The sequence below is a fragment of the Mauremys reevesii genome, unplaced genomic scaffold, assembly GCF_016161935.1.
Source record: "Mauremys reevesii isolate NIE-2019 unplaced genomic scaffold, ASM1616193v1 Contig135, whole genome shotgun sequence".
NCBI classification, from domain to species: Eukaryota; Metazoa; Chordata; order Testudines; family Geoemydidae; genus Mauremys; species Mauremys reevesii.
In genome coordinates, this window is record NW_024100755.1 from 113,315 (window position 1) to 183,926 (window position 70,612).

The window sequence follows — 70,612 nt, forward strand, 5'->3', positions numbered from 1 at the left end:
TTTCTAGTTTTAGTCAAGAAGAGAGGCTGGAAGAGGATAAAGTAGGGGCCAGATCAGACGAGAAGCATTCACACACAACAGAATCTGACACATCAGAAAAGGGCAGACAAATAAACAGTGACAAGTTTTTAAAGTGCGTGTACACAAATGCTAGAAGTGTAAATAATAAGATGGGTGAATTAGAGTGCCTCGTGTTAAAAGAGGATATTGACATAATAGGCATCACAGAAACCTGGTGGAATGAGGACAATCAATGGGGCACAATCATTCCAGGGTACAAAATATATCGGAAGGACAGAGGAGGTCATACTCGGGGGGTGGGGACGGGAGTGGCACTGTATGTTAAAGAAAATGTAGACTCAAATGAAGTAAAAATCTTAAATGAAACCGCATGTTCCATAGAATCTCTATGGATAGTAATTCCATGCTCTAATAAGAATATAACAATAGGGATCTATTATCGACCCCCTGTCAAAGACAGTGATAGTGAGAATGAAATGCGAAGGAGATTAGAGAGGCTATCAAAATAAAGAACTCCATAATAGTGGGAGATTTCAATTATCCCCATATTGACTGGGTACATGTCACTTCAGAACAAAATGCAGAGACAAAATTTCTCGATACTTTAAATGACTGTTTCTTAGAGCAGCTGATACAAGAACCCGAGGGAAGAAGCAACTCTCCATTTAGTCCTGAGTGGAGTGTAGGATCTTGTCCAAGAGGTAACTATAACAGGACCGCTTGGAAATAATGATCATAATATAGCAGCATTTAACAATGGGCCATCAACATTTAACAATGAGCCATCAAACAGGCTAGACAGAACTGACACCAACTTGTCTGGGGTGTTTCCTGGAAGCAGAGCACAAGTTTGAAATACGGGCAGCACAGAGCCAAGATTCATAACGTCAACTACAGAAATGATACACATCTAGAGATAGCATAATTATAATCAGCCAATCATAACCTCTCCATAGACCCCTTACACGACAACCTTTCTACAATATTGGCTGCAAATATAGAACAGTGGTCCCAACGGTGATCTATACAGTTACAGATTATGTCAATAATGTGATAGGAGGTGATACGGCATCAGTGAGACTGATACTGGAATACTGCCTCCAGTTTTGGTGTCCTCATTTGAAAAGATGTTGTGAAATTGGAGCTGGGGCAGCAAAGAGCCACCAAATGTTCTGAGGGCTGGAGAAAATGCCTTCTAGTGAGCTATTGAACGAGCTCAACCTGTTTAGCTTACCAAAAGAAGATTGAAAGGTGACTTCATTGAAGTGTTGAAGTGCCTTAATGGAGAGAAAATATTGGGTATAAAAGGGCTCTTTAATCTAGCAGAGAAAGGCATAACAAGACCCAATCTCTGGAAGGTGAAAAGAGACAAATTCATATTACAATTAAGGCACAAAAATTAACCAGCGAGGATGTTTCACCACAGGAACAAGCTACCAAGGAAAGTAGTGGATTCTCCATCTCCTGATGTCATTTAATGAAGGCTAGATGCCTTTCTGGAATGTGTTTGCCCCAAAAGTAGCTCTTGTGTCATACAGGAGGCCTGTGATATGCAGGGGGTCAGATTAGATGCTCTAATGGTCCCTTCTGGCCATAAAGTCGACTAATTCCTGAAAAATTGAGTGTAGCATTGGGAGCAGCGTCTGATGTTTTCCTGTCTAGCCGGCTTGCTGCCTAGAATAAATGCTTCTTGAGTGGGGTGATCCACAGGAGTAGCTCAAACCTCCACAGTGCCTGGGCAGGGGCAGGACATTAGCACAGCAAGGGAGGGTGTGGCAGTGACATCACAAAGGCCTTTGCAAGACCTCAGATTATTGGTCAAAGGTGGTGGGGAGGTGGTGCCCTCACAGAGAGATGCTGACATCAGCCAGGCAGGACAGGGGCGAGGGGCCAGGGAAACCTCAGAGACCCCTGTGGCTTTGCTTCAGCAAGTCTCCTTCTCCAGGTCTCTCTTTGAGGACTGAGAGAGTATTCGGGTTCACGTACGTGAGCGCCAGGAGGAACCTCTTTCGACTTTTCTCCTTCCGTTTTCCTGATTTTACTAGAAAACAGCCATCCCTGTTTAGAAGGTAAGAGCCTCCTTGAGGTTTGAAACCTGTTCAGTCTGATCCATCAGATGACAGTTGAATTCTAGGCATGGAAAACACGAGCTTAAGGAGGCAGAATTTTATTCTGCACCTGGGATTTTGTCCCTTAGAATCACTGGGGACATTGGGGTTTGTCCTTTTGCTTTCACCTTTTCCTCCATCCCTCCTTTCTCTTTGTCTCTTGTGTGGAAGCAGGGAAAGAATTAACAAGGATTTGAAGGATCTTAATGCATGTCAGTCAGTTAGCAAGAGTCAAGCTAATAGTTAGCAAAAGTCAGGCCACACTGTAACCCCAATGACGTGAGACTTGCAGAAGCGAGGATGGTGTGAGGCGAGAGGAAAGAAACTGTGTAAAAAGTTATTACGACCTTGCAATTCAGATAACCAAATATGCAGAGTGGTGTCTTCTAGGAGTGAGAAAAACAAGATAGCAGGATGGCTTATGTATAAACAAAATGCAGTTGTTGCTCTTTATTGTCTGTATTATTGCTAGTTATTGTCTGTAACAAAGGTATAAAGGCTTGCTGTAATTGTTTACTAGTTGAGAGACCTGTCCGGGACTGGGGCGACCCTGTGTCCTAGGGCACTCCCTCCCTCCCTCTATTGTAATTACTAGAGAAATAATAAAGTATTTGATTTTGCTGCACCCAAAGAAAAAGCGAGAACTGAGTTTTTCTCCGACACTTGCTTCTTTTGTCCTTTCTCCTGTTCCCCTCCCAAGACCAGGAGTTGTGTGTGTGTGTGTGTGTGTGTGTGTTATGGGGGAGCAATGTGGTTTTTCCCCGTGTAGCCAGCACCAGACCTGGCACCACCCCAGCTCTGCCCCTTTCCTGCCACTGCATCCCCATCTCACCTCCTGACCCTGGCTGGGCACCCCCAGCCCCTCATAGCAGGGAGCTGTGCAGGGGGGTCTCCTTGCAACCATGAGTGGGTGTCTGGTGGGTGCCGTCACCTCTGCCAGAGACCCCCAAGAAACTCACTAGCTTCCTCCACATGAAGGAGGGCTCCTACTTTCTGTCTTGGGGGGGAGATTCCGTGATGTCAGAGCCTATGGTGAGAGTGGTTCGAATCACGAGTCTGGAGTGGCAGGGCAACCCCCTCCCCCAGTCAGATTCTGCTAGGGGGCTGGGCTGGGATCTGTAGGGCGGGAGACACAGGAAAAAGCAGCCGCCACTATTGAACCCAGGAGTCCTGGCTCCCAGTCCCCCTGCTATGACCTCTAGACCCACCTCTGCTCCCAGAGTCAGGGATAGAACCCAGAGGTCCCTGGCGCCTGGTGCCCAGCCCTCCCTGCTCTGACCACTAGACCCCACTCCTTTTAGGCTCGCTGCCTCTTCTATCCACCCAGGCCACCTGTCCATCCCTTTGCTGCAGGTTTCTGGGGTGTCACCCCTGCTCTGCGCTCCCCCAGTGCAGCCCCAGGCCTTTCCTCCCCCCAACCACACATCCTCTCCCCCCCTCGTGCTGGATCATCTGCTTGGCCCCTGCCCCTCTCGAGGTGCGCTGTGCGGCGTGGCTGGGGATTGTGCAATGGCCCAGCACCAGGCAACGCAGAACGTAAACCACAGGCCCTGCCCCACCCCACCGCACTGGAGCTGCCTTCCGAGTACATTGGAGCCCAGCACCCTGCACCTGTGCCCTCCTGCCCCACAAGAGGGTGAGCTGCAATCCCCACCATGCTCTGCAGAGGGGAGAAGGGTCAAGCCAACCAGCCCATTTAGGATGGGGGAATCAACACCCTTTTTTCTGAACAGCCACTGACCATCAGCAGGATTCCTCCTCCCTCCTGTGCCTCAGTGTGACTAAATCTCCACACCTAGACAGCTGGTCCATCCGCTGCACCCCAATCCCCCATGCCTGAGCCTCCCTGCCAAAACCCTGCACCTGGCTCCAGAGAATTAAGTCTCACATCTCGCAGGGAACTTGACTTCTGTGCCCAGAGAGTCTCAACCCCCCTCAGTAGATGACCTGAGTTTGAGAAACACAGTGTCCGTCTTCTCTAAAGAAGTACTTGGAGAGACTATATGTGACCATGTGGCCTAATGGATAAGGCATCTGAGTTTGGATCAGGCAATTGAGGGTTCATGTCCCTTCGTGGTTGTGCTTGTCCAGTTTTACCTTTGGGCTGAACGTCCTGCTCCCTTCAGGGCTGGAACCTCTTCTTGGCAGCTCCTGCCAATACTCTGACTTCAGCTAGAGCCCCGGGAAGGAGTTGGGGGTTGGGTGTCACAAAGGCTGGGGCATGAGCCCCAGGTGCTTCCAGTCTCGCCTTTGCCATTCCTGACTTGCCAAAAAAAATGGGCGGCTGCCCGGGCTAGTGTGTGGAGCAGTTTCCCTCTTCCAAGTGTGCGCCTGTCCCTGTGCTGGAGGGGGGTTGCTACATAGCGCCTTGGGAGCCTGGGTGTTTCTCTGCTTCTCGCCAGCTGGGGAAAAGCCTCTTGGGGTAAAATCTCCTGCCCCACTGCAAAAGTGAACACCTGGAGTGGGAACGGAAAGAGGCCCCACCACGGGAGCTGGCCCTGCTTTCCTACCATCTTCTGATGTTGGCCACAGACCATCAGCAGCCGCCCCACATGCTGGTCTGTGGGTGGCCTTCAGTGGGTGTTTGGCATGGCAGGGAGCAGGCTGGCTAGGGGTCTTTGTCGCTGTCTGCTGGCCACGCATAGGCATGGTCCTGCCCTCCTCTGAACAGCCAGAGTGAGTCTGTGCTTAGAAAGCAGAGACAGAGGAGACTCAAGGCAAGAGGGTGAGAAAGATTGAGAAAGGACCTATGCAGACAGCCTACACTACAGGGACACTGCCTGGTTAAGGGACGTGGAGGCACCAAATTGCCCCAAATTTCTTGGTGCCCTACGCAGCTGCATACTTCTCCAGCGGCGAACTCGATCCCCCGGCTGGCTGAGCCGGCCAGGAAAGCTGCCCTGCCCCTGCTCCGCCTCTTCCCACAGCCCCACCCGTCTGCCCCCACCCCCTCTTTCCACCCCTGCTCCACCCCATACCCCCCCCACAATGCCCCTTCCCCCGAGCTACATACCGGTAGACAGCAGGAGGGATCAGTCACACCCGGCACTCACCGGGCAGTGGGAAGTGGAACGACCTGGCCCCAGCCTGCTCTGCTCCACCAGCTCCCAGCCGCACCACTGGTGAGTGCTGGGGGGCATTTCCCCCACTCCACCATGTTCCAAGGCTGGGAGCAGAGTGCAGCAGGCTGGGGCCGGATCACTCCACTTCCCGCCGCCCCATGAGTGTGGGGTCGGGCCTGCCCTGCAATTACCGGGTGGCGGGAAGTAGAGTGACCTGGCCCCAGCCTGCTCCGCTCTGCCAGCTCGGGCTGAGGGACGGGGGTGCTGTGTAGGGCACCAAAATGTCTAGGGACAACCCTGAATAGATCATTTTCCCACAGGGACTGATGGCTGTTAGAATAGCGATATTCAGGCTGCCTGTACAGGCCTAGACTGTAAGAACTTAGGTGTATTTTTATCACTTAGCTAGTGACAGGGGTATAAAACAAAGACCCCAAATCCCAGTCTGCCTGTGTCTGGGCCTTCTCTCCCTAGGAGAGTCTGAGCCCTTGTTCGTAGGCTAAGGCCTTTGGCTAAGCAGCAGGGGCAGCCATAAGCTGGGAAGCGAACGGTCCCATCCTCACCTCCCAAACCCGTCACACTGAACTAAGGTGGGGTTGGGCTGTTAGCCAGACGATCCTGTCCCGATAGTGCCCATCACCAGCAGATAACGAAACAGATCTTAAGGGAGCATCCGGTCTGGCACGAAATCCCTTCTCAATGGTTGTGGTTGTGAAACCCTCATTTCTGTAGGGTTTAGCTTTCTGGCCCTCACTTTTCTCTTGTCATCTGTCTGGTTCTCTGATTGTTTCTGGCTGCTGCCGAGTTAATTTTGCTGGGTGTAAGTTAATTAGGGGAGTGGGATGTAATTTGGTTAGAGAATTCTGTTACAATAGGTTAGAATTGGTTAGTTACAATGACTGGTTAAGGTCTAGCTGAGAATATTACTGTATAAACTGGGGTCAGACAGGAAGTGGAAGAGGAAATTGGAATCATGCTAACGGGGGGGATGGGAATAGGGAACGGGGAACAGGGACACAGACAAGGCTCTGCGGTGTCAGAGCTGGGAAGGGGGACGTGGGGTAAACACTCTGCAGTGTCAGAGCTCATAGACTCATCGACTTTAAGGTCAGAAGGGACCATTGTGATCGTCTAGTCCGACCTCCTGCACAACGCAGGCCACAGACTCTCACCCACCCACTCCTGTAACAAACCCCTGGCCTATGTCTGAGCTAGCGAAGTCCTCAACTCGTCGTTTAAAGACTTCAAGGTGCAGAGAATCCTCCAGCAAGTGACCCGTGCCCCACGCTGCAGAGGAAGGTGATAACCCCCAGGGTCTCTGCCAACCTGCCCTGGAGGAAAATTCCTTCCTGACCCCAAATATGGCGATCAGCTAAACCCTGAGCATGTGGGCAGGACTCAGCAGCCAGCACCCAGGAAAGAATTGTCTGTAGGGATGTGGGGTAAACGCTCTGTGGTGTCAGAGCTGGGAAAGGGGACACTGGGGAACAGACTCTGTCGGTCTATAGAGATAAGCCCGACTGGTGTGAAGGGCTTCGGAATCTGCTTGCTTGGAAACGAACCCCAGTAAACATCCCTTTGTCTGCACTTCCGACTTCTAGGCTTTTGCTGCTTGCTGTCTGCGTGACAAGAGCCAGGGAAGTGGGCAGGGGAGGGGAAAGCCTCTAACAATGGCTCCTTGCTCCTCTCCCTCCAGGCTCAGGGGTCAAGGATAGGCAGGACTCCAGGCTCTGCTTGAGGGATCCTGGCAAAGGGGCTGGGGGAGTGGAGGGGAGAGAGAGGATTATAGATGCTCATCTGCACTCTGGAGAGGAGGTAATAAGTGAAGGGGGCATTTTTGAGTCCTCTCCTTCTCAGTGTCCCCAGGGCTAGAATTCTACATTCCACAGGGGCAAATAATGGGGTGAAGCCGTTTGGTTAATGAAAACCAGTGCTCCAGGTGAGGTTTGAACTCACAACCTCAGCATAGCTCCTCTCAGCACTGCCCTATAAGTACTGTGCACTAACCAATTGCGCCACTGGTGCACCTGTAAATTGTGATTCTCCAAACCCCCTAGGTTGATACAGGCAAGGAGTGACCCCAAATCATTCTCGATGGAGCTGAGAGCAGGTAGCGACAAGTGTTGTACTCGGTGGGGTGGATTCTTCTTAAGGGTTCCAGGCCCCATTTGACCCTTTTGTTCTTCCCTGTGTAATAACAGAGCTGGTTAAGACTCAATGGAGAGTCTTGCTGCAGACCAGCAGATCTGAAATCACTGATAACCAGCTCTAAGCATTAGTCTTGCTTTGGGACAGTGTGTCTCATGCAAGAAACTGCCCAGTCTGCGCTAGCAGTGAGGCTCCCTCACTAACAGCTGAAATCAGGGAGAGCTGTGTGAAGTGCAGGGCCCCAGGGGGGCCTGAACAGGGGGGAACAACACCCCAGGACTTTTAAAAATGGGAGGGCTCTGCCTTGCCATTTTTTAACAACTGTAAGGGCAAGTGGAGGTGGGAGAAGACAAGGTAGAGAGCAGTAGGAAGGGTCTTCAGGGGAGGAGGTAATAACTGGAGATATACCAATCTCCTAGAACTGGAAAGGACCTTGAAAGGTCAAATCCTAGCCCCCTGCCTTCACTAGCAGAGCCAATTTTTGCCTGAGATCCCTAAGTGGCCTCCTCAAGGATTGAGCTCACAACTCTGGATTTAGCAGGCCAATGCTCAAACCACTGAGCTATGCTCCAGTGTAGGCACAGGGCCTTGGGGAGAAAGAGTGGGGCAGGGCCGTGGTGTTGAGTGGCAGGGATGGGGCTACTGTTCGGGCTTTGGTGGCCACTCCTTTTAGGGAGCCTGTTCCGCTCCTGGTGGGACCACAAGACGTCCCAGAGCAGAGAGGGTGGCCAGCAGAGCAGTGACTGGGTGGAACGGCAAGTGGCCGGCAATGTGGCCAGACAGCGGAGGGAGAAAGGGGCTTTCCCCCCAGGAGGTGAGAGGTGAACTCTGGGTTTTCATTGACCCAGGTCAGCAGCTGTGGGTGAGGTGCAGTGAAGGGAGGGGCACATCCACAGAGCTTCTGGTGTCTGGATTTAGGAGCCCGAGGCAAAAGGCCACTACCCAGCGCACTGGGGGGGGGAGGGGTGTTTTGCTCATAGTGTTGTGTTATGAATCCTGATTGTGGTGTTGTCCCAAGTTAATACAAGGTGATTTTCCTCCTTTTTATTAAAGTTTCTTTTCTACACTCAGTGGTTGTGAGTGGGGAAAGTATCACCTCTTAGAGGCACCCAGTGGCCAGGGTTAGTTTCCCCAGGTTACTGGGTGGGGGCTTAGGCAGATTGTGTGTTGTATTGTTGAAGAGGAGCCCCAAGCACCCAGACAGGGAACTGTAACTTCGACCTTCAGAGTAAGAGCCAGAGGTGCTGCCAGCTGAGCTAGCCAGGCCGCCTAAACGTATTAACCCCTTTCACCACAAGAGCAAACACCGGGTACTTCTGTGCTTCTCAGCAGCTGGGAAAAAGCCTCTTGGGGGAAATATCTCCTGCCCCACTGCCAAAAGGAGCCCCTTGAGTGGGAACGGTCAGAGGCCCCACCTGCTTTCCAACCACCTTGTGATGCCGGCCGTAGAACGAATGTTGGTCTGTGAGTGGCCTTCAGTGGGGGTTCCACATGGCAGGGAGCAGGCTGGCCGGGTGTCTTTGTGGCTGTCTGCTGGCCACACATAGGCATGGTTCTCCCCTCCTCTTGCCCTGCCCTTGGTTGCTCTGTGGCTTTTAAGCCTTCCCTTGGAGCTGTCAGCACCAGCCGCCTCTGCTCTAGGTGCCCAGAGGTGCTGGGCTCCAGCCTGGGACTCTTCCTCCCTCCTGCCTAGCCCTGACTATGAAGCCTGGCCCTGACACTCCTTCCTTTAAATGCCATGTGGGCAAGAGGAAGAGTGTGGCAGCTGGAGGGTCCAAAGTTGTGGGCATCAGGTGAAGCAGCAAGAAACAACCATATGGTCAACCCACAGGACTCTCTAGCCAGACTGTTAAGTTCTAGGACCCCTACCTATAGCCGCCATCCCATTGAACCAGCTGGACCAAAGACCTATCTCCAGTGGGCATCAGTCACCCAGCAGGAGGGAAAAAACTCACTCTAGTTCACCCTGAGAGAAGGTAGCCAAACACATTGGGCTCCAGGGCTTTGCAGTAAACTAACCTATCTCCAGTAGGTCCCATTGAGAGTTGAACTCAGATTCCAGGATTCAAAGTCCTGAGTGCTGCCCATTACACCATGGGACCTGCTGATAGTTTATTTTCTAGACCCCTGTGACTCTCAGCTGGCTGGTTTTCACTCTGCACGTATTGCTTCCCACCAGAGGCTTCCTCTCACAGGACTCTCTCTCCTCCTCCAGTGACTGTGGTCCTGCACTACCAGATTTGTGCGTCCTGCCCTGAGTCCCTGCATCCCCCTGCTTTGTCTCCATTCCCTGCAGGCTGCAAAAATGTCAGGGGAGGCCACCCCTCCCTTCACTCGGTGCTCCTGCTTATATCAGCCAGCTGCAGCCTCATCTCCTGGAACTCGGGCAACTGTCGCTTGATCCGGTCGTACAGTCACATGCTGACTGGCTCCCCTGCCCGGATGCTCTTGTGGAAATCCCACAGGTGACACTGCAGGACTTGGCACCACTGGTTTCTTTAATGTTGTGGTGTTTCCCCAACTGCCAGAACAAAGCCGCCAACTCACCGACTCGCATCAATCCCCCTGGTTGCCATAGAACCCTCTGCTGCTTTCCCGTTCTGCCAACACCATCAGGCCTCGCCCCCCTGCTCCTTTATCTTGCAAGCTCTGGATGTTCAGCTTCCAATATCCTCTGCCCTGGGTCAGGGAATTGCCCACATTGAGCACACGGTGAGAGCTGCGTGATCCGAACAGTCCATTGGCACCACCCTGCACTGGGCTGTCGACGTGCTCTCCTTCACGGAAATCCGGTCAGTGCGACTCCTGGCCTGTCCCCGCAGAAAGGTGTATCCCCTCTGCGGCTGGTGTGAGCTCGGGTCAGAGGAATAGGAGGCTACCGCCCGCCCTCCACTGGTTCCACTGTGGAGAAACACGTCCTCTAAGCCGACCTCACTACAGACCTGCGCCAGGTAGTGCTCATCATAGAAGAGTTTCCTCTGAGGGTTGGAAAAACAGGACCAGCAGTCCTCAGGCCGGTGCAACAATTTAAATCCCTCACACACCCCTCCCCGACACCAAAAACCATGCAGTCTAGAGGAAGGGAGCCAGTTCCTTCATAGAACTTTCCTTTTACACCTTAACTGGGGACCATACACACTAATATAGCCAGAACCCGTGCCATGGAGCACAAAGCCCCCCAGTAATGCTCTCCCTGGTGGGAGCTCCAGCGCCTTCTGTACTCACACCATGAATGTGAAGAACACGACTCCAACCCAACCCCATCATTCTTCCCTGGCCTGGAGGACCAGAGAGATGGGCCCTTCCACCAATCACCCTCTGCCCATCAAGCTACCCTAGTGTTGTTAATGTGCATTTCCTGAACACCCACCATGGCCAAGCCCAGCTGCTCCTAGCCAATGAACATCAAGCACCTCCTCCTGGGCCCCCAAATCCCTTCCACCTGGCCACTTTCACAGATGCCCCTTCCAGGGTACTGCCCTTGCTCAGCTGCACAGAGGAGTTTTCATCCCCTTTTCCTGCCTGTCACTGCCCAGCAGCCCTCTGGCACCATTCCTGAGGGTCACCCTGCCTCACTCTCTTCCTGCCATATTGGGTCCACCAATAACTCATGTAGGAGAGACAGTTCCCATCCTTCATTGTTAAAGGTCAGGCCAGCCAACTAGGGGCAGATGCCCACAGTATCTTTTCTATTGCAGAGCCCAAGCTCAGGGACTTACCATGGGTGCAGGCACAACTGTGCTCCCAGAAAACAAGCCACCAGTGCACAAAGAAGGATGAGAGGACCTACCAAAGCCTGGGATTGAACCAGGGAACCTTTAGCTCTTCAAGTATCAGAGGGGTAGCCGTGTTAGTCTGGTTCTGTAAAAGCAACAAAGAATCCTGTGGCACCTTATAGACTAACAGACGTTTTGCAGCATGAGCTTTCGTGGGTGAATACCCACTTCTTTGGATGCAACTGAAGAAGTGGGTATTCACCCACGAAAGCTCATGCTGCAAAACGTCTGTTAGTCTATAAGGTGCCACAGGATTCTTTGCTGCTTTAGATCTTCAGTCTAACGCTCTCCCAACTGAGCTACTTTGGCAGCTGTGTTAGAGTATTTTGGCCTGTTGCTTCTCTGCCCGGGAGGTTTTTGCAGCAGTTGCACACAAAAAGGACGTCATTGTGAGCGGCCCATGAAAACAAGACTCGCTTTTCCCTGCCTTGCTCAGCTTCACTTGCTGCCTCACCCCGTTCCTGCCCTAGTGCCCGGGTTGACCTGGTGGTGGAAGGGGACTGGGGGCCAGTGGCGCGGGGAGGAGGTTGAGCTGGACCCTGAGCTAGACTAGACCCTGGCGGTGAGAGTCTGGTCACCACTTGCCGCCCCGCCCTGTTGTCCTGGCTTCCCCCACTGGGTGTCATTTCGGGAGGGAAGTGGGGCTTCTGCCTCCCTTCCCCGATTTTCACACCGCAGAGGAATGCGAACAGGAAAACGAACGGCTGCTCCACACCCCCACCGGAGGAACCCGACGCCCTTAGCTGTGGGGAGTAAGAAGTGGCTGTTGGCTGACAGGGCCTGTCCCCGAGCAGCTGGAACAGCAGCTGCCGCCTCCCCCTCGGCTCCAGGCTGTTGGAAATGCTCATTGCCTGGCTGCATGGGCGGCTGCTGCTCCGTGCTCTGGAGAGCGTCTGTATTGCTCTGTCAACCCCCCCTCTTCACTGAGCCAGTCTGGTAAGGTCCCAAGTGCCCCCTCCGGCCTGGCAGCTGAGAGTCTGTGCAGACATCAGCCCCCCTGCCAGCCCCACAGGCAGCAGCAGCGCCAGCCCCCCAGCACCACAGGGGCACTCAATGTGCTTCCTGTAGGGAAATGGCTCCTTGGCGTCCAGCTGCTAGAGTGAGAGCCAGGGGAGAGCAGTGTCTGGCTCACCGTGGGGGAGAGAAGAGACCTGGTGAGTGCGGTGAGTGCAGATCTCCCTCAGCCTCCCCCGCAAGGCTGGTCAGTTTTATTGTCACTGTGATAGTTGGTGCTTCCCTTCAGGGTCGGCCCTAGAGGGGTCTGTGACAAAGCCCCCCCTTTCCTCCTCAGGCCCTGCCCCCACTCCACCCCTTCCCCCAAGCCCCCACCCCTGTCCCATCTCTTCCCACCCTGCCCCTTCCTGCCCCATTACTCTCCCTCCCCCACCTCTTACTGTCCCTTCTCCTCTCCCAAACCCCTCCAGCCTCTCCTGCACCCCACTGAACAGCTGATCACTGGCAGGTGGGAGGGGCTGAAGGGGAAGAGGAGGAGCTTGTCAGCAAGGCCTGTAGTGGGGGGCGGGAGCTGGCTGCCAGTGGGCGCTGAGCACCTATTTTTCCTCTGTTGGTTCTGCAGCCCCGTAGCTCCCATGGAGTCGCTGACTTGGCTCCTTTCACACTCTAGAGAGAGGAGCAGAACCAGGGCTATGGCTGATCTATGGGGCACCAGGTGAGTGGCAGAGGCTTCAGGTGCTGAGAGTTTGCCTGACCCCTCAGGGACACAGTGTGAGGTGGTGTCCCAGGCATCTCTATGAAAGGAGCAGAACAGGATTTCCTTGGGGTGGGGAGAGGGTGAGAGTGTCTCAGGGGTTGTACAGAGGTATTGCCCGGTGAGACACCTGCTAAAACACAGGCCTCGCTGTGAGCAGGATTTGAACCTGCACAGGGGAACCCCATCGGATGCAAGAAGTGGGGATTCACCCACGAAAGCTCATGCTGCAAAACGTCTGTTAGTCTATAAGGTGCCATAGGATTCTTTGCTGCTTTTACAGATCCAGACTAACACGTCTACCCCTCTGATACTCTGCTTGGTTTGTTTTTCTCATTTGAAATGTCCTTGATCATTTGTCTGGGAAAACTGTTTGGACAAGGCCAAGGAAGAGTCGGAACAATTACAAATCTCCATGGGAGTGAGGGGGTCTCTCAGCGCCGGGGGAGGGTGGAGATTTTCATGGAGGGGAGTTGAGGAGATAAATTAGAGGCTTTTGCTCCAGCAGAGGGAGCGGCTTGGCAGGTTCATTTTTACCAAGTGAACCCCCCCACACACACATACACACACATGTTGCTCCCCTGCTGCTGCTGCCCCAGCTCAAACCCCACTGTCACCCCCAGCATGTGACCTACAGCTTCCTGCTGACAAAGCCCTTATCTATCAGAGACAAAATCCCCTCGTCTGCCCCTTCTCCCAGCTGAGCCCTCCCCCCACAGAGCCCAGGACAACCCCGACCTAGCCATGCCGGGGGGTCGGGCTTAATCTTCAAGGCCGAGCGCAAAACCTTCAGCCGGGCACGTTTCGCTCCCTTCCCACCTCGGCCCAAGCGACAAGGGAGAAATGGAGGAGACACACCGGCTGGAAGACGCTTCCCTCCCACGTCTCTATAGCCTGCTGTGACGTTATTAATATGAACTGGGACCGTAGAGATCATTGTTGCCACCACTGTTATATATGTGCAGCAAACATTGTGCAAAGGTTGGCGTGTGAGGTGTCTAGGACAAGGTTATGATTGGCTGGTGATAATGATGCTGGCTGTATGTGTGCACCATTTTTGTATTTGAAGTTATGAATATGGGCTATGTACTTGTATCTCAAATGTATTTGATTCCCAGTAGCCTCAGTGGTGTCAGCCCCCAACTCCTTCAGGAGTCCACAGCAAAGAGACCCCCCCGCCCCACTGTCCTGGACTCCCTGGGAGGTGCCTCCCACCCCCCAACCCAATGGAGCACCAAGGATTAAAGTGGCAGCATCTAGTGACAGTGGGGTTCAGTGGCTCAGGCCAGACACCTGAGCTGGGGACACGCCCCCATAGCACTGCTCGAGGGCCTGGGCCTGGGGTGTTCACAGCCCCCTCCCCACCCCTCCCTGAGCCCAGCCTGGCTCCTCACCCGGAACAAAGCAGAAGCGTCCGTCGGCCTCGCTGCTGTCTGAGTCCCAGGTGCTGTTGCTGTCCCATGGGGAGCGGGCCAAGCTGCTGGGGCTGGGAGAGGGATCCTCCACCTCCTGCCCTGGGAAGGCTGGAAGGTCCCCACTGACTGGGCAGGGCGATGCCTCCTGCTGGAAATCGGGGCTGGGCTCCTGGGGCCACTGCTGTCCACACAAGCCCCGGAGCCACTCTGCCTGGTTCTGCTCCTGGGCTGGGTCCTGCCTGCCCAGCCGCATCCTGGCCCAGCTCCATTTTGGCCTGGCCGGTGCCTCTCCCACCTCGGCGCCTGCACCGGGAGCAGGTTTCCTCTTCCAGAAGGCTGGGCACCTCCACCTCGTGGCCCGGCCGGGAGCTCCTTCCCCGCCAGCGGGGATGGAGGGGCCGCTCTGCTCCTGGGGAAGAGAGACTGCTGAATTGGAATTATTTTCCAAACTGGACACCATTAAATTAGGCTTGAATAAAGACTGGGAGTGGATGGGTCATTACACAATTAAAGCTATTTCCCCATGTTTATTTGTCCCCCTACTGTTACTCACACCTTCCTGTCAACTGTTGGAAATGGGCCATCCCGATTATGCCTGCAAAAGGTTTTTTTCTCCTGCTGATAATAACTCACCTTAACTGCTCACTCGTTATAGTGTGTATGGCAACACCCATTTTTCATGTTCTCTGTGTATATCTATATATCTTCCTACTGTATTTTCCACTGCATGCATTCGATAAAGTGGATTTTAGCCCACAGCTTATGCTCAAATAAATTTGTTAGTTTCTAAGGTGCCACAAGTACTCCTCTTTCTTTTTGCAGATAAATTAATGGCGGTTAAGTCCATGAATGGCTATTAGGCAGGCTGGGTAAGGAATGGTGTCCCTAACCTCTGTTTGTCAGAGGGTGGAGATGGACGGCAGGAGAGAGATCACTTGAGCATTATCTGTTAGGTTCAGTCCTCTGGGGCACCTGGCATTGGCCACTGTTGGCAGATAGGATATGGGGTTGGATGGACCTTTGGTCTGACCCAGTATGGCCATTCTTATGTTCTTATGAAGGGAGAGGCAGTTACCTATGACAGAGTTTCTGTAGTGTAGTGGTTATCACGTTTGCCTAACACGCAAAGGTCCCTGGTTCAAACCAGGCAGAAACATGCTGGCTTGTTTTTCCCAGCTCCTACTGGCCTGTCCATGCTGTTGTAGGAGCAGCAGTGATTTCTATGCTCAAAAGGTCTGTTATACTTCCCCCGCTCCCACTTTTGTCTCCTCTCCCTCTCTGAATTCCTGTGAAGTGGTTTTCCCCTCCGCGCCTCCTGGAATGCTGGTGGGATGAATGGGCTGGTTGAAGAGCAGAAGAGCTCCCAGGTAGACAAGGTGTCTGGGACGCTAAATAGGCAGCACTCACACACCCAGAGCATGGACACTGCCCAAGGTGGGGTGTGACCAACCAGATGCAGCCAAGTCATCTCTAGTCGCAGGCCATGAGGTGCAGACCCTTAAAAGGGGAAGGGGCCCTGTGCTCAGGAGAGCACTCACAAGCTTGTACCTCCAGTGAATGCCCTTTGCCCGGACCGCCTGGCCAGTGGTTCTCCGTGTTGTATTTCATTGTGACTCAGGAAGACTTACCTTCATCGTACCGTCCATAGCTGCGCTGTGGGACACTTACCTTGCAGAATCCAGACATCTCCAGTGCTGTGCCTGTCCTGGGAGCGTGAGTATGCGAGTGCGAGTGTGACCCCCCCCCAGCTTCTTCTTTTGAGCTTAGCTGTCAGTATAATAAATGTGCTGCTTTCTGCCAAACTCTGTTGGGTCATTAGTTCTCCCTACGCTGACTAGCTGGCCCAATTTTGGGTAACACCTGCGATAACCCCAACCCCTGCATGGCAGAGGGTGGTGAAATGAGCTGAGAAAAAGCCTTGGCATCAGCACGGGAAAGCTAGAGGATCTGGGCCAGTCACCTTTTGAAGCCTTGTGGTTTGGTCTCCTCTGCCCTTGGAGGTTGGCCGGTGGAGGCCGGCTCTTCCTGCTGCCTCCTCTGCGTGACTTGCCAAAGGAGGGAGTGAGGCGGGAATGGGGCAAAAGAGGAAAGTCGAGCTGAGGAAGGCAGGGCAGAAGCTCAGCGCCTCAGTGTGGCTAAGTGGGGTTAGTAGAGCACCACCAGTCGTTCTGCAAAGCCTGGGGAGGTGCGGTTGGCTGCTGGGAGGTAGAATCCTGTGCCTGCCTCTTGGCTTCCCAGGGATGGCTACTTGCAGCTCAGGAGAAGAAGGGCGGTTCTGGGTGAAAGGAAGACAAGCAAAGCTCTGGGAGGAAATTTGGGTGCAGGGTGCAGGCTCTGCGCTGGGGGAGGGGGTTGAGGTGCAGGAGGGGTGGCGCTTACCCCGGGCACTGCAGCTCCCAAAGTGACCGGTACACACAACCCTCTGGCAGCAGCTCCTAGGTGGGCCATGCCAGGGGGTCTCTGTGTGCCGCTGCCTGCAGGCGCTGCCCCCAGAGCTCCCATTGGCTGCAGTTCCTGGCCAATGGGAGCCGCGGAGTTGGTACACGGGGCAGGGGCAGTGCATGGAGACACCTCTCCCCCACCCCAGGGGATGCTGGGACATGCCAGCCATTTCTGGGAGCGGCATGGACGGATGGAGGCAGAGTGGACAGGGAGTCACCTCAGTGCTGCTGGCACATCTCTGCACACCCATGGGGGGAGGGGAGCAGAGGGCCTCCATGTGCTGCCTGGATTAGGGGCAGTGCACAGAGCTGCCTCCCCACCCACCAGTACTGGATTTACCATGGCGCAAGTGGTGCCATGGCGCTGGGCCCATGGTCCAGAGGGTGCCCAGCCTGCTCTTCTCCGCCCCCTGCTCTCTTCTGTGGGGGCAGAAGCTTGATGCAGCCTCTGCCCGCAGCCAGGATCCCCTCCCCGGGTCTATTACAGGAGAGGGTGGGTGGGGTGTTTTGGCCTGCAAGGTGCAGCAGGTCGGACTAGATGATCACACTGGTCCCTTCTGACCTTAAAGGCTCTGAGTCTAAAAGGGAAGTAAAGGGAAAAAAATTAAAAATCAGTAAAACATTTTAATACCAGGATGACTCCACAACCGCTCACTGTATAGTCCTGCCCCTTTCTTCCTCCACTGGGTGTTTAATGACCTGCTGGGATTTGGGACATTGATTCTCTCATTCCATTGCTAAAGTGATACATTGTGAGTGAAATTAAACCAATTCCCAGGGGGGAAAACATCACATCCCTGTATTGGCTGGGAATCAAACCCAGGTCAATTGCTTGGAAAGCAGCTATGCTCACCACTATACCACCAATGCAGCTGGTGAGAGTAGCTCTCTTATGTGCCACTTATGCTTGTCAAGTGACTCACCCACCCCACCCCACACTAAGGAGCTGACCGGAGAAGCTGGAGGCAGCCTGTCAGCTGGGAGCAAAGGCAGGTTCCCAGAGTGACTGACAGATGGGGACATGGGCTCTACATCCCAGCCTGAGGTAGCTCCAACCCCATCTCTGCCCTCGGAGAAGGGAAATTAAAATCAATGACCATAATGGCAGATTTTACCCCAGAAGGAAGGAGACAGCTCCTTTGAAAGCACATTTTGGGTTGGTTCCTGCTACGGACACATGGCTTTGTTGCGGATGATGCCAATCCTTGGGGCTCTGCCCGGAGAAGGAGCCATTCAGGCTGTCACTCAAGTGAAGAAGGGAGATGATTTTTTTGACAGGGACGGCTGCCTCGTCTTACGGGTGTTGGTCTGTCACCTTCTAATCTAGTGGGTGCTTGGTACATGCAGGCAGCCCCTGCTCCGGGGTCTCTCCCGAGGAAATAAAGTTTCTACACACAATCCCAAAGCCTTTCACTGAAAGGAGGGAAAGGAAATGGCCACAAGAGGGAGCGAGGACATAAGGAATGTAACACAACCCCGTTCTTAGGGGTAATCCGTTATTTTTTGTAAAGAGCCAAAATTTTTGCTCAGGGTCTAGTCAAGGTCCAGACTGCAGTGTAAATAATAATAAAAAATAACAATAATAAAAATATTTTGGGGTCCATTCAAGAGCGATTTGGCCCACTGTCTGCCTATTGATTACCCCACATTGACTCGGAGGTGATTTATCTCCACTCTCTTGGATTTGAAGAGCTGGTTAGTTTTCCCCTGGGTATCCCACCAGGCTGAACATGCCATGCTATCGATGGTGACACTAGGATTGAAGGATGATATCGTATTATAAAAAACTGTAAATAAAGATGTGGTCTGAACGTGAGCGTCCTGTAATGAGAAGCTGGTTCCCCCAGTTCAGTTCCGAATGCTCTGCTAGAAACGCCCCTGGAACCCCGGCACTCCCCAGCAGAAGTGAAAGGAGAAACCCTCACTCTCGGTTTCCTCCCCCCCTCCTCCTCCTGTCCCCCATCCCGCTCAGAAGTGTCCATCGTGGTTGTCGGATTGGCAGTGGGGTCACCCCCAAGTATCGCATCCATCTCCCTGTAAAAACGGCAGGTCGTGGGGGCAGCACCGGAGCAGCGGTTTCCCTCGCGGGCTTTGTAATAGGCACTCTGCAGCTCCTTTACTTTAACCCTGCACTGCAGCGCATCCCAGTCATGGCCCCTTTCCAGGATGGCCTTTGATACCTGCCCAAAGGTATCGTAATTCCTACGGCTGGAGCGCAGCTGGGACTGCACAGCTTCCTCCCCCCAAACACTAATGAGGTCCAGCAACTCGCCATTGCCCCATGCTGGGGCTCGTTTGCCGTGTGGAGGCATGGTCACCTGGAAAGATTCACTGATTGCACTCCACACCTGGCTGAGCAAACAGGAAGGGATTTTTAAAATTCCCGGGGCATTTAAAGGGCGGGTCACCTGAGGCCAGGGCAGTAGAGTGCAAACTGATGAGCAGAGTGGCTGAACAGGAATTCTGGGATATCTCCTAATACCCTGGAGGCCAATAACAGCGCTGGTGTGTGGCCACACCTGACGAGCAGCGCTGCATCACCAGTGCTGCACTCGCTACACCCCAAGGCTTTGGCTACACTTGCACTTCAAAGCGCTGCCGTGTAGTCAAAGCGCCAGCGCTGGGAGAAAACTCTCCCAGTGCTGTCCGTACTCCACCTCCCTGTGGGGAATAACGTACAGCGCTGGGAGCTCCTTTTCTATTCCCAGACCACAGGGGTTTAAAAAATGGGGTTTGATTAAACTTTATATACACATGTAGACACCACAGCTTGCACACCCACCAACATAACTTCCCCCCACTGACATAGCTACCACCTCTCGGGGAGATGGGTTAACTACACGGACGGGACAGCTCTCTCCCCTCCGCTTGGAGCAGCTTCATTATTTATGAATAGGTGGGAAATAACCTCCTGAATGGACAGGAACCAATGTATCAAATATTGCTGTGTCTGCATTCAATATGGGTAACTGGTCATATTGGGCTGGATTAGTAGGAGCGTTGCCAGCAGATCGAGGGAAGTGATTATTCCCCTCTAGTCAGCACTGGTGAGGCCACATCTGGAGCATTGCGTCCAGTTTTCACCCCCCGCCCCCCACTACAGAAACAAATTGGAGAGAGTCTAGGGGAGGGCAACAAAAATGATGAGAGGGCAGGGGACTGACGAGGAGAGGCTGAGGGCAGGGCCGCCCAGAGGGAGGGCAGCGGGGGCAATTTGCCCCAGGCCCTGCAGGGCCCCCAGGAGAATACAGGATTCTATAGTATTGCAACTTTTTTTTATGGAAGGGGCCCCTGAAATTGTTTTGCCCCAGGCCTCCTGAATCCTGTGGGTGGCCCCTGCCCAGACCGTGGTGCTGTCCCCCCCCCCTCATTCTGCTCCCTCCGAGGCCCCACCTGTGCTCCGCCCTCACTCCCATTTGGCCACTTCCCACCCCTGCTCTTTGGCTGAGGCCTGCTGGTCCACCTTTCGCTCGCTCCTCTCCTCCCCCAGGGCCTCCTCGCGTCTCTTCACCCCCTACCCCAAGGTCTGCCTGCTGCCCCCCCCTCTCTGCCCCCTCCCCTGAGACCCACCCTGCCCATTGCCCACACCTCTCTGTCCCCTCCCCTGAGACCTGCCCTGCCCAACGCCCCCCCCGCTCTGCCCTCCCTGAGACCCACCCTGCCCATCGCCCACACGTCTCTGCCCCTCCCCTGAGACCTGCCCTGCCCACACCTCGCTGCCCCTTCCCTGAGACCCACCCTGTCCACCTCTTTCTTTGGAATAAAAAGCTGAGTTTACTCCAGGGTGAGGAAAGAAAGGAGACACCAACCCCCTGGCAAAGCTCAGTGCCCCAGAGAAAACCTGCCCCCTGCTATCGCAATCACTGAGGTACTGGGGATATGACGGGAAAGGAACTGTCTGAATGATCAGGGCAGAGAATGGACAACAAGCTACAGCAACATCATTAACCACAAACGCACTCTCCTCATGCTCCAGCCAGAAGGGAACAGAGCAGGAATTCTTGCAGTTCAGCCATGGACACACTTACACAAGGGCACAGCAGTGGGTGTGTTGTGGAAGCTGGTCTGAGGAAACAACTGGAATTGATCACTCAGTGAGAACAGAACTAGAGTGCAGTGAGAACCACATATCCAGCAAGTAATTGTGGCCAAGTGGTTAAGGCAATAGACTAGAAATCCATCGGTGTTTCCCTGCACAGGTGCAAATCCTGCAACTACAAAGGATGTTGCGGTTCTTTAGTTTCAATGGAGCTGGGTCTTGTCTCACTCTTAAGCTATGTCTACATAAAAGAGTAACATGGCTTTAGTTAAGGTGTTTTAATTGAACAGCTGTTGCATGTCCACCCTATGCCCCTGTGTCACCAGAGCACATCCATGCTAGCATCTCTTGGATTGCCACAAAGAGCAGTGCACTGTGGGTAGCTATCCCACTGTGCAGCTGGCTGCAGGGTGCTTTGGGAAGGGTTTGCAATGCCTCACGGGCTGGTACAGCATCACATGATGCAGGTTTCTATCCCATTGTTCCATGGGCATCTTACTAGATTGCCAGCTGCTTTTCAACTGCAATGTGCGTGGTGGGGTAGAGAGCATGTGTGTGGGGGGGAGAGACAGTGTGTGCGTTGCGGAAGAGTGAGTGTGTCGCACACTGTCTCTAAGCTCAGACAGCTGCTGGAAGCAACCAGTCCTGAGGCAGGGGGAGGGGGACAGCCCCGACATCAGCCCCCCTTCTCTCACTGGCTCAGCTCAGCACAGCACTCTCTGTCACACACACACGTACACACTGCTGCCTGATTAGCTCTGTGTCAGGGGGGCTGGAACAGGGGGTTTAGAGGGCCATGGCCCCACCACTCTTTACTGGCTGTTAGGACAAATGATGTCGGGGGGAGGGTGCAGTCTTGGGGAAGAGGCATCTGTGGGTGTGGCCTCGGGGGGAGAGGTGGTGTGAGTGGGGGTCCTTAGGGAAGGGGTGTCATGGGGGTGCCACAGTTCAGACAATGGTGCCCCCCCCACTGTAAGGAAGCTTCTGCCGCCCCTGCTCTGTGTTCGCAGAGCGGGAGAGAGCAGCATCCACAGCAGTGATTTGCTGCCTGGGGCTCTGGCAGGGGGGTTTGGGAGGTGATTTAAAGGGCCCAGGGCTCCAGCCGCTGCAGGGAGCCCTGGGCCCTTTAAATCACCAGCCTGGGGAAGCCGGGCCGGTCTGGCATAACATACCGGCTCTTGCCGGTACCCCATACCGGAACATACTGGCTTACTTTCACCTCCAGAAGGTCCTCACATGGATCAATAACTGGTTAAAAGACAAGAAACAAAGGGTAGGAATAAACGGTCAGTTTTCAGGATGGAAACAGGTAACTAGTGGTGTCTGTACTGGGGCCAGTACTAGTCAACATATTCATAAACAACCTGCTAAACAGTGAGCTGACAAAATTTGCAGATGATCCAAAACTACCGGCTTGCTGCCTAGAACGAACGCTCCTTGAATGGGGTGATCCACAGGGAATCATAGAATCATAGAACTTAAGATCAGAAGGGACCATTATGATCATCTAGTCTGACCTCCCGCAAGATGCAGGCCACAAAAGCTGACCCACCCACTCCTGAAATAATTCTCTCCCTTGACTCAGCTGTTGAAGTCCCCAAATTCTGATTTAAAGACTTCAAGTAGCAGATAATCCTCCAGCAAGCGACCCCTGCCCCATGCTGCGGAGGAAGGCGAAAAACCTCCAGGGTCTCTGCCAATCTACCCTGGAGGAAAATTCCTTCCCGACCCCAAATATGGCGATCAGCTGAACCCGAGCATGCGGGCAAGTCTCTCCAGCCAGACACTCAGGAAAAAGACTTTCAATATCCCAACATTGACCCTTGGTACTAATTACCAGTGGTTGCACGTTATTGACCTATTGACTAAATCACGTTCTCCTATCAAACCATTCCCTTCATAAACTTATCAAGCTTAATCTTAAAGCCAGAGAGGTCCTTCGCCCCCACTGTTTCCCTCGGTAGGCTGTTCCAGAATTTCACTCCCCTGATGGTTAGAAACCTTCGTCTAATTTCAAGCCTAAACTTCCCGACTGCCAATTTATATCCATTTGTTCTTGAGGGAGTAGCTCAAACCTCCAAAGTGCCTGGCCTGGGGCAGGACATTAGCCCAGCAAGGGAGGGGTGTGGCAGTGACATCACAAAGGCCTTTTGCAGGACCTCAGACTATTGGTCCAAGGTGGTGGGGAGGTGGTGACCTCACAGAGAGATGCTGACATCAGCCAGGCAGGACAGGGGCGAGGGGCCAGGGAAACCTCAGAGACCCCTGTGGCTTTGCTTCATCAAGTCTCCCTCTCCAGGTCTCTCTTTGAGGACTGAGAGAGTATTCGGGTTCATGTACATGAGCGCCAGGAGGAACCTCTTTCTCCTTCCCTTTTAGTGATTTTATTAGAAAACAGACGTCCCTGTTTGGAGGGTAAGAGTCTCCTCGAGGTTTGAAACCTGTTCAGTCTGATCCAGTTGAAATCTAGGCATGGAAAACAGTTGAATTCTAGGCAAGGAAGAAGAATTTTATTCCACACCTGGATTTTGTCCCTTAGAATCACTGGGGACATTAGGGTTTGTCCATTTTGTTTCACCTTTTCCTCAATCCATCTCTCCCTCCTTTCTCTTCTTCTCTTGCTTCTTTTGTCCTTTCACCTGTTCCCCTCCCAGCACCAGGAGCGTGTGTGTGTTGAGGGGGAGTGCTCTGCAGCTCCCACTGTGGGAGGTCCACCCAAAAATGTGGGGCTGAAATAGTGCTCGGGCAGTGATCCCCACCGGTGACCTGGGCCATCCTTTGGGCTCTCTGGTGAAAACCCTCAGCCTCCCGTCCTCAGTCTCTACCCTGATTGGCTGAGCAGGGGGTTGTTGACAGGGAAGAGACTCAGGTCCTTGTTGTTCTCTTTTAAGACCAAGTAAATAAGTCAGAACCAGTTCTATGTTTGATTAATTTTGCTGCTTCTCTGCATTAATTGTCTCTGAGCAGTTCATGATTCCCTTTAAGATTGCAGTGCTCCTCAAATACTTGCTGAATAATTACTGTGCACTGTTGTTGGTCTGGAGCTCACCTGAGAGCACTTTATTCAGGTCATTCAATGTCTGAAATTCAAGATCTGATGGTTAGTTTGAAAATCAGGGCTCTTGGGTCCTATTCCCAACTCTGCCACTGACTGGCTGTGTGACCTAAGACAAGTCAATTCTCCTTTCTCAGCCTTAGCTTCTCCCTCTTTCAAGTAGGGATAATAATGATCCGCTCCTAACTACGTCACGGTGGGTCGAGGATGGGGATCCATTGGAGCGTCACTAGGAGTAGTGCATAATATGAGGTGTTCTATCACGTTTACTCGATCAGATTATGACATAATAGAATAGCTGAAATAGTCTATTTGATTTGTATTTTTTTGTTTTGAAATTGTTAAGAGCAGCAACTACTTAGCTCAGACTGAAGTATCTTATCTCATGTTTGTGATCTAAGTGTCTCCTCTTTGTGTCACGCGAGACAATTTAACACACTCTGACAAACAGGAGATGCTTTTGTTTTGCAACAAAATATTTTGCTAAGAACTTTCATCCCACTTGTTTTGATTTTGAGAAACAAACTGGTTTAGTCTGAAGGGGATTTTCTGACAGAAATGGTTTCAATGAAATTTCCCCACCATCTCGATTCCTGGGCTCTATCCCTGCCTCTGGGGGGTTTTGCTGTTTGTTAGAACAGGAGTCAGGACTGGTGGCTTCTCTCTCTGGCTCTGCCACCGCCTTGCTGTGTAGGCCCTTGGGTAGGTCACTTCCCTTCTCTGTACCTCAGACTCCTCCCCATCTGTCCAATGGAAACAGGGACAATTCTCGAACTCTGGGCGGTCGTGAGCCTGAGTGAGATAAGGGACGTTAAAGCCCTCTGTGAAGGAGAAAGGGGAGTTTCTCGGTGTTTAGCACCAAGGAATTCTAAAGTTTGCTAAAATGTCTAGTCTGTGGAAACAAGAAATGGTCAGAGCCAAACTTTTTAACCATTGCGTTTTTTAAAGCTCATTCAGGGATGTGAGTCCCTGTCTCTTAGGTACCTGGCGTTCTTTGCCAGCAGGAGAGAAGAGGTTCCTGCCTCTGTTTTTGTGGCCTTAACAAACCAGGCGTTGTGCCCCAGTTCTCGTCTGAGATCCCTGAAAAAGAACATCTTCCTCTCCATGAACAAGACAGGACCTATATTTAAAAGGGGAACAAAGAGACCCCTGGGACTTACAGACTAGCTAGCCTCACTTCCATAGCTGGGGAGATACTGGAATACATTCTTAAACAATCACTTTGTCAGCAGCACCTACAGGATACTTTGGTTCTTAGGACAAGTGAGCATGGATTTGTCAAGAACAAATCATTCCAAACCAATCCGCTTTCCTTCTTCGGCAGGGTTCCGGGCCTAGTGGAGGTGGGTAAACAGGAGATGGGATCTATCTCGGTGTTACTAAGGCTTTTGACACAGTCCCGTAGGACATTCTCACAAGCAAAGGGGGGAAATGCGGTCTAGATGCAATCAGTGTCATGTGGGTGCAGAGCTGGTTGAAAGCCCAGACTCCAAGAGCCCTTTTCTATGTCTGGCTGTCCAACGGAGAGGGTGCACCTAGTGGGTCCGGCAGGGATCGGTCCGGGGTCCGGTACTATTCAATATTTTCATGAATGATTTGGAAGATGGAGTGGAGAGCATGCTGCTAAAATGTGCAACTGACACCAAGCACTTTGGAGCACAGGACTGGAATTCAAAACGCCCTTAACAAATTGGAGAATTGGTCTTCTTGAGCCACACTCCATGGCTGGGCCCCTCTCTCTAGACTGGGCTGAAGTGAAACCCCAGAGCCAAACCCTCCCCCTCCTGGGCCGTGCGCTCCGCCCTGGAATGGTCAGATGCTGCTTAGCGCTGTCAGAGCAGCTTTGGCTGGGGGATTCTCCCAGCACTTTCCACTAGCGGGAAGGAGGAGGAGGAGGGGGGGGGGAAGGGAAAAGCCAGGCAGAGCGGAGAGGATGGCGGGAGGGTCACAGTGGAGGGGGGGGCACTGCGGGGGCAGGTTGGGGGCGGGGGTGGAGGCCGCTGCCCGGTGCACCCCGCCCGGCTCCCCCGTGGGATTCGAATCCCAACGGCCGCCGCGTGCCCGGGGGGGGGTAGCGAAGCCTCGGGGCGAGGGAACCGGGGCCTTCCCCCATGCGCTCTCTGTCCCGCGAGTCTCTGTCCCGCGCTCTCTCCGCCAATCAGGGAGCGGGGAGGGGCGCGGCGAAGTGACGGCCCCTCCTCCCATAGAGGCTGCGAGAGAGAGAGAGAGAGAGAACTACGCTTCCCAGTGTGCACCGGGAGGGGGCGCGTTGCCTGAGCAACTGTCTGTCACTTCCGCTCTGAGACGAGCCAGGAACTACAACTCCCAGCCTGCCCCGGGGCGCCTCCGTCCTCTCCAGCCCAGGTGAGGGCGGGTCCCTGGGTCAACCGCCCGCCCCCCCTCCCCCACAACTCCTCATCCCCGCCCCGCCCCCAGAGAGCCCCGGCCCCGCCCCCCTCCGGCTCCTGACCAGAACTCCTGTGTCCCAGCGCCCCCCCTGCTTCTCCCTTGGTCTCCTCTCTCCCGACTCAGGGGCAGGGGGGGCTGTTGGATGGAGCCATATGGGAATACGGGGGAGGGGCAGGGCTGGGAGCCAGGACTCCTGGGTTCTCCCCCAGCTCTGGGAGGGGAGTGGGGTGAGGAGAGGAGAGTAGAGTGGGGGAGGGGCTGGGGTGCCTGCTGCCCTCGGGGTGACCAGCAGAGCCCCCCCTGCAGATTGTTACCCCAACCATGCACTTGGGGTGCTGGTGCCTGGAGCCGCCCCTGGTTCCAGCCCCTCTGCCCAGGCAGCTCCCCCAGCCCGACACACACACCCAGCCCATGCACCCGCCCCACCCCAGGGCTCCTCAGCCCAGAGGGGAGCCCCCTGGCTGAGTGGGGAATCAGAACCCCCTGAAATTACCCTGGGACCAGCATGATCTGCCTCCGCCCTGCACTGCTCCCCATGTATTCGGAGTGAGTCAGTTTCCCTGTCCCAACATGTGTCCTGCCCTGTGTCTCTTCTCCTCCCCAGTTCCCTCCAAACCACCCCATTTCCCCTGCACCCCGGGCTGGGTCTCTGCCAACCCCCCTTCTCCCCTCCTGCCCCCAATAGCTCCCTGCCCCTACAGGTCTATAGGGCTGGATCCCTCCCTTCCCCCTTCTCCCCTCATTTCCTGCCTCTGGGGGTCTAAGGAGATGGGTGTCTCCTCTGCCATCCCCTCTCCTGCCCCCCCATATCCCGCTGCCTCTAGGGGTCTATGGGGCTGGGTCTCTCCCCCCTCCATCTCCTCCCCTGCCCGCAATATCCCTCTGGGGCTCTGTGGGGCTGGGGCTCTCTCCCTGCCCCTGTGCTCCCCCCTGCACACGATGTCCTGGGAGTGACTCACATTCCCTGGACCAACATTTCACACACCCCACCCGACATGTCTCCCTCCACCCCACCCCATTTCCCCTGCACCCCGGGCTGGGTCTCTGCCAATCCCCCTTCTCCCCTCCTGACCCCAATATCTCCCTGCCCCTGCAGGTCTATGGGGCTGGGTCTCTGCCAACCCCCCTTCTCCCTCCCTTCCTGCTCTGGGGGGTCTAAGGAGATGGAGGTCCTCTGGCTCATCCCTTCTTCCTACCCCCCATATCCCTGCTAGGGGTCTATGGGGCTGGGTCTCGCCACCCTACATCCCCTCCCCTGCCCCCAATATCCCTCTGGGGCTCTGTGGGGCTGGGGCTCTCTCCCTGCCCCTGTGCTCCCCCCGGCACAACATGTCCTGGGAGTGACTCAGGTTCCCTGGGCCAACATTTCACACCCCACCCCCACCCGACATGTCTCCCTCCACCCCACCCCATTTCCCCTGCACCCCTGGCTGGGTCTCTGCCAATCCCCCTTCTCCCATCCTGTCCCCAATATCTCCCTGCCCCTGCAGGTCTATGGGGCTGGGTCTCTCCCTCCCCCCTTCTCCCCCCATCCCCTCCTCCCTTCCCGCAATATCTCCCTGCCCCTGCAGGTCTATGGGGCTGGGTCTCTCCCTCCCCCCTTCTCCCCCCATCCCCTCCTCCCTTCCCGCAATATCTCCCTGTCCCTGCAGGTCTATGGGGCTGGGTCTCTCCCTCCCCCCGTCTCCCCCCCTACCCTCCTCCCGTCCCGCAATGTCTCCCGGCCCCAGTCTGTCGATGGGGCTGGGTCTCTCCCTGAAGCCCCGCCCCCAGCGCGGGGCTCACAGACAATCCCCGCCCGGCGGCTGTGACGTGCGCTGCGGCTGTGACGTGCGCTGACGGGCTCACTCCCCGCAGGCGACTCATTCACTGGAGACCAGAACGACAGAAGGTGTCACGTGTCCATGGGCGGGGCTATGCAGATGAGCAGTGTCTGGCGGCAGGACGGGGAGCAGCGAGAGGAACCGAAGGAGCCCGGCGGAGAGAATTCTCTGCGTGTGGACAGAATCCGGTGTGGGGAGTTCGTGCTGTGGGTGCCTGCGCCGGAGTCACTTCGGGGCAGTGATTGCCACTGAGCTGCATAGTGACCAAAGGCGTGTGAATGGGGTGTGGTGCCTGGCGGGGAGCAGCTCATGGTGATAACGAAAAGGTGGGAGCAGCAGATCCTGTCCTAGCAGGGGGCAGGGTGGGGTTTCTTTGCAACCATGAGTGGGATTGTTGTGGGTGCAATTTGACTCCCCCTTCTGTGGTGGGCGGGGCTTCTACTGTCTGCCTTGGGGAGGGAGGAGTCCATGATGTCACAGCCCATGGTGGAGGGGAGTTTGAATCATGTTTCTGAAGTGGGAGAGCAACTTCCCCGGCTCCCACTCACTCTCCACTAGGGGGCGGGGCTGGGATCTCTAGGGAGGGGAGCACAAGAAAAAACAGTCTCCCCTATGGAACCCAGGAGTCCTGGCTTCCAGTCCCCCTGCTCTAGACCCCCTCCACTCCCAGGACCAGGGGTAGAACCCAGGGGTCCTGCTGCCCAGCCCCCTCCCTGCTCTGACCACTCAACCCCACTCCCCTCCCAGGGTGGTGCAGGGGTCACTGGGTCTGTGTCCCAGCTCTGCTAAGGGCCGTGACTGATTTTCCCAAAGTGCTTCCTTTTGAATCCAGCACATCTGCCCCCCCCCCCGCCCGGTCGCTGCCCACCCCCGTGCGGGGGCACCAGCACTGTGCCGGGTCGTGATGGGAAATTGTCCAAGCTGGCCCAGGAGAGACGTGTGTGTCCCTGCTGCCCCCTGCTGGTGGGGCTGAGCCCCACTCTGTGTGTGTGTGTGTTGGCGGCTTTGCAGAATTTTGTATCCTGCAGCAAGTGACACACACACATATTGACGCACAAAGACACTCACACAATCCCAAGAACACTCACACACAACACACCCAGAGGGACATGCTAGCCCAACCCCCAAAGAGAGAAACAATCACACCTCCAGCCACACACACCAGAATATTCACAATCATGCTCAGAGACACAACTGCACGCAGTTCACTCTCACTGCTCCCAACACAAGGACCTCCTGCCCCATGCAGCCTGCGCCGAGGCCTGTGGAACTCACTGTCACTGGAGTCCCCCCAAGCACACATCCTCTCCCCCTCGTGCTGGATCATCTGCTTGGCCCCCTGCCCCCTCTCGGGGTGCGCTGTGCGGCGTGGCTCGGGACTGTGCAACAGCACAGCACCAGGCAACACAGAACGGACACCACACGCCCTGCCCCACCTCACCTGAGCTGCTCTCCAGGTGCATCGGAGCCCAGCACCCCGCACCTGGGCCCTCCTGCCCCACCGGGGGTGAGCTGCAGCCCCTGCCACACTCCAGAGGGGAGAAGGGTCAGGGCAGCCAGCCCTTGTAAGATGGAAATCACCACCGGGTCGACGGTATGGGGCTGTGACATATAGAGAAACGGTTGTTGCGCAGAAAGAGGGCAGCAGAGCACATGCGCACACACACAGCTACCCGCTGAGAGCGGACCTTTCCAGGAGGCCAGTGGAGCATGTACCGTGGTGACAGAGAGCTAGGCTCCTAGGGGTCTGTTTCCGGGCAGAGAGACTGGTTCCTGACCTAGAGGTCTATCAGCAGGGCAGCGGACCCACACACAAACCCACCAGGGAGTGCCTTTCTTAGCGGGTGCCGAATACCCCCACTGCCCAGGGTGGTGGCAAAGGAGCAGCACAGGACTCTGGGCCATGTCACAACCGACCCCAGCCTGGCTCCCACCATTTGGCCGAGTTGGGTAGCTGCCAGAGGATTGCACAGAGAGTCAGAGCCAGGAGAAAGAGCAGAGTCCTAAGCTCCACCCCCCGACACACCTCTAACCACTGGGCCACTCCCCTCCAGGGCTGGAGATAGAACCCAGGAATTCTGACCACCAACCCCCACTCCCGCTCCTGACCTGCAGACCCCTCCCTTTTAGATTTTGGTCCCGCTGCCTCTTCTATCCACCCAGCCCCACCTGTCATCCCTTTGCTGCAGGTTTTGGGGTGTCTCTGCTGTCGCTCCCCCAGTGCAGCCCAAGGCTTTCCTCCCCAGCCACACATCCTCACCCCACTCATGCTGGATCATCTGCTTGGCCCCCCTGCCCCTCTCCCGGGGCGCTGTCTTGGCGTGGCTGGGGGATTGTGCACTATTGCCTGGAGCAGCACAGAGCGGACACCATGCTGCCCCACCTCACCTGAGCTGCTCTCCAGGTGCACTTGAACCCAGCACCCAGCACCTTGGCACTCCTGCCCCCCCAGGGTGAGCTGCAACCCTGCCACCTCTTGAGAGGGAGAAAGAGGTCAGGCCAGCTGCTCACTGTGAGATGGGGGAAATCACCACCGGGAGTGTGTTGTAGGGCTGTGACATATAGAAGAAGGCAATTTTATTTGCGCTTGACAGAGGCAGCAAACACACACACACACACCACACACTTGCAAACATGCTGGCTGCATGCATGAATCCAGCCACACAAACACACACACACTTGCTAATATACACAAACACCACTTTAAATCAGCCAACATCAACACAACTGCTAACAGATGCAAACACATGCACAAATCCAGCCACATGAACACACCTTTCTCTGCCTTTCACGTTCTTTCTCTCTCTCTCTCTCTCTCTCTCTCTCACTCTCACTGGGTTATTTTTCACTCGCTCTTTTTCCTCTCTCCTTCCAAGCCAAGTGTGTTCTCCTCGCACACAGATTTTGACAGGTTTTCCTCCTGATCAGCAAGTGGATTAAGCACGTCTTCAGTGGGGGCTTGGCATGGCAGGGAGCAGGCTGGCTGGGTGTCTTTGTGGCCGTCTGGTGGCCATGCATAGGCATGGTCCTGCCCTCCTCTGGCCCTGCCCTCAGTTGCTCTGTAGCTTTTAAGCCTTCACTTGGAGCTGTCAGCACCAGCCGCCTCTGCTCTAGGTGCCCAGAGGAGGAGAGGTGTTGCTGGGTCACTTTTACAGATGGCCTCTTCCCTGGTACTGCCCTTGCTCAGCTGCGCAGAGGCGCTTCCATCCCCAATCCCTGCCTGTCACTGCCCAGCAGCCCCTCTGCTTTCATTCTGCCTCACTCTCTTCCTGCCATGTTGGGAAGACAGCTCCCATCTCTTCTTGTTAAAGTCAGGTGGGCCAACTGAGCAGAAGTCCATTCTGCCGCCATTTTCCCTACTGCAGAGCCCAAGCTCAGGGGACTCACCTTGGGTACAGGCACTGCAATAGCAAAGCAGGCACCCACTGCACAAGACCAAAAGAAAGGACCTGCCAAAGCCTGGGATTGAACCAGGGGCCTTTAGATCTTCAATTCGCGCTCTTACTTCAGGCTACTTCAGCAGCTGTATGGAAGTATTTTGGCCTGTTTAGCTACTCTGTCTGGGATTTTTGTCAGCAGTTGCACACAAAAGGACAGGAAGACAGGCAGCATCCACCCTCACCGGAGAGCCCAGCACCATAGCTGTGGGAGTAAAGAAGTGACTGTTGGCTGACAGGGCTGTCCCGAGAGCTGGAACAGCAGCTGCCGCCTCCCCTCGGCTCCAGGCTGTGGAAATGCTCGACTGCCTGGCGCATGGGCGGCTGCTCCGTGCTCTGGAGAGCGTCTCTGTATTGCTCTGTCGCCCCCGTCTTCACTGAGCCGGTCTGGTAGAGTCCCAGTGCCCCCTCGGCCTGGCAGCTGAGAGTCTGTGCAGACATCAGCCCCCTACCAGCCACAGGCAGCAGCAGCCTCAGCCCCAGCACCACAGGGCACTCAGTACACTTCCTGTGGGAAATGAAGCAGCGTCCAGCTGCTAGAGTGAGAGCCAGGGAAACGAGTCCTGGCTCACCATTAAGGGAGAGAGAGACCTGGTGGGTGCTGGATCTCCTCAGCCTCCCCACCAAGGCTGGTCACTTCTATTGTCACTGTGATGATCAGTGCTGCTTCCCTTCAGACGCCGGACCTAGAGGGTCTGTGGCCAAAGCCCCCTTTCTCCCCAGGCCCTTCCCACTCCACCCCTTCCCAAGCCCCCACCCCCAATCCCATCTCTTCCAGTCCTGCACCTTCTCAGTTCCCATTCTCTCCCTCCCACCTCTTCCTCTCCCTGCCCTCCCTCCCTCGCCCAGCGCTCCTGGGACCCCACTGGAAACAGCTGGTCACTGGCAAGTGAGGCGCTGAAGGGGAAGAGAAAGCATTTTTGTCAGCAAGGCTTCAGGCACTGAGAGCTTCTGCTCTGACTCCCAGGGACACAGTGTGAGGGGCGTGTCCTGGTGGACTTTGGGTGAAAGGAGCAGAACAGGATTTATCGGGGTGAGGAGAATTGAGAGTGTCTCAGTTGTATGCAGAGGTATTGCCCGGGTGAGGGACTGGCTAAAACACAGGCTTTCCCTGGCTGTGAGCAGGATTTGAACCTGCGCAGGCGAAACCCTGGCTGGATTTCAACTCCAACGCCTTAACCACTGCCATCACAGCCCCGGAGTACAAAACTGCCCCAATGCCAGAGAAACTGGTGCAAAGAATCACAATGCCCAGGTGTGAAGTCATCTGAACTATGATTTCTTACGCAACCTGGCTCCGTGCAAAGCACAGGGGGATTTGGGGGTTTATTCTCTTTGCTTAGCTACAGCAGTCAAGCCATGCTCCAATAACACGCCTGTTAGCTCATAAGGTGCCACAGGACTCTTTTGCTGCTTTTACAGATCCAGACTACACTTTCGGCCCTCTGATACTCCTAGTGACACTCTCCAATGGATCTCTCTGGCCTCCACCCACCATGAGGTAAGGTAGGAGCGGATCATCATTATCCCTACTTTGAAAGAGGAGAGGCTAAGGCTGAGAAAGGAGAATTACCACTTGTCTTAGGTCACACAGCCAGCCAGTGGGTAGAGTTGGGAATAGGACCCAAGAGCCCTTGATTTTCAAACTAACCATCAGACCTTTGAATTTCACACATTGAATGACTCTGAATAAAAGTGCTCTGAATGAGCTCCAGACCAACAACACAGTGCACAGTAATTATCTGGAGCAAGCATTTGAGGAGGGAACTGCAATGTTAGAGAGAGAATCATAAACTGCTCAGAGACCATTAATGAAGAGAAGAAGCAGCAAAATTTGTCAAACGTGATGACTGGTTCTGACTTATTTCTTGGTCTTAAAAGAGAACAAGGACCTGGAGTCTCCTCCCTGTCAATAACCCCCTCTGCTCAGCCAAATCAGGCAGTAGAGACTGAGGACGTGGGAGGCTGAGGGCTCTCACCAGAGAGCCCAAAGGATGGCCCAGGTCACTGGTGGGGTTCACTGCCCGAGCACTATTTCAGCCCCATTACTTGGGTGGACTCCACAGTGGAGCTGCAGAGCACTCCCTGCAACACACACACACACACCGCGCCTGGTGAAAGGAGGTGAACAGGGGGTGAAAGGGACAAAAGAAGCAAGAGACAAAGAGAAAGGAGGAAGGGATGGATGGAGGAAAGGTGAAACAAAAAGGATAAAACTCCTAATGACCACAGTGATTCTAAGTGGGACAAAAATCCCAGGTGCTAAATAAAATTCTGCCTCCTTAAGTTCGGTGTTTTCCATGCCTAGAATTCAACTGTCACCAGGATGGATCGACTGAACAGGTTTCAAACCTCGAGGAGGCTCTTACCTTCTAAACTGGGACGCCTGTTTTCAGTAAAAATCACTAAAAGTGGAAGGAGAAAAGTCTTAAAGAGGTTCCTCCTGGCGCTCACGTCCGCGGAACTCCGAATACTCTCTCAGTCCTCAAAGAGAGACCTGGAGAAGGAGACTTGGCTGAAGCAAAGCCACAGGGTCTCTGAGGCTCTGGCCCCTCGCCCTGTCCTGCCTGGCTGATGTCAGCATCTCTCTGTGAGGTCACCACCTCCCCACCACCTTTGACCAATAGTCTGAGGTCCTGCAAAGGCCTTTGTGATGTCACTGCCACACCTCCCTTGCTGTGCTAATGTCCTGCCCCTGGCCAGGCACTTTGCAGGTTTGAGCTACCTGTGGATCACCCCACTCAAGGAGCATTCGTTCTAGGCAGCAAGCCGGCTAGACAGGAAAACATCAGACGCTGCTCCCAATGCTACACTCAGTTTTTCAGAAATTAGTCGACTTGATGGCCAGAAGAGACCATTAGAGCATCTAATCTGACCCCCATATCACAGGCCTCCTGTATGACACAAGAGCTACTTTGGGGCAAACACATTCCAGAAAGGCATCTAGTCTTCATGAAATGACATCAGGAGATGGCAAATCGACCTCTTTCCTTGGTAACTTGTTCCTGTGGTGAATCATCCTCGCTGTTGAATATTTGCATCTTATTTGTAATATGAATTTGTCTTTTCACCGCCCAGCCACTGGGTCTTGTTATGCCTTTCTCTGCTAGATTCAAGAGCCCTTTCATATCCAATCTTTCTCTCCATTAAGGCCCTCAACACTTCAATGAAGTCACCTTCAATCTTCTTTTGATAAGCTAAACAGGTTGAGCTTGTTCAAAACTAATAGCTCACTAGAAGGCATTTTTCTCCAGCCCTCAGAACATTTATTGGCTCTGTTGAGGTCACTAGGCCTAAGTAAAACCAAAGTTGTGACTACAGGCCTGGAGTGAACCAGAGGTCTTCCTGGTGCTGTGAACTTTAACCAGCCTAAGATGCTAAAATACAGACAGCAAGCAAAAATGTGTAACTGTCAGCTGTCTCAGCTTGCAAATGCAGGAGTTTAAAACAGCAGAAGGCGTGGTGGAGGAGGGGAGAGGAAAATCTGTATGTGTTTGTGCTGTGAAGGCCATAGATAAGCATGCGAATGAGAACTTTTCTAACACGCTGAAATGTACGTGTTTAAAGTAACTGCTGTTGTGAAGGGAGGGGTGAGAGGGAAAACCAAACAAAAGGCTTTACACAAACAAGTGGGGTATAAATGTTGGGACCTCGGGCACTGCGCGGGGTGTGCAGGATTTGAGATGCTTTTTCTCCCTGGCACCTTATTTGGGCCTCCAAATCAAACAAACCTGGTTTTGCTTCTCCACCCTGGTGTGTCAATTAGTGCGATACGCACACCGGGCAATGAACCTGCTGTTGCTCCGCCAGGCTCTCTTGGAGCTGGCAACAGCCTTTGGTTATCAGACCCTGAACTGCAGCTGGATGTGACTCTTGTTCTTCTGCACAGCACAGCTCCTGGAGAAGAGGGATCTGCAAATGTACATTCATATGATACCTTTGTTTAATTGATGAAAACATAAATTCTGACACTTTGAGGACTGAAACTGATTTCAGCTGATAGACAGCTTTGCTAGGTATTTATGCATTTGGACAGTGAAATGTTGAGTGTTTACATCCATATCAAGCAACCCTGTACAGTGGAGCTCCTGAACAGAATGGAGAATGAAATGAAAAATGTTTTCCTTTTTTTAAAAAAAAGAAAGAAGGTTATAAGAAAACACTGGGGGTTGAATCAAGGACCACTTGATCTGCAATCAAGCACTTTACCACTCAGCTATACTCCCATGCTGGCAAAAGCATGGACTCATGATCTCCAGGACTTTAAAGGACAGACCCTCCTTCATCGAGGTCCTTTGCCATTCCCAGGCTACAGATGGTTTTAAAAATGGGGTTTGATTAAACTTGTTAAATGTGGCAAAACACTACAGCTTGCACACCCACTGATATAGCTTCTCCCACTGACACATACCTGCCATCTCTTGGGGAAGTGGGATTAACTACACCCACAGGAAAACTCTCTCCCTTTAGCACAGAGCAGTGGTTCTCAAACTGTGAGTCAGGACTCCAAAGTGGTCATAACCCTGTTTTAATGGGGTCACCAGGGCTGGCATTAGGACTCTCTTAGGGCCTGGGGCTGAAGCCAAAAGTCTGAGCCCCACCACCCAGGGCTGAATCCCCTCAGCTCTGGTTTTGCCCTCCCCAACTGGATAAGAGGGCACAGTGTGAAATGTTTGGGGGACCACTGGTTTAGGTGATGTTCTCAATCACTTCTATGAAGTCCAATAAAAGCTATTCCTCACCCACCTACCCCCTCCATCAGGACCGACTAGGTATGTTCTGCTGCCTCTTCACTCATGCAGGAAGGATAATAACATGATTCATTCCACTCAATCCTAAAGTGATTTGTAATCTGCCACCAGCCAAAACTGGTCATTTTGGGAAAGTGGCCCCATCATGCTGCATATCTAGGCAGAGTAGGTTTGTCTATGCAAACATCGTCTGTTCCTGAAGTCTTTCCCCCAGCTCCTCACTAGATGTGAGGAGGGAGCTCATTCAGCCCCTGCTTCCGCTTAGTATTTAAAAATGCCTTATTGCCCCTGTCTCTGGGTTCCCCGGCCTTAGATTTCTCCTCCTGTCCTTTCTTTACACTTCTGATGAGGTGGCCGAGTGGTTAAGGTGATGGACTGCTAATCCATTGTGCTCTACACGCGTGGTTCGAATCCCATCCTTATCGGATGCATTTAGTCTTCACCATCCTTTATAGACAACCATCTCCCATTTGGTACAATGACAGATCAAATAATGGTACTTCTTGCAAACAGAAACTCAGAACGCCCTTACTTTAAATAAAATGTCTAAATCCCAGATTTCTAAAAAAAAAAAAAAAAAAAATTCTCTAGTTCTGTATTTCTTAGTTTTTATCTCAAAAGGGAACATCCTCCTCATCTCCCTCAACCACCCTGGCACCTCCCTAAATTATTAAAATACCCTCAACCCGAGCAAGGCCAGAGCAGTGAACCAGAGCTAGTGTCTAGACCAAGCTGTTCTGAAGGAGGCAACTCCAACATTTTCCCTGCTTCCTTGGCAAGGTCTGACTGAGAAACAAAATTCCCAGACTGAAAATTTTCTGCTGAAACACCCATACTAGTGTGTTTGGGGACGTTGATTTGAATCTATTATTATTATTCTCTTCTGATTCATCTCAGTTCAGTGTTTGTCCTCCAGATGTGTTTATGCAGGTATTGAGTTGTGGGGAGAGGCCAAGTCATGATGTCTCTTCCTCTTTCATAGTTTCTTCCAACTTGCTAGGAAGCTCCTTTGCTACGATGTGAGTCAAGCAATGTCAATTTCGCTGTGCTATCTCGGAGAAGCCTGCATTGTACACGGTTCCTGGGCTAGTCCTTGGGAGTGTGGATCCCTTCAATGGGCCAGCAGCGAGTCTGGCTCCTCCACTGTCACACCTGAAAGGCTGGTGGGGGCATTTCCCAACCTCATAACATATCTCAGTAACGCACACAGAGCAAAACTTCATAACTTCCCCAACCAATGCGAGCACACACAATCCAACACGTATATTAATGTTCAACAGATCAAGACTTTTGAAATGACACCTCACCATGCAGACTTTGTACAAAAACCATCTCATCATTATATGAGAGTGGTGAATATGGGACTTGCAGGGTGCTGCTTTGAGCACAGCGTGCCACCTGGGCTTCCATTGCAGTGAGACGTACCCTTAGAGTCCATCTCTCCTGGATAAAGATGTGCAGCAGGGCTGCCCTGGGTCATCTGACTTGGGCTCCTGGAGCCAAAGCTTATGAGGGGCTAAAAACTGTGGTGCAGATATTTGTGTTCACACTGAAGCCTGGGTTCAGAAAACCTCGCCTCATGGGGGCCTCAGAGATTGGGCCAAGCCCATATGTCTGCACCTGTAATTTTATAGGAGGTTGGGAAGGAGTTTAGCAAGTGGAAATGGTAAAACCTCATTGAGGGGAGTGGGACCACTGACCTATCAGCTCTTAACACCCAAACTTTCAGTAACTCTATTATCAGTGCCTGTGAGTGTAATTTAAACCATAGGTCCATCTAGCTCTGAATCTTGTCTTCTCTGACAGTAGCCAATACCAGGTGCCCCAAAAGCCACTCCTCAAGGTACCACTGGGAGTTGAACCCAGAATCTTTGTTTACAGGACAGGTGCTTTAATCAGCTAAACTATGACACCTGTGGTTATTTTAAGCCATTGTGTCTGCCCACCTGAATCTCTGCCAATCCCCACTGGGCCCTGACAAGCTTTGCTCAGTGCTTCTGGATTCTGTAAAAGCAGAGGAATAGGTGAAGTTTTGGTCCCAAGGTGTGTGTGTGATTCTTTGGGACAGGTCTACACTACAAAATTAGGTTGGAGTAATTACATTACTTAGGCTGACAATGCAGTTATATTAACCTAATTCCAGTGTAAATAGCAGCTCAGCTGTCAGAACTTTCTGGAGCTATGAAAGGAGGGACCCAACCTCTGTAGCAGGAATGCAGGGCAGGATTTCACGGCAGGCATGGTGGGATACTGGGTGGAGGCCAGTTATGGTGATATAATGACCAGCAGCATTTAGACTGACAATTTGTCACTTTGAGTTTGCTGCAAAGCTCTAGACCTCTTGTCAAGGTGGTTTTATTTTGTCACCAAAAGAGGGAAGTTTTGTCACCAGACATGGCATTGCAGTGTGTGCACCAGCCACAAGCTGCCGACTGAGGAGCGCGCTGTGTTTTTCACACACCTGAGCAATATAATGATGCTGAAATAACTTTGTAGTGCAGACCTGGCCAAAGATTCACACACACACACACACACACTGTGAAGGAGCAGGGGCTGTCTGTGTGCTTGGTAGGCAGAGACAGGTATGCAGCTGTAACATGAGCCTGGCCTGGGGGAGGGGAGGTCTCACCTCTGGCTGGAGGGAGACAAAAGGAAACGGGGGAGTGAAGGCATTCTTCGGTTTTGGGAGCTGGGAGGTGGGTTTCAGGGGATCCTAGGCTGGGATCCAAGCACCCTGAACCCCCAGAAAGGCCAGATTGAGGGGTCCTGGCTCTGCACACAATCTGGGCTGTATCCTGTGTTCCTGTTGTTCAATAAACCTTCTGTTTTACTGGCTGGCGGAGAGTCACTGTGAGTTCAGGAAGAGGGGGGCAGGGCCGGACTCCCCACACCCGTGGACACCACACACACACAGCTTGTAAGGAAAACCTGACCTGCCCTCTGCTTCGCAGAATCCAAACACAACCAAAGTTTGTCAGGCCCCAGTGGGATGGCAGGGAGTCCGGTGTGGCAGACACGGTAGTTTAGCCACAGGTAGGCACCATGGCTTAGCTGCCTAAAGTGCCTGCCTTGTAAACAGGAAATCCTGGGTTCAACTCCCAGTAGTGACTTGTTGTATAACTCAGGGGCACCTGGTATTGGCTACTGTCAGAGGACAAAACACAGAGCTAGATGGGCCTTTGGTCCAGCCCAGTATGGCTGTTTAGATTATACTCACAAGCACTGATAACAGAATTACTGAAAGTTTGGGAGTTAAGAGCTGATAGGTCAGTGGTCCAGCTTCTCACAGATGATCCTCCTCTGGGACAGGGGCAGGTCTGGGCTCTCACAGCAAATGCTCATTGTGGCTGCCAGAATCTGTGAGCGGCTCATTTAGTTTACACCGAGGATTGAGTCCTGCTTCGTGCACCGTGTGTGAGAAAGAAAATCCTAAACCGCCCTTTGAAATAACGAATGCAGCAGGACGTGTTATTGTCCCTGCCCCAAAGCAGACAGACCAATGGAGAACTGCCATTGAGTCCGGGTAATACTCCACTGACATTTTACCTTTTGCTTGCTAAACTCCCTCCCAACCTCGTGGGGTCCCAGAGCCCAGTATTGAGCCTGATCTGAGATGTCTACAGTGCAAATTTACTTCACCCCAGAGCCCTAGCCTGGGAGCCTGCACTGGCACAGGGCAGCCATGGGTGTTTCATTGCAGTGTGGACATAGCCTAGCATTATGTCTACACTGCCATTAACACACCCATCGCCACACTATTCTCAAGCCCTGGGTCAGTTGATTCAGGCTTGTGGGGCTTGTGCTGCAGGGTTATAAAATTACAGTGTAGAGAATTAGCTTGAGCTCAGCCTCCGAGACCCCATGAGGGGTGAGGGTCTCAAGCCTGGGCTCCAGTATGAGCTCCAGGATCCCAAATCAGCTCATCCAGACCAGCCGGGCTAGCGGGATTTTATCACAGTCTAGATGCCCTCTCAGGGTATGTCTACACTGCAATGTAAGCCCAGGGTTAGCAGAAGTCATGTCAGCAGCCCCAACACATAAATGTAAACCACGAGGGAAAGACTCACCCCCAGATAAGCTGACAGTGTCCTTTTCCCTACAGGTCGTAAGTCCAGCAACCAAACGCTCCTTTAACATGAGCCATCCTCTCTGCACCCCACTCACAGCTGTTGTCCTTAGTCAGTGCAAGCCCAGAGGTGCCTCTGTACAGTTCACCCCCATCCTGGGTTGAAATGGGGGGAACTAAGAAGGCTCCATACTCACTATGCTGTCTAGGGACTCACTCATCCTCCACAGCCACCCTGTCCTAACGCTGGTCTGACACCTCAATTTTAGTATTGAGACCCAGAGCTTGGCCCACTTGGCTTTGGAACCCTGTCCCCTGCCTAGCAAGTGCTATTGAATTGAGGGTGAGTCCTCAATCGGGGTCTGCTACACAGTTGTGCTGCCCTTGATTCACAATAACAAGGATAAAACCCTTTATTTCTCCCTGCCCCTGTAACATGGAGACTGGGAATCCAACACCAGCCACAAGTGATCATTTCGGCAAGCAACCCAACAGATTTCCAACATATTGTAAAATCCACATGCAGACTCCTACACGAAACCTTGCAAGAAAATCTTCCTGATGGTGTCTGAAGCAACTGCTGCTGGAGGGAAGGAGGGTAACTTGGGTTGGTATTGAGGAGCAGGATGAGGTGGTGGGGGCCTGTGGATGGGGATTGAGGGGCACTGGGAATAGGAGGGGGCTGTGGGTTGGGACAGAGGAGAAGGGTGAAGAGGAGCAGGCTCTGCTGGGAGGAGGAGCAGTGAGCATAGGAGGGACTGAGGGCTGGGATTGAGGGGCACTGGGAAAAGAGGGGACATGGGTTTAAGCTGAAGAGCATCCTTGTTTGGGGATCCAACAGGAAAGGGGAAGGCAGCAGGTGATTCTAATTCCTTAGGGATTTTCAGGTGTGTGTGTGTGTGTGTGTGTGTGTGTGTGTGTGTGTGTGTAAGACGCTGCAGGGGAGGAACATGCTCTATGCCTAGAGACCTTATTCCTCCAGGCTGCAAGGACAGAGGGGCTGTCAGGAAGCTGCCCTCAAACCCACACACAAAAAGGCCCTTCTGAGGAAAGGGAAAATCCTGAAGAGAAAAAGTAACAAAGAGGACATGAGAAAGACAGTTTAAGATCTTGGGCAGTAGTTTATCACCTGACCAGAGACTTGAACTCTGGACCCTCAGATTAAAAGTTTGATGCGCTACCAACTGAGCTAGCCAGGCTGAGAAAGAAGCCAACCAAGTTGGTGTAGAGGAGAAACTAATCAAGAAAACAAGAGCGGGAAACAATAGGGGAAACCTGCTGCCTCTCTGGCCCGGCCAATACTACGATTTTATATCAAATTTAGCAGCGTTAAATCGTGATTAACCCTGCACCTGCCCACACAGCGAATCCCTTTAGATCGATCTAAAGGGCTCTTAATACCGGTATCTGTACTCCTCCCCGACGAGGGGAGTAGCGCTGAAATCGGTATTGCTATTTCGGATTAGGGTTAGTGTGGCCGCAATTCAATGGTATTGGCCTCCGGGGGCTATCCCACAGTGCACCATTGTGACCGCTTCTGGACAGCAATCTGAACTCGGATGCACTGGCCAGGTTGACAGGAAAAGCCTCGTGAACTTTTGAATTTCATTTCCTGTTTGCCCAGCGTGGAGTGCCGATCAGCACAGGTGACCATGCAGTCCCAGAATCCAAAAAGAGCTCCAGCATGGACCGTACGGGAGATACTGAAGCTCATCTCTGTATGGGGAGATGAATCTGTTCTATCAGAACTCCGTTCCAAAAGACAAAATGCCAAAGCATTTGAAAATCTCCAAGGCCATGATAGACAGAGGCCACAACAGGGACTCGACACAGTGCTGAAACTTAAGAGCTGAGAGCTGAGACAAGCGTACCAGAAAGCCAAAGAATGAAATGGACGCCATGGAGGAGGGGCAACTGACGTCTGTAGCTATCCCACAGTTCCTGCACTCTCCGAAACCATTTGAATTATTGGCTGAGTTCCCAAAGCCTAAAGGGTCAAAAATATTGTCGCAGGTGGTTCAGGGTATATGTTGTCCCCCTCCTCCCCATGAAAGCAAAGGGAAAAATCATTTCTTGCCTTTTTTCCAATGTCGCTGTATGTCTACTGGATGGTGCTGGCAGATGTGGTGCTGCAGCGCTACACAGCAGTGTCCCCTTCCCTTCTCTAGATGGTATGGTAGGACTGATATCCCTCATCGTTGTCCCATGAGTGCTCCTGGCAGGTCTTGGTGAGGTCAGTTGGGGGTGCCTGGGCAAAAATGGGAATGATTCTCAGGTAATTCTCTTCTTTAAGCTTTGTCTAATGGAGATTCAGTCCTGCCTGGAATATCATAGCAGCTGGAGGCTTCTCTCCTCCCCACTTTGAACTCTACTTGCAGAGGCAATAAAGTCAGTGTTGTTTCAAATTCCTGCATTCTTTATTACTTCATCACACAAATGGGGGGATAACTGCCACGGTAGCCCAGGAGGGGTGGGGGAGGAGGGAAGCAATGGATGGGGTTGTTGCAGGGGCACCCCCTAGAATGGCATGCAGCCCATCATTTCTGCAGGATGTCTGGGGCTCTGAGCTGGAACGACCGTTTGTCTCTCTGGTTCTTTAGGAGGCTTGCCTGATAGTCTAGGCAGGACTGACTCTCCCTTCAGACAAAACTTAAAGAAGAGAATGACCTGGGGAGTCATTCCCATTTTTGTCCATATACCCCTGGCCAACCTCACCTAGGCCGGCCAGGAGCATCCAGGACAGCAGCAGACAGTACAGTATAACTGGTAACTATCATTGTAAACTTGCAAAGCAGCAGATGGTACAGTATGGCTGGTAACCATCTTTGTTAACTTGCAAAAAGCAAGGGAATGCTGCTGTGTAGTGTTACAGTACCGCGTCTGTCAGCACCATCCAGTAGACATAAAGTGACGGTGACAAAAGGCTGAACTGGTTCCATGATTGCCGTGATATGGTGTCTGCTCAGGCAATCCAGGGAAAAGGGCGCAAAATGATTGTCTGCCGTTGATTTCACAGAGGGAGGATTGACTGATGACATTTACTCAGAATCACCCGCGATGCTGTTTTTGCCCCATCATGCACTGGTATCTCAACCCAGAATTCCAATGGGTGGGGGAGACTGTGGGAACTATGGATAGCTACCCACAGTGCAATGCTCCAGAAATCGATGCTAACCTCGGTACATGGATGCACACCACCGAATTAATGTGCTTAGTGTGGCCGGCACTTGACTTTATATAATATGTTTCCAAAACCGGTTTCTGTAAAATCAGAATAATCCCATAGTGTAGACATACCCTGAGACAGCTTTAGAACCTCTACCCACTATACTGCCAAGGGACAGCTACTCTCAGATCCTGTGTGGATTGTCTGATGTGCTTGGGGCCAAGAGCAAACTGCACTTCTGCCAGAGCAGGAGAAGTAAAAATAGGGGCTTCCCAAAAAATGGGAAGGGAAGAAGAGAGAAGTGGAGAGGCAAATGGAAAAGGAAAAGAACGTGCAGACACAGAACCCTACCTAAATACTGAAATAGATTACAAGAAAAAAAAGAGAGAGCAGCATAAAGAAATCTTTAAACTCTTTCAGTAAGTACTGAACTAGAAACTTCTAAAACACCATTTTCACACTACCTTTACTTTTTTTAAAGAGAACTGAAGAAAAGCTTTAAACAAGTTCAGATAATACAAAAAAAAGCCAAAACATTTATTTTTAAACTTGTTTTATAAGGACTAACCACTCAGTCTGTGCTCTTTTCCTCTCAGCTTCCCAAAAGGAAAACAAGAACACTCATCACTAGCAGACAGCAGATACATTAAAGCAATACTATCCACTCACTTCATGCTCAGAAGAGAACACTTTAACTCATCCTCGTGGTTAGCAAGATCATACACTTTCAACCACACTTCTCTAGTTCCAAACTATAGAAATGATCCCTAAAAGTACAGTCTTAACAAAACTGTCCTCGGCTACACATCCAGGCTAATATGCACAAGCTTTAATCCCACGGTGAATGTTTTCATACAATGGGTTTTACCCCCAGCGAATTAAAGAACAAAAATCTAAAACCAGGTTCCCATTTCATTAAAGCACAATTGAGACAGCTTTAGCACACTGGCCATTAGAAGATGTTTATGTTGCTATTTACAGAAACACACCTCCTGATTAGCATGTGGAGCTGCTAGCAACTAATCAAACCCTCTTGCTTTGGGATACCTCTCACAGGCTCCTCTGTACCACATGACCGCCTGTCAGGCACAGACAATGCGGACAGGTCAGCCCTTTCTAGCATGCTCTGCAGCTGTTTCTCTCTGGCTTGCTCTCAAGTTCATCTGCACTAGAAGTTTTTGCAGGGTTCTATGTTACCGGTGGTACCTGCACTAAATCAGTGGCTCTCAACCTTTAGAGACACCTGTACCCTTTCAGGAGTCTGATTTCTCTGCATACCCCCATTTTTTACCTCACTTAAAAACTACTTGCTTACAAAATCAGATGCAATATTTATAAAAATAAATCCCTTGAATAGAAGTATTGTACTTACATTTCAGTGTATATAGAGAACAGTATAAACAGATCAACATATGAATTTTAATTTGTTACAAATTTGCTAGTGCTTTCTATGTAGCCTGTTGTAAAACTAGGCAAATATCTAGATGAGTTGCTGTACCCCCTGGAAGACCATTGGATACCCCTGTTTGAAAACCACAGCACTAAATCACCCTTACTTTTAGAACTGGTGCCACTTGACCCAAGGCATTGTGAACCATTTCAGTGCTAGCAGACAGTGGCAACACAGCTGCACTAGGTCTGTTGTTCCTCCCTGCACAATTCCCACTTGGAAAGAAGAGAACTTCTGGTCTGACTTTATTTACTATTGTGAGCTGCATAGGCAACTTTCTCTGCGTTATGTGAGCACCATTCACACAATATATATACTACCTCTGCAGCCATGGGTGGCGGGGGAGCCCCCACAGCCCCACACCACTGTATATGGACCCTGCAGCTCCCAGCTCCTACAAGTAGACCCCAGAGCTCCCAGCCGCTGTGAGCGGACCCAGGATTTCCCAGCAGGCATTGATGGCGTGAGGACCCTGCAGCCCCACGTCATTGCTAATAGACTCTGCAGCTCCTTGGAGCTCCCAGCTGACACAGGCAAGTGAGGAAGCCCCAGCTCAGACACCGCAGGCAGAGCCTGGAGTGCGCAGTCACCATGGGGGGTGAGGAGAAGCCTCAGCCAAATGCCATTGCAGATGGCCCCATAGCTCCCAGCCACTGCAGGTGGATGCCAGAGCCCCCAGCTGCCATCGGGACCCCACGGACCATGGCCACCATGGGCAGCGAGGGGACCCCATGGCCCCCAGCCACCACGGGAAGCGAGGGGACCCCATGGACCCCGGGCGCCATAGGCAGCGAGGGGACCCCATGGCCCCCAGCCGCCACGGGAAGCGAGGGGACCCCATGGACCCCGGGCGCCATAGGCAGTGAGGGGACCCCACAGCCCCCGGCCGCCACAGGCAGCGAGGGGACCCCATGGACCCTGGGCACCACAGGCAGCGAGGGGACCCCACAGCTCCCAGCCGCCATGGGCGGCGAGGAGACCCCATGGCCCCCGGCCGCCACGGGCAGCGAGGGGACCCCATGGACCCTGGCTGCCATGGGCAGTGAGGGGACCCCATGGCCCCCGGCCGCCACGGGCAGCGAGGGGACCCCCCAGCTCCTGGCCACCACGGGCAGCGAGGGGACCCCATGGACCACGGGTGCCATGGGCAGCAAGGGGACCCCATGGACCACGGGTGCCACGGGCAGCGAGGGGACCCCCAAGCTCCCGGCCACCATGGGCAGCGAGGGGACCCCATGGACCCTGGGTGCCATGGGCAGCGAGGGGACCCCCCCGGATCCTGGCCGCCACAGGCAGCGAGGGGACCCCCCAGCTCCTGGCCACCACGGGCAGCGAGGGGACCCCATGGACCCCGGGTGCCATGGGCAGCAAGGGGACCCCATGGACCACGGGTGCCACGGGCAGTGAGGGGACCCCCCAGCTCCCGGCCTCCATGGGCAGCGAGGGGACCCCATGGACCCTGGGTGCCATGGGCAGCGAGGGGACCCCCCCGGATCCTGGCCGCCACAGGCAGCGAGGGACCTCGCAGCCCCGGCCGCCACAGGCAGGAACTGTCACCCAGCGACCAGCAGAAAACAGCAGCGGGCGAAGGCATCAAGCAAACTCTCAGCTTCTGCTGCTGCCACTCCTTCAACTGGCTCTCGGTTTGCCCTGTTCACTCTGCGTCGCTGCTGCTCCACGGCATTGTCCATCACCCTGCTGCTGAGAGCTCCTGTGTCGCCACTTCCCTGCTGTCACCTGCCTGTCTCCTGCGGCCACCTAGTGGGGAACCTCGCTACAAGTGCAGACTGGGCAGCCTCTTTCATTGCAACACCATGGGCAGGGCGTGAACCGCCAGCTGGGGAGACTAACGCCCTGCCCCGCCCCTTCCACCTGAGGCCCCGCCTTCTGCAAACACCCCTGTGCCCGGCGACACCAGCCCTTAGATCCTCTTGGTATTTCAATGCAGGCACTGACCTGTGAGAGGAAAACATCAGCTCCAAACACAGAGACTGAATTCTACATTTAATCTCGCTGCACTTTCCAGAAAGTCACAAAATTCATTTAGTTCTTGTTAGACAGAGAAAAAATAAGTGACACTAAGTTTTTGGCTCAGTTAAATAAAAGTATGTGTTTAATTAACATAGTAAAAATATGTCCTGATTCCGCTAAATAACACCGCAACCGAAATAAGAAGAGACAAATCTTGTCAGTGACGACTAATTTTGCAAATGCTCTTCCCATTATTAATTTCCACACCACCCCGTTGGAGGTCTGGGCACCTCCAGTGTCACTGCTCTGCATTCACCTTCCTTAGAATTGTTCTCGGACATTCCCAAATTTGGAAAATTGTGCAGTTCACAATGTGAACAGTGACCCGCCCTTCCTGCACCTGCTCTACATTGCTCCACAGCAGCTTCTCCCCTGCAGAGTCACCCCAGCACTGCAGTGCAGCCGCCCAGGGCTTTGCAAAAATTAATAATACAGAGTTTGGAGGAAAGTAAACATTTGTGAGTTGTGGAAATAGCAAAGGCAACAGTTGTGGTGTTACAAGAAGGGCAGTTTTGGTTTAATAATAAACCCAGTTAAATAAAGGTAACTGTATGTGCAGCTCTGTGCACTCCTGTTGGATGGAAGCTTAGTAATTAAATTATACAAGAGGGTCAGGTAAAGTGGCTGCTACCATCACCTGTTTTGTCCCGAGAAGCCTTTACAGCCATTCTGAGGGGAATGGGCCCTTTGCCCACAGAAATGGTCTATAGGGAGGGCTGCAGGCAGCAGGCGGGGAGATAATCTCATCAAAATGATTTGACTCCTGGGTAATGTAAGCAAAATCTCTAAAGGAATGTCAGGGGTTTCATTGGCACTTAACTTGCCTGCCCCTGGCTGGCTCTGGCTGTACAAGATGGACGTGTAATCGGGTACAGTTGTGTAAAAAAATTATTGCAGTGCAAGGGCTGTTAGACAAAACAAAATGTTGTGTGTAATTCTGTAAGGTTTTAAAAACCTAAACTGAGACTTATGGTTTGTAATATAATGTCATGAAGGTTAAACTATGGAAGGAATGTGCTTTTTCCCAGGACGTGTGCAGTGTATATTGGAGAAGGCGAAAAGAAATGCAAACAAAACATGGTATTTAGCTCAAACCCTATTAGGGCTCCAAAGGGAGCCAATAGGTTGTGGTTTCTTTTTCAGATCTGTGTGTTTTGAAGCAGAAGATGAAAGTGGAAAGTAATCAGAACTCAGGTGGAAGTTGATTGTGTCCCTTTTAAGACAGTCTCTGAGCTGCTGATGGCTTTGGATCCAAAAGCCAAGCCCGAAAGCCGGTGTGAATGCAAATGACCTAGCTGATGGGGGAAGGAGAGAACTGCCCATCAGTGGCAGCACAAAGGAGCTGCAAATAATAAATACATCTGGTCAGCAAACAAGCTACTGGAAGACTCAGATTGTGGCCCTCCAGGAAAGGGAGATGAAAACAAGTCAAGTCTGAAAATAAGGGGGACAGTTAACCCTAAGGAGTGTGTGTGTGTATGTACAGTGCTAAAGCTAAATCTAAAGCTGTCTCTCAGCTATTACCTGAGGATAAACTTAATGCTTGGTACAGCAGAGAAACTATTGCAAACTTGGTCTGTTGTACAAGAGGGGAAACTGAGGCACACCACTTCATGAATTTCATAAATGACCAGTGAGGGGAGTAATTCACTATCTGACTATAGAACAAAATAAGGACAGCCTGGAGGGAATTCTTCTGTTTTTCCTGCAATTAGCAAGGAAATTTGTAAAAGGAAGTGGTATTATTATTATTAAGCACTAATCTGTTCACGGGGTGTGTGTGTGTGGAAATTGTTTCTTTGTTTTTCAGACACTCTACGAGCAAGCTGGTGCCAGCAAAAGACTAAACCATAATACCATGAATCTATGTTTTGTATTGTTTGTCTGTGGTGTTTGTCTTGGTGTTAGCATTGTTGTGTTTCAATGAACAGAAAAACCTCATGACATGAGTGGGGATGGCTTCAAAAGGCTGACCTGGGGGAAGATGTGTGTGGACATTCAAAATGCTCGACAAGGAGGCCAGCACCTGTGTAATAGCCACCGTAGTATCTGGAAGTGAATCGGCAGCTAAGGTGGGCCCCACAAGCCCTATGGGAATAATGAGAAGGGGATTTGCTCGCTGGGAATCAATGGAGGGGTGTGTAAAATGGTGTAAATCCAGAGAAGATGTTTGAATGTGCCCCTCCCTGATGGCCGTGGAGGAGCACACCCAATGGCCCATGGTAAGGGTGGACAATTTGTGTACTGTGTCTGAGGTGTTTTGCTGGAAATGTACATATTACTGGGGCACAATTACCCCAGCCCCTAACCAAATTCCACACTACACGCTGCTCTCTGGGCTTTGGCGCACAGATAGACCTGTGAATCTTACTGCTGTGAATAATCGAACCAGCGATACAGCCTGATTCCACACCATGTGGTTAAGTTGGTTTCATAATAACCCATTTCTCTGTGGACATTCAATGGACTTATGATATGGACAAAAGCACGAAAACCTGCAGTGGCAGCGTATTGCAACTGGACACGTTAAGAGCTTGATCCCGTCAAGGAGGAGAGGAGGTGTTTCGTGGTGGCCGGGATGCTGACCATGCTGCAGTGCTCAGGTCTCTCGGTGTTGCTGTGGATTATTACAGTGGCTGGTGTATTGCTAAGTATACTTGTGTGACGCTGCCTATGGAAATAACCGAGAAGTAATGGAGTAAGCCCTCCCCTGCACTAGACAACCTGGACCCAACCTTCTCGGCCCACTATAGTGGGAAGTCTGGAACACTAATTGGAACAGGCTCCTATGAGAGAAGGTGCAGGGCACTGCACTACACGACGGGCAGTGGACAAATGGAATATCAGCACCTTCCACCTTGATGCCTGGCCCGATCAGGAAATGTGTCACCATATGTCCTATGTTTTGCCAAGGAGGAGAATGGGAACAGGGACACAGGCAAGGCTCTGTGGTGTCAGGGCTGGGATGGGGACACCGAGGAAGGAAACTGGAATCATTGCTTGCTGGAAGTTCAACCTAATAAACATCTAATTGTTTGCACCTTGGGACTTTGCGATTGCTGCTCTGTGTGTACGCAAGAAGGACCCGGTAATGGGAGGGTGAAGGGATAAACCTCTAACACTAACTAACATCTAACACACATTTCAACCTCTTCTTTTCACACTGTTGCTCATTCTCAGGGGCTGCTTTGTCTCCAGACAGATCCATTCTCTTTCAGGATGGCCTTGCTCTTTCCGCCTGTTTCACTCACTGAGGTGTTGGAGTGAACACTTTCCCTCTAGTCTCAGACAAACACTAGCATTAATTGTTTGCTACTGAGGGTTTAGAAAGCATTTGTCAAGATGCCCATTTCTGGGCATTTTTCCCAAGATCCAATATTTTATGCTCAAACATCTCCCAGCTTTCTTGGTGAAAATAAGGCTAAGGTTTCCTTGCAATATAGAGGCAGTTTTTCACCCCAGATGGGACTTGAACCCACAATCTCTGACTTAGAAAGCCATTGCCTTGTCCATTAGGCCACTGGGGCCCTGTGGAAAATGGAAATTCCATCTCCTAAATGCATATTTCTCATATTAACTTGGAAGCCAAATAACCTCTTTCTGCACCTTACAGAAATGTCTGCATCCCCTGGCAGCGAGGCTACTGGGGAGGTCGCCACAGAGCTGAGCACCACCTTTCTGCCAGCCATCTTTAGAGAAGAAGGGTCTTTTCCTGACAGCCACACAGCGCTGCCTAGCATCCCGAGAGCCTCCTCGTGTTCTCCCGCAGCAGCCGCCTGCCGGTGTGGGTGGGAAAAGGGGACCAGGAAGCACTGCGGCCTCATTACGGGACAGGAGGCCTCACCACGCCCAGGCCTGCCTCTTGCCTTCAGCCCAGGCAGCCAGAGGTGCCGGGGAGCTCCCTAGCAGGCCGCCGCCTCAGCCAGGAAATAAGGAAAAGGGGATGAATGAAGAAGTCAGGAAATAACAAGGAAATGAAGAGGTTTGTCGAATGGGTTTCTGCCCGATTTACCATCTTCTCAGCTACCGCCAAAGTTAAAGACTCAAAGTCGACCCATCGGCATAAGTACAGATGGTTAGGTGGGAATTAAAAGGAGCTGCTGTCACAAGTGTTAGGTGCCTGCAAGCAGCATGCAGACTGTTGAAAACACTGCAATTAGAGGCTCAGATGAAACGTTTGCCCTAAATCAGAAACGACAATAGGACGACCAGCAGAACGCCACTCTAGGTAAACGGCCGAGTACTGGAGGCTGTTAGAGGCAAAAAGTCATTCCTCAAAATTTGGAAATCAGATCCTAGTGAGGATAATAGGAAGGTGCCCAAACTCTGGCCTGTTATGTCAAAGTGTAACAAGTCAGGCCAAGAAAGAATCTGAGAAGCAACGTAAAGATACAAAAGCTAAGCATAACCGGTCAATGCGAGTCCTGGCCTGTCCCGCAGAAAGGTGAACCCTCTGTGGCTGGAGTGAGCTCCTCTGCCGACCTGCGCCAGGTAGTGCTCATTGTGAAAATGTTTCCTCTGACGGTTGGGAAAACAGGACCAGCGGTGCTCAGGCTGGCTGACACTCTTAACCCCAACAACAACAACGAACATCATGCAGTCCAGAGGAAGGGAGCCTTTGATCTTCCTCTCATGCCTTAACTGGGGACCATACACACTAATATAGCAGTAACCAGTGCCACAGAGCACAAAGCCCACCAGAAATGCTCCTCCTGGTCGGAGCTCCACCACCTTCTGTACTGCACCACGAATGTGACTCCAGCCCCATCATTCTTCCCTGGCCAGAGGCCCTCCTCCAATCACCCTCTGCCTATTGAGCTACCCTAGAGTTATTAATGGGCATTTCCTGAACACTCACCATGGCTAAGTCCAGCTGCTCCAAGGCACTGGAACATCAAGCACCTCCTCCTGGGCCCCCAAATCCTTCCACCTTCCACACGGCCACTTTTACAGATGCCCCTTCCCTGGTACTGCCCTTTGCTCAGCTGCACAGAGGAGTTTTCATCCCCTATTCCTGCCTGTCACTGCCCAGCAGCCCTCTGGCACCATTCCTGAGGGTCACCCTGCCTTGCTCTCTTCCTGCCATGTTGGGAAAGACAGCTCCCATCTCTCCTTGTTAAAAGTCAGGTGGCCAACTAGGGCAGAAGCCCATTCTATGTTTTCCTACAGCAGAGCCCAAGATCAGAGACTCACCTTCAGGGCCACCCAGAGGGGAGGCAAGTGGGGCAATTTGTCTCAGACTGCAGGGGCCCCGTGGAGAATACAGTATTGCCACTTTTTTTTAATGGAAGGGGCCCCAAAATTGCTTTACCCCAGGGAAACCCTGCTCATCTTGGGTGCAGGCACCACTGGGCTTCTAGAAAACAAGCTGCCCTGCACAAAGAGGATGAAAGCACCTGCCAAAGCCTGGGATTGAACCAGGGACCTTAGATCTTCAGTCTAATGCTCTCCAACTGAGCTACTTTGGCAGCTGTATGCCAGTGTTTTGGCCTGTTGCTTCTCTGTCCGGGATGTTTTTGCAGCAGTTGCACACAAAAAGGACGCCATTGGGAGGTGCCCATGAAGACAAGACTCGCTTTGCCTGCCTTGCTCAGCTTGACTTGCTGCCTCACCCCGTTCCTGCCCTAGTGCCCGGTTGACCTGGTGGGGAAGGGGACTGGAGGCCAGTGGCATGGGGAGGAAGTTGAGCTGGACCCTGAACTAGACTAGACCCTGGCAGTGAGAGTCTGGCCACCACCTGCCGCCCCACCCTGTTGTCCTGGCTTCCCCACTGGGCGCCATTGAGGGAGGGAAGTGGGGCTTCTGCCTCCTCCCGATTTTCACACCGCAGAGGAGTGTGAACAGGAAAACGAACGGTTGCTCCACACCCCCACCGAGGCACCCGACTTCTTAACTGCTTCCCTGCTCCCCAGCTGTGCTACTGAGTGGAAGCGCCCTGTGCCCATCACACAGAGCTCGACAATCAAAACCTCTTCTGCCAGCACCGCCTCCTGCTTCTTACACTGGGCCTGCAAGCGAGGGGCGGCTGGCACAGCGCCAAGAGTCTAACCTGTGAGGCAGGAGGCGGCTGACGCCCGCAGCCTGCTGGGGAGCTCCCAGAAGTTATTAATGGACAGAGACTCTCAATGCCCTTAGTAACAAGGGTTTGGGGTCACCGAGGCCAGTAAGGGGGTCACTGTGTCAGCCCTGTAATCCTGGGTGTCAGGTGACTGTGCAGCTTTGATCTAGAGCTCGGATCCCAACAACCGACCAGCAGCCCACAGCCTCCCCTGGGTCTGCCCCACCTGGTTCCTCCTTACAGGCCGACCTTACCCCCTTCCAGCCCCGGATTCGCCCCAATCATCCTACTGCCACTCAGAGCCACAGCCGTGGAGGTGCTGAAGGAGGGAGGTGACTCTAGGGTGGGGTTCTTCTCTAAAGGTGGCTGGCAGAAAGGTGGTGCTCAGCTCTGTCAGCCACCTGCCCAGGTGCCTCGCTGCCAGGATGCAGACGTTTGTAAGGCCATTAAATGGGTATTTGGCTTGAGTGAATGAGGAATGTGCAATCATGAGAGGGAATTTCATCCTCTTGCAGTGCTTTTCAGGGCCCCAGTGGCCTAATGGATAAGGCATTGGCTTCCTGGGCCAGAGATTGTGGGTTCAAGTCCCATCTGGGGTGGAAAACTCCTTCTTCTTGTAGATTGCAAAGAAGCCTTGGTGTTATTTTCCCAAGGAAGCTGAGAGACGCTTGAACCCAAAGTACTGATCTTGGGAGCAATCCCCAGAAACAGCATCTTCCACTTGACAAATGCTTTCTAGACTCATCAGCAGCAAACAGTTAATACTAGTGTTTGTCTGAGAATAGAGGGAAGGAGTGTTTACTCCAAAACATCCATGAGCGAAACAGACAGAAAGAGCAAGGCAGTTCTGAAAGAGACTGGATCTGTCTGGAGATAAAGCAGAACCTGAGAATGAGCAACAGTGTGAAAAGAAGAACTTCAAATGTGTGTTAGGTGTTAGTTAGGTTGGTCTGACAAATTTCAAGAAAATACCAATGCTCGTAGACTGATGCGGACACTGGCTGCTTCTGATCTTTTACTGAGTTCATTGAGAAATATTTTCCTTAACTATGTTATGGAATATTGGGTGGGCTATGAAGGCATCATTCCTCCTGCTTTCGCCCTTCGAGACAACACGGCTACATGGCATGTGGCCAATGCTCACCTTCCAGTCAACTGCTAGAGAAGACAACACAGACAGGGATGGCAGCAGGGCAGCCTGGAGCTCCACGGAGATGGTGGGACCAGGTCTCATCAATGGGGAGGTGGCCACCCCACCATGCACAAGGCTGAGGCAGCAAGTGTGGTGTGTGCTTCACCATGCCCCTCCTTATTGCACATGGTGGTGGAGGGCAGTTACTGAGTTTGGTTGGTCTGGCAAATTTAGGGCTTGGCTACACTTGCAGATGTAGAGCACTGGGAGTGAAACCACAGCAGGGAAACCGCTGCCGTGTGTTCACACTGACAGCTGCAAGCGCACTGGAGTGGCCACATTAGCAGCTCTGGCAATGCCACAGAGAGCAGTGCACTGGGGTAACTATCCCAGTGTGCAAGTGGCTGCAACGTGCTTTTCAAATGGGGGACGGGGGTGGAGTGTGACAGGAAGTGTGTTGTGTGTACGTGCGGGGAGCGACGGTGTGTTTGGGGGGCTGACAGTGTCTCAGCATGCTGTCTTGTGTGTTTGGACAGCAGCAGACCCCCCCCTCTCTCACACACACTCACAACAGCAGCATTCCACACTAATGGTTGCTTTGTCCCAGAGCAGATAAGCAGCAGGCTGTCAGAAACGGAGCTTTTAAAGGGGATATCCGCATGACTGCAACCGATTTCAAAACAATGACCAGAGGGGCACTTGACTTCAGGGGATTATGGACATTTCCTGAGGCCAAACATAGTGCAGTGATGCAACACTGATGCCCGGGCGTTTCAGCAGGGCTCAGCGAGCTTTATACTTCTCATGGAGGTGGATTACCCAGAGCGCTCCAGCTGCAGAGCCCAGGTGCTCCATGTGCCTTGGCAGTGTGGACACCTCAGGAGTTAGGGCACCTGGGGCTGCTTTAATGGGCTCTAACTTGCAAGTGTAGCCAAGCCCCTAGACTATGTCACTTGTGTGACTTACTTGTGCTATTGTAATAAATATAATAGACGTGCAATGGTCAGAAATTGCACCAGCAGAGAAGTATATTGCAGGGAAACCATAAGGAAATTAAGAGTTTAAATTATCCTCCACATGTCCCACATCCCACTAAAATGAATCCAACCCACAGGTCACATGGGCAGAAGTATCAGTGTCAGGATGCTACATTGTTAGCATAGTAAATGAAGCTGCAAAATAAATGATGTTTAAATGACCTCACTCTATTTTTTACAATCCGGTGTTAAGAGGTAATAGATACAGATGGACACCAGGCAGGGTCGTTTGGAGGAGGAAGCCTTATGCTTCCATCCCCACCACTCTCAAGTTTTAACCAATTAGGACAAGTCAGCAAATAAGAACCACCTCAGGTATCAGTAACAGCTACAGGTAGCAAAGTCCTACAGGAGCAGTTTCTGGCACTACACCTGTGCAGCTCTGCTCCCGGCCTTCTCGGGCTCCTGCTCTCCTTAGCTCTGCCCCACTCTGGCCCAGGCAGTTCCAGCTCCCACGGAGGATGGGACCCTGGCCTGGTGACTCTCATTACACTGCCTGGCCTGTCAGTGCAGCTAACTTGGAGCTTTGGCCTCTCCCCATTGCCCCTGGGGACTGTCAGTCTCAGGATCCTGATTTCCCATTGGCCCTTCCCCCTTCTATTGGTGCTGGGAACTAGCCAACCAAAAACCCCACTAAGCTTTAGTAAGGGGCCAACAGTCCCTTACACGAGCCGGCCCCGTGAGGGTCACTGATGCACAGAGACAGCAGCATGAGTTGGTCCCATGGTGTAACGGGCAGCACTCAAGACTCTGAATCCTGCAATCTGAGTTCAAATCTCAGTGGGACCTTGTGTTGGATTGTGCTAAAGCCCTGGAGTTCACAAGGCTCAACTTCCTGTCTCCAGCTGTACAAGAGCAAATCTTTCCCTTCTGCTGGGTGACTCACCCATGAGGGCCAGGGTTGTGATGGCCACAATGGGTTGAGGCTTTAAAACTTGTTACCCTGGTTGCTGATGCCTGCAGTCCTGTGGTTTGACCAGATGCTTGGGATTCTCACAGCTTCACCTGATGCCCAGAAGTTTGGCCATTTTGCTTGCAGCCACATTACCTCTTGTCCACATCGCACTTGAAGGAAGGAGGACAGCAGGGGCGGCTTTAGGAATCCTGCTGCCCCAAGCAGGACGTGCTCGCGGAGGTTCCGCTGGTTCCGCTGCCCGGTGGAGCATCCGCAGTCATGCCTGGGCGCAGGCCCATTTGTCCTGCGGTTCGTGGACCTCCCGCAGGCATGACTGGCGGAAGGTCCGCCGGAGCCGCCTGCCGGCAAAGGCCGCCCCAAGCGCGTGTTTGGTGCACTGGTCTGGAGCCGCCCTGAGTGCCAGGCCAGTCTTGATAGTCAGGGCTAGGCAGGATGGAGGAAGAGTCACAGGCTGGAGCCCAACACACCTTTCCTGCTCAGCGCACCTAGAGCAGAGGCGGCTGGTGCTGACAGCTGCAAGGGAAGGCTTAAAAGCTACAGAGCAACTGAGGGCAGGGCAAGAGGAGGAGAGGACCATGGCCAGCAGACGGCCACAAAGACACCCGGCCAGCCTGCCTGCCCAGGGGCGGCAAAGGGATAGACAGGTGGGTGCATGGATAGAAGAGGCAGCGAGCCTAAAATCTAAAAGGAGTGTGGGGCCCAGTGGTCAGAGCAGAGGAGGGGGTTGGTGGTCAGAATTCCTGGTTCTATCTCCAGCCCTGGGAGGAGTGGCCAGTGGTTAGAGGTGTGTCGGGGAGAGCAAATATTGGGACAGTCCCGATAAAATCAGGATGTCTGGTCACCCTACATCAGGCTTCAAGTTAAGAATCATTTCCCTTCCCGCCTGTGGGAGGGGAGACTGTTAAACGCGCCTCTGTGCGACTGCACATGGCTAAGAAGAGAACAAACCCCAATCCTCCCTGTGCTTTGGGGAGCCAGGTTTGCGTGGGAATCCTGTAGTTCAGATGACTTCACGCCTGGGCATTGGGATTCTTTACCAGTTTCTCTGGCATTGGGATAGTTTTGTGCTCACAGCTGTGATGGCCGAGTGGTTAAGGTGTTGGAGTTGAAATCTCTCCCCACCCCAAGTAAATCCTGTTCTGCTCCTTTCATAGAGATGCCTGGGACACCCTCACACTGTGTCCCTGAGGGTCAGGCAAGCTCTCAGCACCTGAAGCCTCTGCCACTCACCTGGTGCCCCATAGATCAGCCATAGCCCTGGTTCTGCTCCTCTCTAGAGTGTGAAAGGAGCCAAGTCACGACTCCATGGGAGCCACGGGCTGCAGAACCAACAGAGCAAAAATAGGTGCTCAGCGCCTCACTGGCAACCAGCTCCGCCCCACTACAGGCCTTGTTGACAAGCTCCTCCTCTTCCCTTTCAGCCCCTCCCACCTGCCAGTGATCAGCTGTTCAGTGGGGTGAGGGAGGCGCTGGGCGGGAGGGGAGGAGAAGGGACAGTAAGAGGTGGGGAGGGAGAGGAATGGGGCAGGAAGGCAGGTGGGAAGAGATGGATAGGGGTGGGGCTTGGGGAAGGGCTGGAGTGGGGACAGGGCCTGGGGAGGAAATGGGGATTTGTCACAGACCCTCTAGGGTCGGCCCTGAAGGGAAGCACCGACCATCACAGTGACAATACAACTGACCAGCCTTGTGGGGAGGCTGAGGAGATCCACACTCACCAGGTCTCTTCTCCCCACGGTGAGCCAGACACTGCTCTCTCCTGGCTCTCACTCTAGCAGCTGGACGCCAAGGAGCCATTTCACGGAAGTGCATTGAGTGCCCCTGTGGTGCTGGGGCTGCCGCTGCTGCTGCCTGTGGGCTGGCAGGGGGCTGATGTCTGCACAGACTGTCAGCTGCCAGGCCGGAGGGGGCACTTGGGACCTTACCAGACTGGCTCAGTGAAGACGGGGGTTGACAGAGCAATACAGACGCTCTCCAGAGCACGAGCAGCAGCTGCCCATGCAGCCAGGCAATGAGCATTTCCCACAGCCTGGAGCCAAGGGGGAGGCAGCAGCTGCTGTTCCAGCTCCTCGGGGACAGGCCCTGTCAGCCAACAGCCACTTCTTACTCCCCACAGCTAAGGGCGCCGGGTTCTCCGGTGGGCTGTGGAGCAGCTGTTCGTTTTCCTGTCCTTTTTGTGTGCAACTGCTGACAAACACATCCCAGACAGAGAAGCAACAGGCCAAAAAACTATTATGCATCTGCTGAAGTAGCTCAGTTGGGAGAGCGTTAGACTGAAGATCTAAAGGTCCCTGGTTCAATCCCAGGCTTTGGCAAGTCCTTTCCTCTCTCTTTGTGCAGTGGTGGCTTGTTTTGTGGGAGCACAGCAATGTCTGCACCCAAGGTGAGTCCCTGAGCTTGGTCTCTGCAGTAGGAAAACATAGAATGGGCTTCTGCCCCTAGTTGGCCCACCTGACCTTTAACAAGGAGAGATGGGAGCTGTCTTTCCCAACATGGCAGGAAGAGAGGAGGCAGGAATGGTGCCAGAGGGCTGCTGGGCAGTGACAGGCAGGGATTGGGGAAGGAACCGCCTCTGCGCAGCTGAGCAAGGGCAGTACCAGGGAAGGGGCCATCTGTAAAAGAGAGCCAGCCACACCTCTCTTCCTCTGGGCACCTAGAGCAGAGGCGGCTGGTGCTGACAGCTCCAAGGGAAGGCTTAAAAGCTACAGAGCAACTGAGGGCAGGGCCAGAGGAGGGCAGGACCATGCCTATGCATGGCCACCAGACGGCCACAAAGACACCCAGCCAGCCTGCTCCCTGCCATGCCAAACCCCCACTGAAGACGTGCTTAATCCACTTGCTGATCAGGAGGAAAACCTGTCAAAATCTGTGTGCAAGGAGAACACACTTGACCATGCCTAGGTGTGGCTTTCAGACAGGCACAAAAACACCCAGCCAGGCTGCTCCCCTGCCATGCCAAACACCCACTGAAGGTCACCAGCATGCGGGCGGCTGCTGATGCCTGTGGCAAACGCCCCAAGATGGTAGGAAAGCAGGCCAGCCCCATGGTGGGGCCTCTGACTGGTCCCACTCAAAGTGCTGACTTTTGCAGTGGGCAGGAGATTTTACCTCAAGAGGCTTTTCCCCAGCTGGCGAGAAGCAGAGAAACACCCAGGCCCAAGACGCTATGTAGCAAGTAATTCTCCAGCACAGGACAGGCGCACACGCTAGCCCGAAGCCGCCCACTTTTGGCAAGTCAGGAAGGGCAAGGTTGAAGCGCCTGGGGCTCATGCCCCAGCCTTGTGACTCCCACCCCCAACTCCTTCCCGGCCTCTACCTCAAGTCAGAGCACTGGCCTGAGCGCCAAGAAGAGTTTCTAGCCTTGAACGGAGCAGGATGTTCAGCACAACTGCAGAAACACAACCACCAAGGGACTTGACTCTCAGTTTCTGATCCACACTCAGACACCTTATCCATTAGGCCACCTGGTAACATGATAAAAACTCCAAGCCCTTCTTTGGAAAAGGGGACATTGTTCTTCTCAGGTCATCTGCTGAGGGGGGGGCCGAGACTCTGGGCACAAGAAGTCGAGTTCCCAGCGACAAGGGAGACCTAATTCTCTGGAGCCAGTGCAGGGCTTTGGCAGGGAGGCTCAGGCATGGGGATTGGGGTGCAGCTGACGGACCGGCTGTCTAGGTGTGAGATTTAGTTTCGCACTGAGGCACAGGAGGGAGGAGGAGGAGGAATCCTGCTGACAGGCAGTGGCTGTGCAGAAAAGAAGAGGGTTCTGGGGACTTTTGCCTCCTCATTTGCCGGCCTGCTCACCTGTGCTGAACGGTGAAGATGGTCTCAACAAGCCCAGGTAGCTCAGTTGGTAGAGCATCAGGCTCTTAATCTGAGGGTCCAGGGTTCAAGCCCCTGTCTGGGTGCTCAGCTTTTAAGTTGCCTTGTGTGCCAGGAGCCAAATGATTCCTGGTGCTGTCCACCAGCCACATGCGCATTCCCAGAAGCTGTGGCCATTTCCTGGAAAGGTTCCTTTCTCAGGAATCAGGAGAGAGGCCACATCCACAGGAGCAGGCCTAGAACACAGTGTCTCTGGCTGGCAGGAAGTGCTGTGCCAGGTGCTGACAAAGCCCAGAGGGGAGCAGCAGAGATGGGGGAAGGGAGACAGAGAAGCAATGAGGACAGAGCACAAGTGTACAGGGGTTCAGGTCCGCTATTGTGGGGAACTTCCTGGTTTATACACGACCCTGGTGCACACTGGCCAGAGAAAGGATCTGAGTCCCCACCCCTTACCCAGAGGCTGCCTGACCTCAAGGAGGCTCTTTCTACTCTGGTGTGTGGCAGAGACCTCGTAACCCCAACAAGGCTGGGACCAGGAATCCTGGGGGTTTGATGACTCCTAATCTTGTCATGATCACTTGAACGGGGGCCACAGTGTTCCACTCTGGGCACTTCCCTGACCCACTCCTCATTGCATGTGCTTCAAGCAAACACCATTTACTACCCAGCAATCAGTGTAAAACACAAGGAAAGATGGGAAAGGAAACACGCCACCCTGTTCTGTGGTGCAGGGAGATCACAACCAGCGCCTCTGGAGGGTCAGGGGCAGGTCACAGTCTCTCCCTCACATGTCCCAGGCCTCCTCCCCAGGCCCTGGCTGTGCTGCAGGGGACACCACGGGCTGGACACTTGCTCTGGCAGTGACCATGTGCTCTAGGTGACAGGCCCTGCTCCCAGTGTCAGCCCTCATGTAGGGGATATGATCCCCACCCCCAAAAGTCTGGCCTGCAAGGTCTCTTGACTGGTGGCATCTCCTGCACTGGGCCTTCTGCCCAGGGTCCCCTCGCTCTCCCACGCTGCTCACTGCACCCACCTCCAGCCCCAGTGCTGCTGCGGCTCTGCCTCCAGCTCCCTGGGCTGCTCCTCTGGCTCCACTTGCTGCAGCCCTTCTCCTAGCACAGATCTGCTCCCTGGGCAGCTTCTACAGCTCGTGCTGCGCGTGCTCGGCTCGGCTCCCAGCACAGATCTGCTCTGGTTCTCCCTGGCTGGTGCAGCTGTGCTCCCTGGCTCTTCTCGGGCTCCTGCTCTCTCCTTAGCTCTGCCCCACTCTGGCCCAGGCAGTTCCAGCTCCCAGGGAGGATGGGACCCCCTGGCCTGGTGACTCCTCACATAAATGCCTGGCCTGTCAGTGCAGCTAACTTGGAGCTTTGGCCTCTCCCCGTTGCCCAGGCGCCTGTCAGTCTCAGGGGCCTGATTTCCCATTGGCCCTTCCCCCTTCTACTGGGACTGGGAACTAGCCAACCAAAATCCCCACTAAGCTTTAATAAGGCCAACAGTCTCATTACTGAGCAGGCCCCATAAGGGTCACTGATGGCCAGAGAAGGCAGAATGAGCTGGTCCCATGGTGTAATGGGCAGCCCTCAGGACTCTGAATCCTGCACTCTGAGTTCAAATCTCAGTGGGACCTTGTGGTAAAGCCCTGGAGCTCACACTGCTCCACTTCCCTGTCTCTAGCTCTGCAAGCGCATTTTTCCTCCTGCTGGATGGGTCAGGGCTCTAGAACTGACACCTGAGGGCTGGGATTCTCACGGCTTCACCTGGTGCCCACAAGTCTGGCACTTGCCACTGTGCTTTCCTCTTGCCCACCTGGTGCTTGAAAGAAGCAGGGCCAGGGCCAGGCTTCATAGTCAGGGGCTGGGCAGGCGAAGCCCAGCACCTCTCCTCCTCTGGGCACCTAGTGCAGAGGCGGCTGGTGCTGACAGCTCCAAGGGAAGGCTTAAAAGCCACAGAGGCCAGGGCAAGAGGAGGAGAGGACCATGCCTATGTGTGGCCAGCAGACAGCCACAGGGCCAGCCTGCTCCCTGCTGTGCTGAACCCCACTGAAGGCCACCCACAGACCAGCATGCAGGGCGGCTGCTGATGCTCTGTGGCCAACATCAGAAGAGGGTAGGAAAGCAGGGCCAGCCCCTGGTGGGGCCTCTTACTGTTCCCACTCCAGGTGCTCACTTTGGCAGTGGAGCGCCCACTTTCTTTGGCAAGTCAGGAATGGCAAAGGCGAGACTGAAGCACCTGGGGCTCATGCCCCAGCCTTTGTGACACCCAACCCCAACTCCTTCCTGGTGCTCTAGCTGAAGCCAGAGCATTGGCCTGAGCGGCCAAGAAGAGGATCCAGCCCTGAAGGGAGCAGGACTGCAGCACAAAGTGAGCACAACCACGAGGGGACTCAAATCCTGAATCATCCGATCCACAGGGAGATGCCTTATCCTTTAGGCCATGATGAGGGGGCCTAAAACACTTTGGAAAAGCCGGACACTGTGTTTCTCAGGTCATCTGTTGAGGGGCCGAGACTTCTGGGCACAAGAAGTTAAGTTCCCAGCGACACGTGAGACTTAACTGTATGGGGCCAGGTGCAGGGCTTTGGCAGGGAGGCTCGGGCATGGGGGAGTGAGGTGCAGCGGATGGACCGGCTGTCTAGGCACAGAGATTTAGTCTCCTGAGGAGGAGGAGGAATCCTCTGACAGGCAGTGGCTGTGCAGAAAAGAGGAGGGGTTCCTGGTACTTTTTTTGCCTCTCTTTGCCTGGGCGTGCTCACTCTGCCTGCACACTGGGATAATCACTGCTGTGGTGAATGGTGAAGCTTGCCCTTACAAGCCCAGGTAGCTCAGGTGGTAGAGCATCAGGCTCTAATCTGAGGGTCCAGGTTCAAGCCCTGTCTGGGCGCTCAGCTTTTAAGTTGCCTTGTGTGCCAGGAGCCAAACTCTGTTCACAGCCACACAGGGATTCCCAGAAGCTGTGGCCATTTCCCTGGAAAGGTTCCTTTCTTAGCAAGCAGGAGAGAGGCTGCAGGTGCAGATAGCGCAGTCTCTGCTGCCAGGAAGCGCTGTGGGGCCAGGTGCTGAGAAAGCCCAGAGGGGAGCAGCAGAGATGAGGGGAAGAGAGACAGAGAAGCAATGAGAACAGAGCACAAGTGTAAAGGGCATCTGGTCTGGCTATTGTGGCAAACTTCCATGGTTTATACATGACCCTGGTGGAATTGGCCTGTGGAAGGATCTGAGTCCCCACCCACATACCCAGAGGCTGCCTGACCTCGAGGACTGGTAGGATACAGAGATTCAGGGCCTGTCTGCAGAGGTCTGTACTTTAAGAATTTAGGTGTATTTTATCACTTAGCTAGTTATAAAGATATAAAAGAGAGAATAAAAATCACTGTCTGTCTGTGTAATGGCCTTCTTACTGTGACAGTCTGAGGCCTGGTTCTTCTGCTAAGCAAAGGCAGCCATAAGGTGGGAAGTGTATGGTCACATCCTCACATTCCCAACTAGTCACATTGAAATAAGGTGCTATTGGGCTGTGAGGAATACAATCCTGCCCTGATATTCCATCACCTCCAGAGAAAGGGAAATTTAGTTTGGTAGCATCCTGTCTGGCAAGAACTCACTTATCAATAGACACAGCTGGAAAACTCCTGTCTATTGTGACTCAGCAAGCTCACAAGGCATATCTGTAGTTGTGAAATCCTCCCTTCTGTATTGTTTGGTATGTTTATTTGCATGGTCTCTGTCTGGTTCTGTGATTGTTTCTTTCCTGCTGTGACAGGAAAACATCAGATGCTGCTCCCAATGCTACACTCAAGTTTTTCAGAAATTAGTCGACTTTATGGCCAGAAGAGATAGATATATGTATAGATGTATAGTTGTGAAATCCTCCCTTCTGTATTGTTTTGTATGTTTATTTGCATGGTCTCTGTCTGGTCTGTGATTGTTTCTGTCTGCTGTATAATTAATTTTGCTGGGTGTGACCAGTGAAGGAGGTGGAATATAACCATGTTACAGCATATTAGGACTGGTTAGTCTAGAGAAGGAGTGAGGGTATTCAGGCAGTGTGGCGGTCGGGGCCACGTGGTGAGTGCCTCGCTGAAGCGCTGGCCGCCCCTCTCTCTCCCCACTCCTCCCCTTTCCCGCTAGATCGGTGCGCACTGTGCAGCATAGGAGTCCACTGGCTCTGGGCCACATGGAGGGTTTTTGTTTTGTTTTTTCCTGCTTTTACGGCCGCGCCGTTGTTTTTCCCCACCCCTGCTTTGTTGCTCCAGCCCCCATTTTTGTAGCAAGTTGTCCCTCTAACTTTGCCGCCCAGCTGCGCCAGATCCGCCCCCACACCCCCGCTTGCTGCTCCAGCCGTGCTGCTTTTTCCCCGCTGTTTTGTTGCTTGGGGCGCAAAAAGCCAGAGCCGGCCCTGCCCACACCTGACTCCTGCCATCTCTACCGGGACCTGGACAAGGTTTGCTTGTGTTTGGATTCTGCAAAGCAGAGGAGCAGGTGAGGTTTTCCTTGCAAGCTGTGTGTGAGCTCAATCTTGGCCAGGTCTGCACTACAAAGTTGTTTCAGCAGAATTATATTGCTCAGGTGTGTGAAAAACACACTAAGCTCCCTCAGTCAGCAGCTTGTGGCTGGTGCCACACTGCAATGCCACGTCTGGTGACAAACTGCCCTGTTTTGCTGACAAAATAAAAAGGACTTTGATGAGAGGTCTAGAGCTTTTGCAGCAAACTTAAAGTGACAGAGTAGACGCTGCTGTTCATTATATCACCATAACTGGCCTCCCAGTATCCCACAATGCCCGCCGTGAACTCGCCTGCCCTGCATTCCTGCTACAGAGCCATGGCCTCTCCGCTTCATAGCCCGGGAAGTTCTCACAGCTGAGCCTGCAGCTCTGCGGTGGCAGCCAGAGCAAATCACTGCTGTGGATGTTGCTCTTCCCGCCCCTGCGAACACAGAGCAGGGTGGCGGAACTTCCATACATTGGGCACTGCATCCGAACGGTGATGCCACCATGACACCCCTTCCCTCGAGGAGGCTCTACCTTCTAAACAAGGTCGGCTGTTTTCTTGTAAAATCACTGAAAGGGAAGGAGAAAACTCGAAAGAGGTTCCTCCTGGCGCTCACGTCCGTGAACCCGAATACTCTCTCAGTCCTCAAAGAGAGACCTGGAGAAGGAGACTTGCTGAAGCAAAGCCACAGGGGTCCCTGAGGTTTCCCTGGCCCCTCGCCCTCTCCCTGCCTGGCTGATGTCAGCATCTCTCTGTGAGGTCACCACCTCCCACCACCTTGACCAATAGTCTGAGGTCCTGCAAAAGGCCTTTGTGATGTCACTGCCACACCCCTCCCTTGCTGTGCTAATGTCCTGCCCTGGCCAGGCACTTTGGAGGTTTGAGCTACTCCTGTGGATCACCCCACTCAAGGAGCATTCGTTCTAGGCAGCAAGTCGCTAGACAGGAAAACATCAGATGCTGCTCCCAATGCTACACTCAAGTTTTTCAGAAATTAGTCGACTTTATGGCCAGAAGAGACTCATTAGAGCATCTAATCTGACCCCTGCATATCACAGGCCTCCTGTATGACACAAGAGCTACTTTGGGAGCAACATATTCCAGAAAGGCATCTAGTCTTCATTGATTGACATCAGAGATGGAGAATCCACCACTTTCCTTGGTAGCTTGTTCCTGTGGTGAATCATCCTCTCCGTTGAATATTTGTGCCTTAGTTATAATATGAATTTGTCTCTTTTCACCTTCCAGCCATTGGGTCTTGTTATGCCTTTCTGCCTGGATTAAAGAGCCCTTTAATACCCAATATTTTCTCTCCATTAAGGCACTTCCAACACTTCCATGAAGTCACCTTTCAATCTTCTTTGATAAGCTAAACAGGCTGAGCTCATTCAATAGCTCACTAGAAGGCATTTTTCTCCAGCCCTCAGAACATTTGGTGGCTCTTTTGCTGCCCCAGCTCCACTCTCACAACATATTTTTCAAATGAGGACACCAAAACTGAGGCAGCATTACAGTATCAGTCTCACTGATGCCGTGTCACTTCCTGTGACGTTATTGACATAATCTATAACTGTATAGATCATTGTTACGACCACTGTTCTATATTTTCAGCCAATATGGTAGAAAGGTTGTTGTAAGGGGTCTATGGAGAGGTTCTGATTGGCTGATTATAATTATGCTATCTCTAGATGTGTATCATTTTGTAATTGATGTTATGAATATTGGCTCTATGCTGCCCATATTTCCCCAAACTTGTGCTCTGCTTCCCGGGGAACACCCCAGACAAGTTGGTGTCAGTTCTGTCTAGCCTGTTTGATGGCTCATTAAGGACCATCAGCTGTACAATCGACCCATTGAGAGAAGGCAGATACGCCTTGTGACTCAGCAAGGTCTGCAGGGACCTGCCTATGGACAGAATCCTTAAGGTTTTTCATGCCAGGTGCTGTATAGAGTGTCCTTGGGACAAAGACTACACGGCAAGAGACTATAAAAGGCTGATGCCTCACCTCCATCTTGTCTTCAGTCCTGCTTCATACCTCTGATGGACTTTGTTACAAACTGAAGCTCTTACAAAGGACTGAATGACCCCTTATTTTTCTCTGGCCTAGCAAGAATGAATTGAATTTCGTGACTTTCTGGAAAGTGCAGCGAGATTAAATGTGGGAATTCAGTCTCTGTGTTTGTGAGCTGATGTTTTCTCTCACAGGTCAGTGCCTGCATTGAAATACCAAGAGGGATCTAAGGGCTGGTGTACGCTGGGCACTGAACTGGCAGAGCGACGCCTCTCAGGGTGTGACCTCCCAACCCATATAGTTAAGGTGACCTAAGCCCTGGCTAAATAGTGCTAAATAAAAAGGAAGAATTGTTCTGCCCATGGAGTTCTTACAGGATGGGAAAACACCTCCAGTCACTGTCTACTCCAAAGTGCTATAGCAGTGCCACAGCAGCCTTTTAAGTGTAGACAGAGTGAAAGTAGATCTGGCTCCACTTTGCACTCTGGATGCTCAGGCACTAAGACTAGAGTAATAATAATAACAGTACAGTGCCTGCATAGTTGGCAGGATTTGAACTTGCAGGTGACCCCAATAGATGCCTAACCCATTCCTTTAATGACTTGGCCACAACTACTTGATATATAGCTGTTCTATTACATGATGATTCTGTTCTCACTGAATTGTCACTTCAAATTGCTCAGACCAGCTTCCCAGCACACTCACGGCTGTGCATTAGTGTACTTGTGTCCTTGGGTGAACAGCAAGAATTCCTGCCCATTTCCCTTCCAGCTGAGCAGGATGAGAGGTGTTTGTGTGAATGACATTGCTGAAGATTGTTGTTCATTCCCACTCTGACAATTCAGACAGTCCTTCCTAGTCAAATCTCCAGCACATCGTTCCAATAGCTGGGAGCAGGATTTCTGGGGCACTGGAAATTTTTTCAGGGGCTGGTGCATTGAACTCAGCCTTGCATTCCACCTCTTGATGTTTCATGGACTAACAACAGCAGCAGAAAGTGAAAGAGCCGAGCCAATATCTCTCCCTGGCAGGGATGCAGGTGCCATGATCCCGCTAGTCTGACTATCGCAGTGCAGGAGTGAAGGGTTCACTGGAATCGAATGCTCCTTGGCTCAGACCACAGAGACACAGGAAGATTTTGCTGTTCAAGTAGATCTGTGCAAAGGAAATTGTGTCTCTGTGTGAAATTGAGGCAGGAAATGAAACATCCACATGGTGGCCCAATGCTCTAGGGAATGTGGGAGTAAGGACTCGGGCTGAGAAATGATTTAACAGGGGTTGTGTATTTATTGCCCTGATTAAAATCTATATGCTAAAAGGCAGCCACTGTTGTTAGTACTTGTGGCCTGTGTAGGGACAGCCCCAGTGGTGTCAAGTCCATTGTCTCTCACAGGGGCAGTCAATTATTTTATCAAGGTGTACAAATTTCTTGGCCAAGGTATAGTCAAGGGTCTAGGGACTCCAGAGAAAACAATACATCAAGCTGATAAGAGGAAGTACATAAAAGATTTTGCAGCCACCATGGGCATATATCTCATGATGTCGTGGTTTCACTCTCCTTTCCCTCTTGGTGCCACCTCCTCCTTTCCCTTTGGCCTTAGGGTAGTTGGGACTACAAGGCAAAGCTGGAAACATCTCCTCAGTACACCAGGGAGTGTTTATGTCCATTCCTGCGAGCTAAGCAGGGGTTTGATGTTGCTGCTTTCAGTCCTCTGGCTCTGCCGGGATAAGGAATAATTCAGGGCTGTCACTGAAACTGAAGGAGGAAGATCTGCTTGACAGGCAGAGGGACGCCCTCTTAAAGGTGTTTGTCTGGCTGGCAGTCCTGGTTCCCAGGTCTCGCCCGGGTGCAGCTCCAGCAGTTTTGGGACTGGGTCACTTTGGCCCCACCTGCTGCCCCCAGGTGCTTTCTCCGCCCAGGGGCCCTGTCATGCAGCGGAGCTGGGAGCAGCGGCTCACCTGCTCGCCCAGTGGCTGCCGGCCCCTCCCCATGGCAGGCAGTGGTGGGCTGTGCCTCCGCAGCGCTCGCCCCTGTCCCGAGCCCCTGCAGCCAATGGGACACTGTGGGGTGATGCCTGGGGGCAGCAGCACATGGAGGCCCCCAGCCTGCCCCACCTTGGAGCCCCAGGAAGCAGCCGGCACTCCTGGACCCTCCCAGAGCCTGCACCCGGTCCACACACGCCTGCCCCCCTAACTCCCCCTCCCACATCCTGTGCCCTCTCCCTCCCTCCACACACCCCTCCCGCCTGCCCCAATCCCTCCCAGAGCCTGCACTCCCACCCCTCCTCCTGTTCCCCTACCCTGCCCCAGCCCAGAGCCTGCACCCAGCACCCAAACTCCTGGTAGAGCCATGACAAGGGAATTTTACAGCCGCAAGGCAAGGGCCTGCTCCAGGCTCTTGTGGCGGCAGTCCCTGGAGTTCCTGTTGCTGCTGGTGGGAAGGACCTGCCACTGAATTGCCACCGCCGGGCCATTCATCCTTCGGTGGCAATTTGCAGCGGGTCCCTGAGTCCCTCTCGAGAGAAGGACCCATCGCCGCAATTGCTGGGCTATGAAGCAGAGCGGTAGAGCTGCCGCCAAGCGCCGCCTGATCGGGGCAGAGCTGCGCCTCCACTTTGCACGCCCGCGAGGCAAGTGCCTCACTCACGCCGCCCATGTGCCACGGTGCTGCAAACTCCATCCCAGAGCCTGCACACCCTAGATCTCCTCCCTCACCCAAACTCCTCCCAGAGACCAGCCTCTCACCCCTTCTGCACCCAAATCTCCCCCAGAGCCTGCACTTTTCTGCACCTCAGCCCCAGCCCAGAGCCTGCACTCCTAGAAGACCTTCCTCCCTTCACCCAAACTCCCTCCCAGAGCCTTAGGCAGGGTTGGGGAAATGGAGTTTTGGGGGCAGGTTCTGGGCAGTATGAGTGACACTTGGCCCACTGGGAGGACTGGAGGACTGGGCCCTGGCCCTAAGGTAAATTGGAGGTTGAGACCTCTGCTTTAAGGGGGATTGGAGCAATGCTGGAGAGACTGACGGGCAGGGAGCTGGGGAGCTGTGTGCTCCAAGGAGAGTTGTTGTGCTCTGGTGACACAGAGCGGGGGTGGGAGTTTGTAAGCTGTGAAGTTGCACACAGAGAGCAAAGTTTACTAACCCCACATTAAAAACTGTTCCTGCTCTGGGCTATAATTTGACACTCCTTTGTTGAGAGTATAGCTCAGTGGGTGGAATGTTTCCTACAGCATAATGGGTCTTAATTCCAACTAAGTGATTCCTTTTAAAGCTTTTTCAAATGAAAATCGCATTTCCAGACCCATCTCCAGTATGTTCAGGAGTTTGTTGAAGGCAGGAGTGGCGGGTTGAAATGAATTTTAAACTCTCAGCATTTTCCTGTGCAACTGAATAAAGACTCAGTAGAGCTGTCCAGCAGCTGAAATCAGTTCCAGTCCTCATGCCCTTAAAGCCTGGTCTACACTAGAAGAAACCGGTTTAGGAGCATAAACCGATTTAACGCCCACACCCGTCCACACTAGGAGGCACCTTATATCAATTTTAATGGCTCTTAAATGAGCCCCTGCAATTCTCCCGACGAGAGTAGCGCCATTATCGGGATTAACATATCAACAGGGTTAGTGGCCACAAATCGACGGTATTGGCTCTCCGGCGGCATCCCACAGTGCACCATCAGACTGCTCTGACAGCACTCTGAACTCTGATGCACTGGCCAGGTAGACAGGAAAAGCCCCCACGAACTTTGAAAATTCATTTCCTGCTCTCCCAGCCGTGAGAGCCCATCACACAGGTGACCACGACAGCTCATCTGCACAGGTACAATGCAGTCTCCTGAGAATCGAAAAGAGCCCCAGCATGGATCAAACGGAGGTACTGGATCTGATCGCCATATGGGGAGAGGATTCAGTGCTAACAGGAACTGGCGTCTTCCAAAAGATTTGAAATGAAAAAGTATTTAAAGAATTTCAAGGCTATGTCGGATAAAGGCCACAGCAGGGACTCCACTGCAGTGCAGAGGAAAGTTAAGGAGCCTGTGACAAGCCTACCAGAAACCAAAGAAGCAAACGGCAGGTCCGGGCAGATCGAAACATGCCGCCTTTGGCGTTGAGCTTGCATGCAATTTAGGGGTTGCGTTGACAAGTACTCCCACCCTGACCGTGGATTCTGGAGGGTGGGGTCGTAATTCTGCCATGTCTGAGGACTTTGGCGGACGGGAGATGAAGATGAAGAAGAGGAGGACGACCTAGT

General features: G+C 52.9%; 6 non-coding genes across 6 annotated transcripts; 3 read left to right on the plus strand and 3 right to left on the minus strand.

The window, feature by feature from the left end:
* Positions 1-7,122: 7,122 nt before the first annotated feature.
* On the minus strand, positions 7,123-7,216 carry TRNAI-UAU. The gene is made up of 2 exons: positions 7,179-7,216; positions 7,123-7,158 (listed from the first exon to the last, which is right to left on the minus strand). It is a non-coding gene; the product is annotated as a tRNA-Ile (tRNA).
* A 36,775-nt stretch (positions 7,217-43,991) lies between these two features.
* On the minus strand, positions 43,992-44,208 carry LOC120393005. The gene has a single exon (XR_005591857.1). It is a non-coding gene; the product is annotated as a small nucleolar RNA U3 (small nucleolar RNA).
* A 6,152-nt stretch (positions 44,209-50,360) lies between these two features.
* Positions 50,361-50,433, minus strand: TRNAR-UCU. The gene has a single exon. It is a non-coding gene; the product is annotated as a tRNA-Arg (tRNA).
* A 3,057-nt stretch (positions 50,434-53,490) lies between these two features.
* Positions 53,491-53,563, plus strand: TRNAR-CCU. Its single transcript has one exon. It is a non-coding gene; the product is annotated as a tRNA-Arg (tRNA).
* Positions 53,564-58,288: 4,725 nt separating this feature from the next.
* TRNAF-GAA lies at positions 58,289-58,361 on the plus strand. The gene has a single exon. It is a non-coding gene; the product is annotated as a tRNA-Phe (tRNA).
* Positions 58,362-59,881: 1,520 nt separating this feature from the next.
* TRNAK-CUU lies at positions 59,882-59,954 on the plus strand. Its single transcript has one exon. It is a non-coding gene; the product is annotated as a tRNA-Lys (tRNA).
* The last annotated feature ends 10,658 nt before the right edge of the window (positions 59,955-70,612 follow it).